This window comes from Lactuca virosa, chromosome 9 (assembly GCF_052849685.1).
Source record: "Lactuca virosa cultivar CGN04683 chromosome 9, Lactuca_virosa_CGN04683_v6, whole genome shotgun sequence".
NCBI lineage: Eukaryota > Viridiplantae > Streptophyta > Magnoliopsida > Asterales > Asteraceae > Lactuca > Lactuca virosa.
Genome location: NC_136434.1, coordinates 96,318,452 through 96,390,540, shown reverse-complemented (window position 1 = coordinate 96,390,540; position 72,089 = coordinate 96,318,452). Strand labels below are relative to the sequence as shown.

The 72,089-nt window shown below is 38.1% G+C and overlaps 3 protein-coding genes across 3 annotated transcripts; all 3 read left to right on the top strand.

Moving 5' to 3' along the window:
* Positions 1-12,587: 12,587 nt before the first annotated feature.
* LOC145139580 (uncharacterized) lies at positions 12,588-15,449 on the top strand. Its single transcript, XM_079073356.1, has 3 exons — positions 12,588-12,602; positions 13,268-14,096; positions 14,198-15,449. The coding sequence occupies exons 1-3, from the start codon at positions 12,588-12,590 to the stop codon at positions 15,352-15,354; spliced, it is 2,001 nt and encodes a 666-aa protein (XP_078929482.1). The 3' UTR covers positions 15,355-15,449.
* A 33,201-nt stretch (positions 15,450-48,650) lies between these two features.
* On the top strand, positions 48,651-52,092 carry LOC145141330 (uncharacterized). The gene is made up of 3 exons (XM_079074619.1): positions 48,651-48,703; positions 49,772-50,747; positions 50,850-52,092. The coding sequence occupies exons 1-3, from the start codon at positions 48,692-48,694 to the stop codon at positions 51,995-51,997; spliced, it is 2,136 nt and encodes a 711-aa protein (XP_078930745.1). The 5' UTR covers positions 48,651-48,691; the 3' UTR covers positions 51,998-52,092.
* A 2,646-nt stretch (positions 52,093-54,738) lies between these two features.
* On the top strand, positions 54,739-57,227 carry LOC145137978 (uncharacterized). The gene is made up of 2 exons (XM_079072120.1): positions 54,739-56,031; positions 56,130-57,227. Exons 1-2 carry the CDS (start codon positions 56,010-56,012, stop codon positions 57,224-57,226), a joined length of 1,119 nt encoding a protein of 372 aa, XP_078928246.1. The 5' UTR covers positions 54,739-56,009; the 3' UTR covers position 57,227.
* The last annotated feature ends 14,862 nt before the right edge of the window (positions 57,228-72,089 follow it).

The following is a 72,089-nucleotide window of genomic DNA, read 5'->3' as shown; positions in this document are numbered from 1 at the left end:
TCTCATCTTCGTGTCTTTGGTTGTCTTTGTTATCCACATATTTGATGGGTTTTAGGTAAAACAAATAAACTAGAAAACAATTCCTAAGTTCACATGCAACCTACTTTGGATCTATGTTTTAACTATTGAACATATAACTTTGAATTGCAAAACAAGAACCCTAGAGGAGAGAGGCTAATTTCAAAATTAACAAACTAGGGTTTAGGAGTTACATACCTTTCAATTGTTATAGCAAACAATTGAAAATCCTCTTGATCTTGATCTTGATCTTCTTGGAAGCTTAGCACCACAAATGTAATGCCTCTAATGGAATCACACCCAAGAACTAGCAAGAAGGAAACTTGGAGGAGAGAGGATGGAGAGAGTATGCAATTTCGGCCTTAGGGTTTCTTCCAAAGAAATCAGTACCCAAAATGTGAGCCAGGAGGCTCCTTAAATAGTTGAGGGAACTAGGGTTTAGGGAAAACCCTAGTTATCCTTTGCTTAGGGCCTAAGCAAGACCCAAGGCCTTATCTTGGACCCCTTGGACGAATTCTCTAGGGTTTCCCCTAGGGTTTTCGTCCACCCCCTTCCAAGGGAGTTCTGGATCCTTCCATTCAACTATCAGTTAATTGCAAACTAGTCCCTGCACTTTATAATTAATTCTTTTAACCCCAAAATCAATTCTGGTTAATTTCTGGCTAACATTTAATTAAACATAATGATTTCTAATTAATATATTAATCCATTAACATATTAATAAATCATTTATATATATATTAATTTATTAATCTTATAAATTAATATCTCTCCTTTCATAATTTCCTTGTCCAGTTGCTAGGTTGAGGGCAACCCAAAAGGACTGTGCTGCTATCAATTCAAGTACATACCAATTATAGTTATGGGCTTAGACACCTAATCCAACAGTCTCCCACTTGGATAAGTCTGTAACTATAATTGCTAGTATGCCTTCTAAATTTGACCAGCAAATTGTAGCTTCCAAAAAGCTGCTGCCGAACTCTGACCCAGTCAGTTATGTGTCCTAAGATAAGTGATCATATAACCCTTCGTTCTGCTTGATATCCCCAGACAAAAGACATGGAATGTAATCAATCTCTTTGTCCAGAATCTATGTTTCCCGATTCCTGATTTGTGATGATGAAGGACTTCTAATCGAACACATCAATTCAGTCCTGGCTGGGCCCAGCACATAAGTCAACACCAAATCATCGAGGGGCCCACATATATCGCTTTTCCTGTTAGGGCAAAAGGAACGAATAAACGTTGACTCATATGCTTGTATCTTTTACTCATCAAATTATGCATGACAATACGTTTTATAACACCAAGTTACTGATGCGTTTTCGTATCACCAATGCACAACCGACTTGTAAATTACAACTCATATATCTTCGTTTCAAGATTATAAGATATTATCGTCTCAGTATTACTCGTGATGAATTCCATGAAGTAATACTCTGAGCGAGGGTTTATCCAATACTCAAATCTCAATTTCTGAGTACTCATGAACGTTGCAGCAATTCTATTGCCATGTCTATCCTTAGACAATCTGCAATCCAATTCATGACAATCTTAATTCACTACTTGCTTCCAAGAGTACGAGCGACTGTGGAGTTTGAATAATCTCATTATTCAGGAAGTAAAACATGCAAAAATGAAACACAATAATAAACAATTGACAAAAGGTAGTAGCCAAACTTATAAATAATACTTTATTATTTAATCACCAAAAGTCAATTACATTTACTTTGTTACAAGTTTCAAAAACTAATCTAACTACTAAAACTAATATCATCTTTCAGTCCTATGCTCCGAGCATGCTGAATATGCTTAGCCCTACTCAGACCCTTTGTGAGAGGATCTGCTGGGTTATCTTCAGATGACACCCTCTTTACTATAAGATGGCCTTCTTCTACTCTATGTCTGATGAAATGGTACTTTCTGTCGATATGTCTGGTCTTACCATGATCTCTCGGTTCCTTTGTCAAGGCAACCGCTCCTTCATTATCGCAGAACAGTTCCATAGGCTCCTGGATGGTTGGAACAACTCCGAGATCCCCGATGAAGTTCCTCAACCAAGCTGCTTCTTTCGACGCTTCACTTGCTGCTATGTACTCTGATTCACAAGTAGAATCAGCCACCGTATTTTGCTTGGAACTCTTCCAAGTAACTGCTCCTCCATTCAGTAAAAACACCCAGCCCGACTGAGAACGGAAGTTATCTCTATCCGTCTGAAAGCTGGCATCACTGTAACCATCTACTCTCAAAGTATCACTGCCACCAAGCACAAGGACCCAGTCCTTTGTCCTTCGTAAATACTTGAGTATATTCTTAACTGCTATCCAATGAGCTCTACCTGGGTTTCCCTGATAGCGACTGACCATGCTCAAAGCAAATGCCACATCAGGGCGAGTACATGTCATAGCGTACATGATCGATCCGACAGCGGAAGCATAAGGTACACGACTCATGTCATCTATTTCAACATCTGTACTCGGGCATTGAGTCTTACTCAATTTGGTATTGCTCTGGATAGGTAGCTCTCCCTTCTTGGAATTTTCCATACTAAACCTCTTTAGTACCTTATCCAAGTATGTGCTCTGACTAAGTCCAATTAGTCTCTTCTTTCTATCTCTCAATATTCTAATCCCAAGAATATAGGCAGCTTCTCCAAGGTCTTTCATGGCAAAACACTTTCCAAGCCAAGACTTAACTTCTTTCAAGGTTGGAATGTCGTTACCAATGAGTAATATGTCATCGACATACAACACCAGAAAAGTTACTATACTCCCACTAGCCTTGATATACACACAGAACTCATCTTCACTTCTAGAGAAACCAAACTCTTTGACTTTCTCATGGAAGCAAAGATTCCAACTGCGAGATGCTTGTTTCAATCCATAAATGGATTTCTCAAGCTTTCACACTCTATTGGGGAACTTTGCATCAACAAAACCCTCTGGCTGACTCATGTAAACATCTTCAGCCAACTTCCCATTAAGGAAAGCAGTTTTGACATCCATCTGCCAGATTTCATAATCATGAAAGGCAGCTATGGCGAGCAATATCCTAATAGATTTAATCTTAGCCACTGGCGAGAAGGTCTCATCATAGTCAACCCCTGGGGTTTGAGTGAAACCTTTTGCAACCAGTCGATCCTTGAATGTGTGCACATTTCCATCCATGTCTGTCTTCTTCTTGAAGATCCATTTGCACCCAACTGTCTTACGACCTGGTGCACTATCAACCAAATTCCAAACTTGGTTGTCATACATGGACTTAATCTCGCTGTCCATTGCCTCTTTCCACTTGGAAGCCTCTGGGCCTGCCATTGCTTCCTTATAAGTGACTGGTTCATCTAAGTTTACCAGTGTTCTGTCACTTATGAATGTGTCACCATCTGAAGTAATATGAAAACCATACAACTCAGGTGGCACACTCACCCTAGTGGATCTTCTAAGAGGTAATGAGTTATCGATTGGTTCAACAGGAACTGTTTCCTCTGGTTGAGTGCTAGTGTCATCTAAGGTTCCTTCATTGGCTGAATCTTGAATTTCTTCAAGGTCAATAGTGCTCCCACTGTCCTCTTTGAATATGAGCTCTCTTTCAAGAAAGACTCCTCTTCGTGCTACAAAGACCACGTTCTCACTAGGCCTGTAGAACAAATATCCAAAAGACTGCTTTGGGTAACCAATGAAAACACATTTCTCACTTCTAGCTGCTAGCTTGTCGTGAGTCTCTCGTCTTACGAAAGCTTCACAACCCCAGACTTTAATATGTGCTAACGAGGGAACTTTCCATGTCCACATTTCGTGAGGTGTTTTGGCAACCTTCTTTGTAGGGACAAGATTGAGGATGTGGGCGGCTGTCTCTAAGGCATACCCCCAGAAGTGAATGGGAAGCGAAGCCCGACTCATCATAGAACGAACCATGTCTAACAAGGTTCGATTACGCCTCTCAGCTACACCATTTAACTGTGGTGTCCTAGGAGGAGTCAATTGTGAGACTATCCCACATTCTTTCAGATAGTCGTTAAACTCGATACTAAGATACTCCCCGCCTCTATCGGATCTAAGTATCTTTATCTTTCTGCCCAATTGATTTTCGACTTCATGCTTAAACTCTTTGAACTTTTCAAAAGTTTCTGACTTATGCTTGATCAAGTAGATATATCCATATCTGCTATAATCGTCAGTGAAAGTCACATAGAATCGATTATCATCTCTTGTAGTTGATCTGAAGGGCCCACACACATCCGTGTGTATGAGATACAACAGACCTTCACCTCTTACACAAGACCCTGTGAATGGTGATTTTGTCATCTTTCCCAAAAGACAAGATTCACACATATCATCTGACTTTAGGTCAAATGATTCCAACACTCCATCCTTTTGGAGTTGGGCTATGCGTTTCTTGTTAATGTGTCCAAGACGACAATGCCACAAGCATGCCTTGTCTACACTATTAGACAAGTCAATATTAAGTACACTATTTCCTAGGCTATCAATACAAGTCACTGTTTCATACACACCATTACAAGGCAAAGCTTCAAACATAAAAACACCATTCTTATAAACAGAAATTGAACCATTCAAATCATTAAAAGAATATGTAAAACCTTGTCTGAACAATGCATGAAATGAAATAATGTTTCTCGTCATCTCAGACGAATAGCAACAATTTATTAAATCTAATCTAACATCATTACTAAGCAGAAGCTGATAAACTCCGATCTTGGTTACTGGTGAAGACTTTCTGTTTCCCATGATCAGGTTTATCCTTCCTCGCTCTATCTCCTCACTTTCCTTTAGACCCTGCAAATCAGAACAGATATGAAAACCACATCCTGTGTCAAGGACCCATGAACGAGAAGATAATGAGTTATTAGCAGAAATAGTGTAAATACCTGCCGAAGATGGCTTCACTTTGCCATCCTTGATATCTTGCAGATATTGTGGGCAAGATCTCTTCCAATGCCCCTTTTGGTTGCAGTAAAAGCAAACTGCCTCTTTTGGATCAGAAACATGGGGAGTGGAACCATTGGGCTTAGCCTTTGGGCCATTACTAGACGACCCGGCTTGAGCCTTGCTCTTCCAGTTTTGTTTGGGAGGACCTTTCCTCTTTTTCCCCTTTCCCTGTCCAATAGCCAAAACAGGGGCACTCGTAGGTGTGGAGGGTATACTTTTACCCTTCATCCCGGCCTCAGCTGTCTGCAACAAGTTGTGCAATTGGGCCAAGGTCTGCTCATTATTGTTCAAATGGTAAGTTAGAATAAACTGACCATAACATTCAGGAAGTGAGTTCAAGACCATGTCAATGGCCAATTCCTCATCAAAGTGAATATTGAGCTTGACCAAACGCTCTATGTAGCGTTGCATTCTTTGCACATGTGACACAACCGACTCCCCATCTTTCATCTTGCAAGCCATGAGTGACTTGACTACTTCGAACTTTTCTTGACGAGCTCGCTTATGGTACTTTTCCATAAGGTCCTTGTTCATCTCGAAAGGCCAGTAGTCCTCATAGTACCTCTGCAGTTATGGGGACATAGTTGCCACCATGATGCATGCCACTTTGGTAGCATCATCGTAATGTTTCTTGTAGGCAGCAAGATCTTCAGGAGTAGCTTCATTCTCATCAAGCTCTTTGAGCTCCTTTTCAAGAACATATTCTTTGTTCTCGAAACAAAGAGCCATCTTGATGTTGCGCATCCAATCGTTATAGTTTGAGCCATCCATAACGACTTTGGAGCATATATTGAGCAAAGAGAAGTTTTGGTTGGAGGAGGACGAAGCAGAAGTGTTTCCAGGAGTAGACATCTGAAAAGAAAGAAAGTTTTAGTTAGATTTCAAGATACCTTAATAGAATAACCCAAAGATATAATATCAAGGTTAGGATCCAACTATGAAGATTCACAACTTAGAAATGGGATGCCGAGATCCAAGTGCAAATTTCATAAAGGTAGGTGAATGACGATTCACCAATTCCACCATTAGACGAAACAAACGAAGTGAAATTCCTAATTCTTTTGAGATACATTGAAACTATTCAATGGCATGTTTTAATCTCAGATTATGCTCTTCTATTTGTGACTGGGATGCCGAGGATCACAAACAAGATGTGAATAACCATGCAAATGTGCTTGGTAACCTCATTGTCTTTATCATTAACTATTGATGTGCTGGTAAACCACACAAGCTCCATCAAAATGACAATTATGAGATACCCATTACTACTCTTTATTAGTGCCTTTTAGTGTGCTGGTTAACCACACACGCTCCACTAACGACCAATAAAGCATAATGTGCAATTTCATGGATTATCATACTTTTCACATTTTTCCTAAAGTAACTAGAGTTGGGATTTTGAAAATAATGTTCTAGTACTTTCTTTAATATCATTATACTTTTAATGAGAAGTAGTTGTCCTATCAAATTCGTTCTGCTAACGACCCTCCACTAATCAAGGAAGCGGTGGGTGAGAGTGGACACCCATTCAACTACCATTTTATAGGCAGTTTCCTTATACCCCCCTTATAGATTAGCTTCGTGAATGAGGCATACTAGCGATTTGACTGACCATATTCTTATACATATATAATATTAAACTTTTAATTATAATATATATATATATAAGGTGTGTTTTAAAACATTTTAAAACTTCAAGGGTTTATAAATTTCGAAATTTAAGCTATTAAATTTAAATTTAAATAAACCAATTAACTAGATTTAATATTTATCTTTTAATTAACTATTAATCAAATTATTAAATCTTGTAAGGATTATCTAATTAAATTAATCCATTAATTTAATCCTAATCCTTATCCCTCTAAATTTCGAAAATATAGGGTAAGGATAATTATCCAATTAATCTAATTAAGTAACAATTATCCAAAACAAGAAACCCTAGTTATCCTCTAGCATATTTCGAAATTCACAAGGGAGTAGGCTAGGGTTTTCAAAACCCTAACCCTAATTTCGATTAGGGTTCTTTGGAGGCTAGGGTTTTCGAAAACCCTTCAATCCAAAACCCTAATTGCAAAAATTTGGCCTTTAGGGTTTAATGGCTATAAACCCTAATTTGCAATTCAACTATTATAGCAATTCAATTTAAAACAAACAATGGCTCTGATACCACTGATGGGTTTTAGGTAAAACAAATAAACTAGAAAACAATTCCTAAGTTCACATGCAACCTACTTTGGATCTATGTTTTAACTATTGAACATATAACTTTGAATTGCAAAACAAGAACCCTAGAGGAGAGAGGCTAATTTCAAAATTAACAAACTAGGGTTTAGGAGTTACATACCTTTCAATTGTTATAGCAAACAATTGATAATCCTCTTGATCTTGATCTTGATCTTCTTGGAAGCTTAGCATCACAAATGTAATGCCTCTAATGGAATCACACCCAAGAACTAGCAAGAAGGAAACTTGGAGGAGAGAGGATGGAGAGAGTATGCAATTTTGGCCTTAGGGTTTCTTCCAAAGAAATCAGTACCCAAAATGTGAGCCAGGAGGCTCCTTAAATAGTTGAGGGAACTAGGGTTTAGGGAAAACCCTAGTTATCCTTTGCTTAGGGCCTAAGCAAGACCCAAGGCCTTATCTTGGACCCCTTGGACGAATTCTCTAGGGTTTCCCCTAGGGTTTTCGTCCACCCCCTTCCAAGGGAGTTCTGGATCCTTCCATTCAACTATCAGTTAATTGCAAACTAGTCCCTGCACTTTATAATTAATTCTTTTAACCCCAAAATCAATTCTGATTAATTTCTGGCTAACAATTAATTAAACATAATGATTTCTAATTAATATATTAATCCATTAACATATTAATAAATCATTTATATATATATTAGTTTATTAATCTTATAAATTAATATCTCTCCTTTCATAATTTCCTTGTCCAGTTGCTAGGTTGAGGGCAACCCAAAAGGATTGTGCTGCTATCAATTCAAGTACATACCAATTATAGTTATGGGCTTAGAGACCTAATCCAACAATATTCACAAACTTGCTCCAAGATCCACCCCTTGCATCTTCCTTGGTTACCCTTCAAATCACCGTGGGTATAGATGTTTTGACCTTACTACTCGAAATTGTAACGACCCAAAAATCAGGGGTAAAAATTTCATTTTTAATATAACCTAAAAATAGATATCATTTATTCCAAACATTTCAAATCATCATTAAGTAAAACATTTATCAGAGTTCATCCCAAAATCATTCATTGCGAAAATCATAGGTGTGTGCACTGCGATCAATCCGAGCCCTTCCTTTCCAAAACGATGATACCTGAAACAATAAACAAAAACCTGTAAGCACGAAGCTTAGTGAGTTTCCCAGAGCATACCATACACACAATCCACATAACACATATCCTGTTAGCTATAAAAGCTACCTGTATCACATAAGCCATGCATACATAAAACCTAGGAAAGCCATGGGCTACCCCACATGGTCTTACTTCCAATGCCATGGGCTACCCCACATGGTCTTTACCTAGGACTGCCATGGGCTACCCCACATGGTCTTACATCCAATGTCATGGGCTACCCCCACATGGTCCTTACCTAGGACTGCCATGGGCTACCCCACATGGTCTTACATCCAATGCCACGGGCTCCCCCCGGGGTCTTCCATGCAAGTATCACAAAGACAACTAGCATAAAACATATCATATAATCACTAGCATACCACTTAGCATAAAGCTAACTACCATACCACATATCTCTACTACAGCTAGTGTACCACATAACATAGAATGGGTCGGCCTTGGTGCCTTAGACCCATTGGTATGATGAGAAGACTCACCTCGAATGCAGAAGCTTCCTGAAGAATTCCTTAGCTGCTGCCCCGCCAGCCTCCCGAGCTGCCACTACCAATCAATATACCCAATATTCTCCTTAGTCAATAATCCTGACCCAAATGGCCCACGAAGGCGCACAACAACCTAGTCCAAGAATTGGCCCAATCCTAGGCCCATAAATGTGAAGTCCATTTCTATATTGGGCCACAAGGCCCAATAGGCCCAACTATTCCATTATTGGCCCAAAGATGCATTTAGGCCCAACTATCAACAAATCCAGCCCTAAAACCATTAGGGCCCAAAGGTCTGAAGTCCTCAAAGGCCCAAGTCCTCCTGAGAGCGTACGCCCAGCGTACCTCTTCTGTACGCTTAGCGTACTGAGCAAATGGACTGTACGCGCAGCGTACTACATAGTACGCCCAGCGTACAAGCAGCTCATGCACAACATCCATTAAGTGCTTAATACTTGATCCAATAAGTCCAAATCACAGATCTGAGCTATACTTAACATCTAAACCCATAAAGTCACTGACTTGGTGACTTTGCATGCCCCAGACAACCCAAACTCCAAAAATGGCATTATACTTCCATAAAAGTGACCCTAACTCAAGCATGAACCCATTAAGACCATCAAGATGGCAACTTTCTGCCTTAGGGACTCAAATAGCATCAAGGGTGGCAACCCCAAGCCCAAAAACGGATTTGGAACCATAAAGCCCCATTCTTGGGACCAAAAAGATCCAAAAACTCAACATAATAGATCTAAGAATTCAATGGTCAAGTTCAGAGCTTTATACCTTCATTAAGCTGAGCATGAGTCCTAAAAGCCAGATCCATAAGCTCCTCCTTGATTCCCATCCTTGCATCAAACTCCAACTTCTTGGAAATGGGTTAAACACCCCAAAAATGGACTCCATAAGCTCAAAATGCCACCATGGATGATATATGTAGATTTCTAATGTTTAGAGGGGTGGAGGCTGAAGATGTTAGGGTTTGGTTATGAGATAAGGGGTTTAAATAGGGTCCAAGACCCTAAAATATGGTTCTGATCTGACGGGATTACGCCCAGCGTAATTATGGTACGCCCAGCGTACTCCAGAGAACCTTCGCGACCACTCCCGGTCATTACGCCCAGCGTAACCCAAGGTACGCCCAACGTACTCCCTTTTTCCCTAGTACGCCCAGCGTACTCCTTGTGTACGCCCAGCGTACTCGGCTAAGCCTGAAACTACTAAACTTCCGAAAGCCATAACTTCTTCGTTATAAATCCGTTTTCAATGATCCTTATATTCACGGAAAGGTAACGAGAAGCTCTACACATCTATCAAATCATATATCACTTTAGACCTTCCGAACAAAAATCCATTATCCACAAAAGCCCGAACTGACACATCACCGAAATACCCCTAAGCTTCAAAACACAACCCGAACACCCGAAACACTTCTAATACATCACCCGCACCCAAATGGACCTAGATCTTACCTTATCTAGAGCCATACTCCTTATGAAGACCAACCTTCGGCCCACAGCCTCAGACTAGAAGTCAATTCGGAACAGAGCGTTACAGAAATATTATTATATCTCGCCATGTGGTCTTCAAGGAAACAGTCTTTCCTTTTAAATCCTTTTCTCCAAATCATCCACCCTCATACTCTTTCCTTGATACATCTCCTTCTGACATTCCTCCTTCGTATCGTGACATTTTTTTTTCCAACACTTCTCAACCCGACTCCACCACTCCTCCTTTCGGTTCCCCTACAACCGAAAACCCTAGCCCAATGCCCTCGGATACCACACTCGACACCACTCCTCTTAATCACGGGTCTCCCACAACTGAGGACCCCATACCTACTCCCTCCCCTCATCCCATGGTCACTCGCTCTCGTGTTGGCATTTCTAAACCCATCCAACGCCTAAATCTACACACCACTACCGAATCTCCCATGCCTAAATCTCACCTCCAAGCCCTTCAAGACCCTAATTGGTCCATTGCCATGCAAGATGAATTTCGTGCTCTTATTGATAATAAGACGTGGACTCTTGTTCCGAGGCCCCAAGGAGCCAATATTGTTCGCTCTATGTGGTTATACAGGAAGAAACATAAGGCGGATGGCTCCCTTGAACGCTATAAAGCGAGATTGGTAGCGAATGGAAAAAGTCAACAACCCGGGATTGATTGTGAGGAGACCTTTAGCCCGGTAGTTAAACCGGCTTCCATTCGGACTGTTTTGAGCATTGCTGTCTCTCGACAATGGCCTATCCACCAGCTCGATGTCAAAAATGCATTTTTACACGGCCATCTCCATGAGACTGTCTACATGCACCAGCCACCAGGATTTCGAGACTCTACTCATCCTGACTATGTGTGCCACCTTCAGAAGTCTCTTTATGGTTTGAAACAAGCACCTCGTGCATGGTTTCAACGCTTTGCTTCTTACATCACCAACATCGGCTTCACACACAGCCGTTGTGACTCTTCTCTGTTTATTTTTTGCAGGGGCACTGAAGTAGCATATTTGCTACTATATGTGGATGACATTCTCCTCACAGCTTCCACCACGGATCTCATGCAGCGCATCATTTCTCTTCTAGCATCTGAGTTTGCCATGAAGGATCTAGGAGACTTGTCATATTTTTTGGGTATTGCAGCCACTCTTGACAACAAGGGTATATTCCTCTCTCAACGCACATATGCGATGGAACTTCTTGAGAGAGCCAACATGTCTAACTGCAACCCTTCTCGCACACCCGCCGATACTCAGTCCAAACTGGATCCTTCAGGCCCTCCAGTTTCGGACCCTTCTTTATATCGCAGCTTGGCGGGTGGTCTTCAGTACCTCACATTCACCCGTCCGGACCTCTCTTATGTCGTGCAACAGATTTGCCTCTTCATGCACGACCCCAGGGAACCACACCTTCATGCATTAAAGCGTATTCTACATTATGTACGTGGTACCCTTGATTATGGACTCCAGCTACACCCATCCTCAACTACGGGCCTCATTGCGTACTCTGATGCAGACTGGGGAGGGTGCCCGTCCACTAGACGCTCCACTAGTGGCTCTGTGTCTTTCTTGGTGACAATCTTCTGTCATGGTCCTCAAAACGCCAACCGACCGTCTCTCGTTCGAGTGCAGAAGCTGAATACAGAGGTGTCGCCAATGCTGTAGCTGAAACCTGCTGGCTACACAATCTACTACGAGAACTTCAATCTCCGCTTGTCAAAGCAACCATTGTCTACTGTGACAACGTCAGTGTTGTGTACTTATCATCCAATCATGTTCAGCACAAGCGCACCAAACATATAGAGATAGATATCCATTTTGTTCGAGACAAGGTTGCTACATGTCAAATCTGTGTTCTACATGTCCCTTCATCTCTACAGTACGCCGACATCTTCACCAAGGGACTGCCATCATCTCTCTTCAGGGATTTCAGATCCAGTTTGAGCATTTTCCCTCGACCTCCTGCTCAAACTGCGGGGGTGTATTAGTGTATATGTATTATTATGTGTAGCCCATTTGTATTAGTTTAGCCCATCTAGTTGCTGTAGCCCAATACTTGTATTTGTATATATTCTTTTGAGTAATGAAAATCACGTCAAGGGGGAAATACCAATCTGTCATCAACTTTCTTTCCGAACAAAACCTCAGGATTTTTTTTTCTCAAAAAACGTTCACATTTGACAATTCTTTTTGGAAAAAAAACTGAGGGCTTTTCGGAAAAATCGTCTAAAACCGGAATATTACTGGTAAACCGCAAGGGCCAAATCGGAATAAATGGAAAAAAGTAAGGTCTTTATCAAGAAAAAAATTAATTTGAGGATTAATCGAGAAAACACCCAAAATATATGGTCTTTCATGACATCATCATGAGTGTATCATTAATACGATATTACTATATAGGTTTTTACTTGCATATATTCTGAAGCTAACATCACTTGTTTAAGAATAACATACCCTAATATTTAATTATGGAATTAAAGAAAGTTCACAAAGCTAAGTTGAATTTAAAGCGAAAGTAAATCTCTTTTGATTGTGAAAGTAGAATATTTTCCATGATAAGCAAGGAGGAGCTGATCATCAGGTGGCCTTCTATCATTCAAACTTTGGAAGATAGATTGTTCTATTTATTAGTTGTGAATGACTTGACTTTGGCATGTTTGTGTTATTATCTTAAATTTTATCTTTACTTCCCTTCTATTTCTTAACGGGGTGCAGAGATTTGGATGTTGAAATCATGTCCTTGACTAAAAAGTGAAAGTTGAAAGCACTAGCTAATAGTATGGTTTTTTACTTGATAAATTTAATATGTAAACGTTGGACCAAATTTTTTTTTTTTTTCATGTTTGTTATGACGACGTAAAGATTCAGGTTTCTAGTTGTATATATTTATTGTTTTACACTACAACTAGACATTTCTTTGACATAGCTGCAATGGAGCAAAATTTTCACTTTAGTCACAGCCATATGCCCCTCTGCAACCAAACCATGATAATGAAAACTCTGATGAAGAAGAAGAAGAGAAAGAAGAAGGTGAGGAGGATGATTTTGTGGCTGAAGAGAAGCATGTTGGACAGTGCAAAATGTGTAAGGAAGGGATCTACTCATTCCATATGAGTTACTACGAGTGTAAGGATTGTCATGATGACTACTCGTTGCACAAATTTTGTGCAGAAATGCCAAAAACCCTACAAAACCACCCATCACATCCCCATCCCGACCATAATCTTACCTTGTCTAAGGATTCCTTTTGGACATATGATCCAAAATTAATAGAATGGACATGCAGTGTCTGCAATCTTATGCAAAAGGAATTATTCAATTACATTTGTGACATTTGCGGAATCAATATGGACATAATTTGTGCTACTATTACTATGTCTCAACAAAAGATGGACCACCCAAGCCACCCTCACCAACTGCAACGTATGCCCAAGGAGTCGGTATCACGTTGCAGTGCTTGTGGTGAAAAACATCAAGGGACCTTCTACCAATGCACCATGTGTTTGTGGTACTCAATCCACTTAGATTGTGCTTTGTTGCCAGCAAAGTTACTTATCCAACAACCTACTGATGCCACTTTCACTCATTCTCATCCACTTACCCTTGCCTATTCCTTTCCTCAAGTTGATTATGCATCTAAGTACTATCCTAAATGCAGAGTTTGTAAGAAGCACTTCGATAGTTACTTATGGCTTTACAAATGCGATAAATGTCAATACTATGCCCATATTAATTGTGCGACTTCAAAGAGAGAGCCATTTATGTCAATCTTCTTACATCCAGGTTGTTTATTTATTCTTCTCTTTAATTTGTTTTACCACTGAAAGATTTCTCAATGTTGCATGGTTTATTACTTTTTAATATTGTTTGTTGTCATTTATCAGGTAGTGGCAAGACTTATAAAAATTTCAAAGACGATGATTATCCTAATCTTCTCCACTGTCCATTTCCGGATGAAAGTTACAACCTTCTCAGACACTACTATTTTATAAAAAATAAGAAAGAGTTTATTACTATGATTAAAGAAGAAGAGCATGGCGGCGAAATGCTCAACCATTTTAGTCATCAACACCCACTAATTCTTTTAGACACACAACAAGCATCACTCGGTAACAAATCAATTGTTCTTCACAACCCCATGAAGAAAATTCAAGTATTATGTGACGGATGTTTGAAACCAATTATGGAAATGCCATTTTACAAGTGTTCTGAAATAAATAGTTGTGGTTTTGTTCTTCATGAGTGGTGTGCCAGGCTACCTTCCAAGATACATGACCTCCCGGGCCATCCACAGCATGCACTTGTTCTCATGTCAAACAACCCTCATCAATTATTGCGTTTATTTTTCTGTCACATTTGCAGATTACCTGGTAATAGTTTCGCATATGGATGCACTGCATGTGAGTATTATGTAGATATAAATTGTGCATTCCTACCTAAAGAAATCATACATGGAGCTCACCCAGGCCATCTCCTCTCAAGAATTAATGCTTCTTCAGCTGATGTATCAAAAAAAATATGCAATTCATGTCGTTGTTACCTGGAAAATTGCAATATCGCTTTCCATTGCCCCTCTTGTGATTTCTACTTGGATACAGAGTGTGCTTTGTTGTTGCCTGGAATGATGAGGCACAAGTTCGATAAGCATCCTTTGAGCCCAAGATACAATCCAGTAGAGAACCACCCTGGCGACTACTTCTGTGAAATTTGTGAGGACCAATTTAACCCTAAAAAGTGGTTCTATCATTGTAGTTGTTGTGCCCAGTCTATGCATCCTGCTTGTGCTCCCTTAATCCTGGAGTGTGAGCGGCATGTATATGCCAAGTATGATAGAGGCGTCTTTTGTTATGTGAACGTCAAGTTTGGAGGGACGGTTGAGATCAAAAGACTTCACCCACATCGGCTATCCTTTCTTCAAGGGATTCAGTCCCATGGTCTGTGCAAAGTGTGCACCAAAGAATTACAGTACGATATGATCTTTAAGTGCTTGGAGTGCGAGTATTCAGTTCATTATGATTGTGCTTCTTCTATTGTCAATTGATCAAGTTAATTGCTTAATTGATGCTTGGTGTAACTAAACACTTGTACCTTTGTTATCTGTATCTTTAAATCATTCATTTAATTACTTTTCATTTATATATGTCTTTTATGAGTTGGTGTCGATCATTTGCTTTGGGAACAAGTTTATATTATTCTCATGTAAAAATCCTTAATTTCATTTGAAGGTTCAATTATTTAATAAAATACAGATCCTTCATATGCCAAAAAAATATTAGAATCTTGTCATGTACATAAGTGCATTAAAGGTGTTGTTTTCCTTATGGTGTCATGGTTTCTCATTGTCTAATAGTATTATGGGATGAACTTGGAAATTTTGGTATTTATCTTGCAACAAAAGATATGAAAAGTTGCAATACATAAAACTTTCAGTCCGACAATATGGTAAGGAATCATCTTCTATGTATTTTCCTGAAATTAATGAAAAAAAAAAACAAGAATGTCAAATTTTTCTCAAAACATCAAATACAATAAAATGTCAGGTCTGGGATTACAACACCAATTAACCTGCTTCAAATATTAACCATTAAGACTACTATTAAATATTAGTCTATCTATATAAAAAAACAAAAATGGAATCTTTTTGTGATAAAAAAAATAGCAATGGACTTTATAGACTGCATTATAACTTATACCCTGACACACAAGTCTCTGTTCTGCATCAACCTGATGAGAGCACAATAGACTGGTTGTTTGGTGTAATCTTGAATCTGCAAAAACATCAAATATAGAACACAATAATAAAATAAATAATGTGACAAAGAATTACCAAACAAAACAGAACTTAGTATTTCTTGTAAAAAATGAAAAAAAATATATAATGTGATTCTAGTAATGATGCATATGATTATAGGAGTCATATTACTAAACTAAAGCAAGTTTGTACTTAGTTATGTCTATATAAATGTAGTCATTTGCATGCAAAAAGGATATAATCTTTCCTTAGTTTTAAGTTTTGTGTAAAGAATAATTTAAATTGGGACAGAGGGTATATAATGTTTTTTTAAAAACATTGGTAACATGAACGAAGTTGGCATCTTCTATGTCAAATAGTATATCTATTGCTGCTTAAGCAGCACAAGAATGGCCACAGACTCAAATTGCACCAGAAAAGATGGTCAGACCAACAAAATGGGAATTGTATTAATTAAAAAAAGAAAATCAAAAACCCAATAACATTACCTGAGAAACCCATTGACCAAGAATAACTGCAGCTTCCCTAAGTATAATCCGCAATTTGGGATGAGCATTTGTGATTTTCAATGATACATATCATTGTCAAACCTGCAAAAAATTCACTCAAACAAAAGTATAATTCAACTTACAGAAAAAATAAAAAATAAATCTAGATATTAAGTAAAAAACACAACACTTTATGTAGATAACATATATATAAAGTCTAGGAGGGTAAAAAAAAGTCACACCGGTCCTTAAATGATCAACTGAAATGCCAAGTTAGTTCAATTTGACAGCTTTGACTTTTTAGAGGAGTCAAATATCAAGAATAAAAGTGGGATTACTTGGCGTACATTCAAAATATGTTGAAATTGAGTTTAGACTCAAGAAATACCTTTGGTAATGAGATATAAACATCAAAGAACCAAGCAATTTGAACTCTTGAGTTTGGCAAAAGTAATGTAGTAAAAGTGGATAACGTTGACTTTTTTAAAGTCATACTCTACACAAGAATGGGAATTTCAAGTCTATGATTAGGAATGTAGTTAAAGTTTGCTATTGGGACATGTATATGATATTACTTGATGATGCTAAGTTATCTTGTAATGAATCACTTAGTTGTAAAAAGATTGTAAACAAAAGTCTTGAAAAGTCAATTTGTAAGCAAAGATAGCACTAATTTTAAGACGAATTTGTAAAAAAAATGAAAATTTGGTCCAAATGTAATAAAATTTAAAACATGAGTCGAATTTCTAAAATTCCAAAATGACATAGAATGTAAAAACGAGAAAAAAAAAAAAAAAAACAAAGGTTTATTCAATTTTATGTAAACAATTGTTATTATGTTAGCCCTTGTCAATATGGCCTTCGCTAATGCGATGAATTGTTTCTTCAATTCCATTAAGAGAGCAACGTACGCACTATCTTCTTAGAGAATGTTTTTAACAATATTCTCAAATAAAAATGACTGAATATTTATAACGAATTAAATTTGCTTCCGAATCAATCCAGGAATGAGAATAAAGTCATAAACATAACTTTCTATTGCAAAAGTCAATTAAGTAGAGATTGCTTGACATTTGCAACCAAATATATTCTCATTCCCATTATAGTCATTCCTTTTTAATGCGCTCAATTTATGTTCCCATCTTCACCTGCAAAACTTCAATCAGTGCCTTTGAAATTCCTTCTATTGGACTTGAACATGTATATACGTATGTCTCTTTTTCTTTCATTTTGAGGTTATTGTATGGGTTTTATAAGTATAACTAGGTTATAACCCGTGGAAACCACGGTAGGTATAGTTAAAATTATTATAATAGACAAAAAAAATTGTATTTCTAATTTCTTTGGATACATTAAAATCTAATAGATTTAGTAGGATTTTAAAAAAATAGATACCATATATTTTGAAAATGTTATTAGGATAAGATTTCTTATTTTCAAATTTTGAATTGGAGTTGATTTGTTACCAAAAAAATGGAAAATTGTAAAAATTGTTGAAAAATGTCAGATGTTAAAGAGACATGCTAAAAATAGATATGTGACATTTTGGGTTTTGTTTATAAGGATATATAGATTTAAAATGTAAGTAAATATACTCGTCTATTATGGAAAAAATTATAACAAATAATATTCACTTTATATGATATTTACAATATTTAAAAATCAGTTCTTTACAAAATAGTTTTTTTATATGATAAAGTTTAGGTATATTTGTACAATCAAACATGGATGTAACATCCATAAAATTCAAGCCAAATTAAAACTTTTTAAAACATTTCAAAACCAATAAGTATTACACTTGTATTTTCAAAACGATTTATTATCAGAGTTTCCCAGAGACCATAAGTCCAAAACACGAGGATGTGTACGATCACGCCTTCGCCTTGCCGAGTCATCTGAAGCACCTGAAACAATAAACTGAACCCGTAAGCACAAAGCTTAGTGAGTTCCCCCAAAATACCAACATCATACAAATATAATCATATCATATAACAAATACAGAACAGCATGCATAATGAGCAATCAGCCTGACTCGACCGCCTCGCAGGCCTTCAGTCAATCAAGACCACTCTCCGAGCCTTCGGCACGTCTGGACCGCCTCGCGGGGCCTACAGCCTATCGGGACCACTCACCGGGCCTTCGGTCTGACTGAATCCCTTTACAGGGCCCTCAGTTATCCGGACCGCCCTGGGTATGTTGGCCTTCAGCACAAAGCAGAACTGCCTCAACCCAACCCCAAATCAAGCAAACATGAGTACATAAATATCACACTTGCATATCCACATAACAGTCATACCAATCTAACAGATCATCAATCATAGCAACATCCTATAACCAGGATACCGATCTAACAGATCATAGCAGCATACAACATCCTATATACCAGGATACCGATCTAACAGATCATAGCAGCATACAACATCCTATATACCAGGATACCGATCTAACAGATCATAGCAGCATAGCAACACCCTAACTACCAGGGTACGGATCTAACAGATCATGACAGCATAGCAACACCCTAACTACCAGGGTAACAGCATAGCATACCAAATCCAGGATAAAAATCCAAAGGGACCGACCTAGTGTCGTAGACCCTGTCGGTATAATGAGAACTCACCTGGCACTGCTGAAGTCCCGCAGGCAACACTCCAGCTGCTGGTTGACAGATTCTCAGGCTGTCAACATCAAACAACACCCAATTAGTAATTGAGTTCCAAGCTCAAAGTCCAACTCATACTTCAAAAGCCCAAAAGTCGAGTAATGGGCAAAAACCCAGCATATGGCCTAATTTTCCAAATTGAGCCCAGACCTCTACATGGTCTTTCTTTAAAGTCCATTCAACTCTTTATATTCCCATGGCCCATTATCACATTATCATAAAGGCCCAAATATGGCCTATCTATGACCCGATTTTCCAAACCGGACCCAAGACCCTCACCTTATCCTCAAACCCATACAATTATTTAGTCCATTTACTTAATCTTGGAAAGCCCATTATTAGTCCAATTAACAAAGCCCACTGGAAAGGCCCAACTTACGGCCCAAATGAAAATTAGGGTTTTCACATGAAATGATGATCAGGGTTAAGTGTTTCTCACTTAACCCATTAGGCTTAATCCATTAAGGACTTAATCCATTAAGTCCAATATTATCTTTGATTAATTTACAATGATCGCTAATTATTATTGTAGGTTATTAAATAATTTACGTGCATGCCCCGATCAATTTCCAGAATTAGGGTTTTAAGTCATTAGAGTTTTCCAAACCCTAATTAGGGTTCTCCAACCCAATACTAGCCCATTAGTCCGTTGGTTAGGCCTTTAGGTCATGTTGGGCCTTATTGGCCCAATAGGGTTCCATTGAGCCCACTAGGGTTTCAATTGTCTCACAATGTCCAAACACCCCTCAAATGAGGTCCAAACACAACAAAACACACCGCCACCCGACACGGCGGCCGGTGGCGGCAGGAGACGGCAACCACCACCTCACGGTGGTGGTTTCAAGCTTTTCTTCCATTATTCACATTTTTGTTACAATTTACAATAGCATCTAATTAACACACACACAGCATCAAACACACCCTCCATGGCGGTCCTTGAGGCGGCAGCCACCATGGCCGGCGGCCATGGTGGTTCTTCCTTGGCTTTTCTCCGGCAGCAGTAAATCCGAGACTCCCACCAACTAGTGAGTCACGGCTGAACACACACACACACACATATACCCACGAGCTTGAAGCAGCAACACACAAAATACTCACAAAGACCTCGACTTCTTGCTTGGAAAATAACCCATCACCCACCACAGGTGGGTGGCGACGGCAGCAGCTCAAGAAACGGTAGCAGCGACGCTACACCGGAACGGGAACGGAGATAGAGAGGAATGACACGGTTGGGGCTGATTCCCTGTTGACAGCAGCAACGGTACCGGTCTCGCCTCCCTGCTTCCGGCGACCCAAGAGAAACCCTCGCTGCTCACGACTTCATTGGCGGCAGGAGGATCGATGGCAGCTTCGAATCGACAGCAACGACGGCAAGGAGCGGAGAAGAGAGAGAAGAAGAAGAACACGGCATCGACAGCTTCTCTCTCGGGAATATCCTTCGACCAAACACGACAACAGAACCGACATGGGTTGCGGTGGTGATGCTTGACGACTCCAGCAATGGCGGTGCAAGGTAACTCGACAGAGAAGGGGAGGGGGTAGCGGCGCTGAAGGTGAAGGAGGGTGAAGGCAAGGTTGGCGGCTGTTCATAGCTAGGGTTAGGGTTCACGGGATGATGGGTTTTATATCCCGAGTCCCATACCATCTATCCCATATTGAGAAGATTAACCTCTCCTTCCCCCAAATTCTTTCAAAACTAACTCATAATTTACCTTTCTAACCCTGCTCTCTATAATTCTTTTCAAATCAGGCCCGAACTTACACTTTAGCCCCTACTCCATAAAATCTTTTCAATATAAGTCCAATATTATTCTTTAACCTTCGAAACTCATATTCCAATAATTATTAATTGATTTTGGACTACAAAAATATACAACAATACTAGGATTACTTCCCGGGACTCCTGCTTTATATTTAATTACTCCATAAAAATCAGGATGTTACAATGGAGTTGATCGCATCATACATAATATTAGTTACATGTATATTTATTTAAGTTAATTCTTATATAATTTTAAAATCACCAATTCTCCTTTGGGATTTAAAAATAAATTTGATACAAGTTTAAATAAAAATTATTTTAAAATACATTTAAATTTTAAAAAATTTTGATTTACCAACTAAAAATACTCATTCAACGCAATACAAAATTATTACTTTCTATTGGCATATTTTTTTTATCAAAATTGCTAAAAAGGAAAAGTTTATAGAGAAACAAATGATGCATTTGAAATGTTTACCTATGACTCCAAGCCGTTGCGAAAAACATGTAAAGCTGGTAGTATGATAACTGAAGGCAACAATCACAGTTGATAAAAAAAATCGAAGAGTAAACCCACGATGTGTCCAAACAACGTCAAGTAATTCATCAACTAAGGAAACTTAATGGAGATAAAAGTAATGTGAAATTAGTCAAATTACGCAGTTATCAACTGAGAAATCCCAATAACCATATGTATTGAAGTTGTGATTATTTTCCTAAATGGGTAAAGTTAACCAAAAAAACTCAAACGACTACCTCAATGTTTTTACTAATAACCACATAAAGAACAATTATGGAATCAAATAAAAACATATACTTAGTACTTTGTGTCGATAAAACACTAAACTTTACGGTTGTTCCAAATGCAACAATAATAAACACAAAACAGTTTCCACAATTGTATTTAAGAACGGGATAAAAACAAATGGAGAAAAATTAAGTTGTAGTTCGGACAAGGATAAAAAAATCGGTAACCTCCATCCACATGTACATTTCACTCAAAAATATAGAGAAACATAAACAACAATACATTAATAAAATGATTTTCCCTGTGCCAAGAAGGATCATCCATGACTTATTGTGTCAAGTTAAAGTATTACGGGCGTGTTCGGCAAAACTAGTTGGTAGCGTTTGATTTTTCAGCGTTTTGTTGAAAGCTACTCCATGTAGCTTTTGATTTTGGAACATTTTTTTAGGCTAAAAGCTAAACGCTTTTGTCGCCGAACAAAGTTTTTTCCTTTTTACAAGCGTTTCTTAAAAGCTAGAAGTCAAAATCTCCCAAGCGTTGCGTGCCGAACACGCCCTACATGATCACTTCAAGTCTTTATAAACAACATAATACATATATACCCAAAAGTATGTTACCATTTTTTAAAAAGAATACATGAAAGGCATTCATGACATCTGTAATTTTGTAGCTTGCTCCACCTCCTGACGGTTATTTATTTTAGTAAAAAAAAAGTTTCATGTTCACGCTGTTAATTTTTACTCAATTCAAATTTATATTTTTAGTCACATAATATGAAATTTGTATCATCTTTCAAGATAGATATTGATTGTTCATAAGAAGTTTCATGATCATGTTGCTAAGTTTTCTAGCAATCCAACTAAACGTATGTTTTTTAAAATATCAGATCTTCATTAACCAACTTGAATATTTAGAGTTGCCAAAAACCAACATAATATTTATATTAAAACTCATGAATGCAAGAGTCTACCCGGTAATGTTGGAAATGCTATTTCAGGTTGAAATCAAACCCAAAATTAGTTGACCACTTGACCTAATCAATATTTGTAACAATCAGACACCCACATCATTGTTTCTAACCATCTGATACTTGAACCCAATGAAATCAGATGGGTATTCAAATAAAAGAAGCACGATGTCTCGATAAATTAGAGACAAAGAAAAACAGGAGGTTGTAATTAGACTAATCGATAAGAGTTTGAGAGAGAAACCTTACATAAAATCATTTATGGAAACACGATAACAACCTTTTGATGAACAACGATCACTGGATGGTGGTCATATAAGGTTCATCTAGTAAAAGGAGGAGAATGTAGAAGATGAAGCAGACATGTGAAAACAGACACACTATACGGAGGAAGGGGCGAAGATTATTCCTAATTTTATGGGATCCATTTTAATAAAGAAGAAAGGAAACGATTGAAATTATATTATTGATTTTATAGGATTAGTATTAATCAGGAAGAATAGGAAATGATTCCTGGTTTTATGGGATTAGTATTACTCAATTAGAATAGGAAACGATTTAAAAGAAAAGAAATTAAGCGGGAAAATATAAAAAGGGTTAACAGGAAGATGCCACGTGTCATAGATAGGGTCTGAGAAAATGTCATATGGCAATTTAGGTTTCATTTATTAGAAGACTAGGTGCGAGACCCGTATGTTATACGGGTTTGATAAAATAAAAAATTAAATATGAAAGTTTAAACAAAAATTTATTTGAATTTGAAATTTTAGAGTTGAAATTTAAAATTTGAATTTAAAAGGAAACATATTAAATACTATATAAGTACGAATATTGTAATTTGTTGGTTATTTTCAATTAAGGCAATTATTAATTGATGTGTAAATATGATGTGTTAATTAATAAAAGATAAAAAAAAAATGAGAAAATGACAAACAGAAAAACCATTTATTCAAAAATACCAAAATATGACATGTGTCCAAGTTAATGAGAGAATGACATGTGGCAAAATTATTTTCATTTATTTGGGAGGATGTAGACTTTTGTGAATGCCAGTTGCCAACCAAGTGTTTAATTAAAAACTTAAAAGAAGAGAGTTTTTTTATGACATGTGTATCTATCATGAATACGCTATGGGTTTCTATGTGTGTATATTATGAGACTAACATCATCTATTTAGAAGTAGCATACTCTAATTTAATCATGGAATTAAAGAAACTTCACAAATCTTAGTTAAATTTAAAGCAAAACTAAATCTCTTTTGACTGTGTTGCAATATTTTCAATGACAAACAAGGAGAAATTGATCATCAGGTTTCCTAGCTTCTTCTATCATAAAACTTTGATTGATGTGTTGCATAAGATTAAAAAATTAGAAGATATATTGTTCTATTACTTATTGGTTGTAGTATGCAGGTTTCTATCATATATATTTTGGGTTTATCATTATCACTATATACTTATAAAGCTTCAATTTTTTCTTGAACCACATTCATTTGAAACTCTCATGCATTTTTTTTCTTTCACCACATTCATTTGAAACTCCCATGACTTCTCAATTTCTTTTTTCTATTAATTATTATAAGTTGGTTGTGTAATCATATATAAACTAAATTTCACTATTAAAAAATATATTTCCTTCTACTTATAAAGTTTGTTTTTTAACTTTTAACATATTATAATTAATTTATTAGGTCTAATATGTTGTATGTAAACCATTATCATTTTAAAGCTACAACTTTTGATCAATTTGTATAAAATACTTAAATTGTTAATTTAAATATAACCTTACAGAATCAACTTAAATATAAAATTATGTTCAACTTAAACAACCCAAACAATATTTGGTAAATAGTTAAAAGTGATAAATTGTAGTGTCTTTCTAATAATGATTATAAATTGATTAATAAGGATAAATAAGTATCAAACCTAAAGTGTAATTAAAAATAAACTAAATTTCAATATTAAAATAATATTTTTACTTCTACTTATAAAGTTATGTCTTTAACTTTTAACATATTATACTTAATTTATTTGATTTAATATGTTGTAAAGATAATAAATATAAATCCTAAAGTGTAATCATATATAAACTCAATTTCAATATGAAAAGAATATATTTTCTTCTACTTATAAAGTTATGTTTTTAACTTTTAACATATTATACTTAATTTATTAGGTCTAATATGTTGTTGTATGTAAACCATTATCATTTTAAAGCTACAACTTTTGAACAATTTGTATAAAATACTTAAACTGTTAATTTAAAAATAACCTTACAGGATCAACTTAAATATAAACTTTAGTTGAACTTAAACAACCTAAATAATATTTTGTAAATAGTTATAAGTGATAAATTGTAGTGTCTATCTAATAGTGATTATAAGTTGGTTAATAAAGTTAAATAAATATCAAACTGAAAATGTAATCATAAATAAACTAAATTTCAATATTTAAATAATATTTTTACTTCTACTTATAAAGTTATGTCTTTAACTTTTAACATATTATACTTAATTTATTAGATTTAATATGTTGTTGTATGTAAATCATTATCAGTTTAAAGCTACAACTTTTGAACAGTTTGGATAAAATACTAAAATTGTTTATTTAAATGTAACATTACAGGGTCAACTTCAATATAAATTTGAGTTCCACTTAAAAAACCCAAATAATATTTTATGAATAGTTAAAAGTGATAAATTTTAGTGCTAAATGCAAAAACTAAATTGTAATATCATTTTAACTAAAATATTTCCTAAAAATATTTTATAATCATTAAAAGTTTTCAAATAAGTAGCTTAAAATAACTTACAATAAAAATAGTTAAAAATAACTCTATATAAATAATTATATTGTTACCTTTAAAATAAAAAAAATTGTTTGATGTTTTAAATAATTACAATGATAGAAATTAAAAAGGTAAGCAAATAAATTTTTAAAAATTAATTGATAATAACAACAACTATAAATAACATTAAACCATATACTATATTTACTTTTATTCATGAATAACCCGCGAATAGATGTCATTCAAAAGATTGAGATTAAAAAAACATATATTTGTAAAGATTTCAGCTATATAAATAATTATGCGCAATGCGCGGGCATTCGCCTAATCATATCATATCATCATATCATATAATATCATACTATATTGTAAAGGAAACATTTTTTCTTTCACCACATTCATTTGAAACTCTCATGCATTTTTCTTTTCACCACATTCATTTGAAACTCCCATGACTTTTCAATTTCTTTATAATAATGATTATAAGTTGGTTAATAAGATTAAATAAATATCAAACCTAAAGTGTAATCATATATAAACGAAAATTCAATATTAAGAGAATATCTTTACTTCTCCTTATAAAGTTATGTTTTTTAACTTTTTACATATTACACTTAACTTATTAGTTTTAATATATTGTCGGATGTAAACCATTATCATTTTAAAGTTACAACTTTTGAACAATTTGTATAAAATATTTAAATTATAAACTCAAATATAACATTACGGGACCAACTTAAATATAAATTTTAGTTTAACTTAAACAACCCAAATAATATTTTGTAAATAGTTAAAAGTGATAAATTATAATGTCTTTCTAATAATGATTATAAGTTGGTTAATAAGATTAAATAAATATCAAACATAAAGTGTAATCTTAAATAAACTAAACTTCAACATTAAAATAATATATTTACTTCTACTTATAAAGTTATGTCTTTAACTTTTAACATATTATACTTAATTTATTAGATTTAATATGTTGTTGTATATAAACCATTATCAATTTAAAGCTACAACTTTGGAACAGTTTGGACAAAATACTTAAATTGTTAATTTAAATATAACATTATAGTGTCAACTTTAATATAAATTTCAGTTCTACTTAAAAAATCCAATGAATATTTTGTGAATAGCTAAAAGTGATAAATTATAGTGCTAAATGCAAAAATAAAATTATAATATCAATTTAACTAAAATATTTCATAAAGATATTTGTATAATCGTTAAAAGTTTTCAAATAAGTAGCTTAAAATAACTTACAATAACAATAGTTAAAAATAACTCTATATAAATGATTATATTGTTACCTTTAAAATCAAAAAACAATGTCTGATATTTTAAATAATTATAATGATAGAAATTAAAAAGTTAAGAAAATAAATTTTAAAAAATTAATTATCAATAAAAAAAACTATAAATAACATTAAGCCATATATTATATTTAATTTTATTCATGAGTAACTCGCAGGTAAAAGTCATTCAAATGGTTGAGATTATACAGTTATAATAGATGTGTATATTATCATATAATTCAAAATAATCAATATCTTATATCAATTTAGTATACGAATTATTATATCAAATTTAACAACAACATTATTGTTATATTTAAAAAAACATATATTTGTAAAGATTTCAACTATATAGGTGTTTCTGCGCAACGCGCGGGCATTCGTCTAGTATACTTATAAAGCTTGTATTTTTTCTTGAACCACATTTATTTGAAACTCCCATGCATTTTTTTCCTTTCACCACAATCATTTGAAACTCCCATGACTTTTCAATTTCTTTCTAATAATTATTATAAGTTGGTTAATAAGGTTAAATAAACATAAAACCTAAAGTGTAATCATATATAAACTAAATTTCAATATTAAAAAAATATATTTTCTTATACTTATAAAGTTTGTTTTTAACTTTTAACATATTATACTTAATTTAATAGGTCTAATATGTTGTATGTAAACCATTATCATTTTAAAGCTACAACTTTTGATCAATTTGTATAAAATACTTAAATTGTTAATTTAAATATAACCTTACAGAATCAACTTAAATATAAAATTTAGTTAAACTTAAACAACCCAAAGAATATTTTGTAAATAGTTAAAAGTGATAAATTGTAGTGTCTTTCTAATAATGATTATAAATTGGTTAATAAGGTTAAATAAGTATCAAACCTAAAGTGTAATAAAAAATAAACTAAATTTCAATATTAAAATAATATTTTTACTTCTACTTATAAAGTTATGTCTTTAACTTTTAACATATTATACTTAATTTATTAGATTTAATATGTTATTGTATGTAAACCATTATCAGTTTAAAACTACAACTTTTGAACTGTATGGACAAAATACTTAAATTGGTAATTTAAATATAACATTACACGATCAACTTTAATATAAATTTCAGTTCCACTTAAAAAAACCCAAAGAATATTTTGTGAATCGTGAAAAGTGATAAATTGTAGTGCTAAATGCAAAAACTAAATTGTAATATCAATTTAACTAAAATATTTCCTAAAAATATTTTTATAATCGTTAAAAGTTTTGAAATAAGTAGCTTAAAATAACTTACAATAACAATAGTTAAAAATAACTCTATATAAATGATTATATTGTTACCTTTAAAATAAAATAAAAAATTTGTTTAATGTTTTAAATAATTACACTGATAGAAATTAAAACGTTAAGCAAATAAATTTTAAAAATGAATTAACAATAACAACAATTATAAATAATATTAAACCATATATTATATTTAATTTCATGAGTAACCCGCAGATAGAGGTCATTCATAAGATTGAGATTATGCAGTTTTAATAGATGTATATATTATCATATAATTCAAAATAATCAATATACTATATCAACTTAGTATAAGAATTATTATATCAAATTTAACAACGACATTATTGTTATATTTAAAAAAACATAGATTTGTAAAGATTTCAACTATATAGATGCTTCTGCGCAACGCAATTTGTATAAAATACTTAAATTGTTAATTTAAATATAACTTTACAGGATCAACTTAAATATAAAATTTAGTTAAACTTAAACAACCAAAAGAATATTTTGTAAATAGTTAAAAGTGATAAATTGTAGTGTCTTTCTAATAATGATTATAAATTGGTTAATAAAGTTAAATAAGTATCAAACCTAAAGTGTAATAAAAAATAATGTAAATTTCAATATTAAAATAATATTTTTACTTCTACTTATAAAGTTATGTCTTTAACTTTTAACATATTATACTTAATTTATTAGATTTAATATGTTGTTGTATGTAAACCATTATCAGTTTAAAGCTACAACTTTTGAACTGTATGGACAAAATACTTAAATTGTTAATTTAAATATAACATTACAGGATCAACTTCAATATAAATTTCAATTCCACTTAAAAAAACCCAAAGAATATTTTGTGAATAGTGAAAAGTGATAAATTGTAGTGCTAAATACAAAAACTAAATTGTAATATCAATTCACTAAAATATTTGCTAAAGATATTTTTATAATAGTTAAAAGTTTTGAAATAAGTAGCTTAAAATAACTTACAATAACAATAGTTAAAAATAACTCTATATAAATGATTATATTGTTACCTTTAAAATAAAATAAAAATTGTTTGATGTTTTAAATAATTACACTGATAGAAATTAAAACGTTAAGCAAGTAAATTTTAAAAATGAATTAACAATAACAACAACTATAAATAATATTAAACCATATATTATATTTAATTTCATGAGTAACCCGCAGGTAGAGGTCATTAATAAGATTGAGATTATGCAGTTTTAATAGATGTATATATTATCATATAATTCAAAATAATCAATATACTATATCAACTTACTATAAGAATTATTATATCAAATTTAACAACGACATTATTGTTATATTTATAAAAAAAACATATATTTATAAAGATTTCAACTATATAGATGCTTCTGCGCAACGCGCGGGGATTCGCCTAGTTATCTTAAATTTCATCTTTAGTACTTTCCAGCTATGTCTTAATGGGCTTCAATAGTGTGATTTTTACTTGATAAATTTAAGGTCATATGATACATATGTAAACAATGGATCAGTTTTTTTCATGTTTGTTATAAAAATGTACGTAAAGATTCGGGTTTCTAGTTGTATATATAAATATTTGTTTTAATACAGCTAGACGCTTCTTCGACATAGCTGCAAATATTGGAGCAACGTTTGCACTTTAGTCATAGCCATATGCTCAGCCTTGTCCATCTGCAACCTAACCAAGATAATAAAAACTCTGATGATGATGATGATGATGATGATGGTAATGAAGAAAAAGAAGAAGGTGAGGATGATGATTTTGTGGCTGAAGATAAGCATGTTGGACAATGCAAAATATGTAAGGAACAGATCTACTAATCTCATATGAGTTACTACGACTGTAAGGATTGTCATGACTACTCATTGCACAAATTTTGTGCAGAAATGCCCACAACCCTACAAAACCACTCATCACATCCCCATCCTAACCACAATCTTACCATGTCTAAGAGATTTCGGAGATCTGATCATGCATACTTTACTTCCAATGCTAAATGGACATGTAGTGTCTGCAATCTTAAGCGAAAAAGCTTGTTCAATTACCATTGTTCCATTTGCAAAATCAGTATGGACATAATTTGTGCGAATATATCTCAACAAAAGATAGACCACCCAAGCCACCCTCACCAACTGCAACATATGCCTACGAAGTTGGTATCACATTGCAATGCTTGTGGTGGAGATCATCAAGGGAACTTCTACCACTACACCACTTTCTCTTTGTTCTTAATCCACTTGGATTGTGCTTTGTTGCCTGCCAAGTTACCTATCCAACAACATACTAATGCAACTCTCACTCATTCTCAATCTCATTCACTTTCCCCTGCGTATTCCTTTCCTGAAGTTGATAAAGCAAATAAGTTCTATCCCAGATGTTGAGTTTGTAAGGAGGGTTTCCGTATTTTCGTTCGGATTTACAAAGGCGATAAACTTCAATACTATGTCCATATTGATTGTGCGACTTCAAAGACAAAGCCATTTATGTTAATCTTCCTACATCTAGGTAATCTAAGTACTTGTTAATTCTTCTCTTTTGTTTTACTTAAGATTTATTTATCTTGGTTTACTTTTCAATGTCATTTACCAGGTGGTGGCAAGACCTACATAAATTTCAAAAACAATGATCATCCTAATCTTCTCTATTGCCTATTTCGCGTGAAAGTCACAACCTTTCAATGCACTATTTTAAAAAAATAGTTTTTGATTGAATAAAACCATGGCTAAATGCTCAACCATTTTAGTCATCACTATTAGTCGATATATATATATATATATATATATATATATATATATATATATATATATATATATATATATATATATATATATATATATATATATACATACTAGGTGTGTACCCGCACAAAGCGGCAGCAACAATTATCACTGTTTCAATGAATGATTTTTTTTAGAAAATGTTATTTGACTGTGTTGCAATGGCTATAATTTTTTGGCTGATATGTTAGAAAATTTCATGTCCGACCTTTGGACAAACATCATGCCCAAGCTGAGATAATATAAATCGTTTCTCCACGTTGAGTCCTAAGAAGATGATTAAAAATTAATTATAAAATAAAAATCCAAAAAATGGAAACTTTTTCAGAGAATGTTTTGAAAGTTTAATTTGTGACAAATTATATTGGACTATTTTCAATAATAAAGATCAGGAGGGAAATCATATCTCTTGGAACAGTAAGAGATAGAAATAAATGGGCAAAACAAAAATGCATTTTTGTTCAATTACCATTAGCCTACACACTAAGCATAATTCTTCTTATTTTGTCGTGTACTACTTAACAAAGTGGTCCTAAGAAAATTTGTTATCTAGAGGAAGAAACCACTTAAGATGGTTCAGAAACAGATTTTCAACCTGAAAAAATAAGCTTTCAAAAAAGACATAGACTTAAATGTATCAACGAAGAATGATGATATATTATGAAGAAAATGAGATCAAAGCGAGAAAAGTTGCATTGACATAGATCCTTGTTCTTGAGGGGCTTGAACCGACCAACCCATCAAAAAGTTGATGGATGAACGACCCTTAATAGCTCTCTAGTAATACTTTGGAGAATATAATAAATGCACAATTTTTTTCATGTCAAAACTTTACCATATACATAGATATATAGAAAATCAAGAATAAAAAATGCATAGTCATGATAGAATTAATTAATAGAAAATCAGAGATATAGAAGCTCACCATTATGTGATAATCGCACCACTAAAACCAAGAACATCCCTGGAAAACCACAAGAATTCTTTCCTATAAAGTATCGATATGAAACATGAATAAAGAAAGGAAAATAAACTAAAAGATTAAAACCGAAGCTAAAATATGTCTGAACTCAAAATGAGGAATTGATAATCATTTGAAAGAAAACGAGTTTCTAAAAAGATTTTGTAAATGGAATAAATTTCAAAAAGGATTTTATAAAGACAAAGGGGGTGTGATGCGTGTAATCAGCCGAACTCAAGTAAGTGATTCCCAGAATACCCATACATATTGATATGGTATATGAATGTTTGCATGTTAGGATAAGGCTAGAGATACTTTCAGAAATTGAAGGATAGATTGGCCTAATATGTGATGCTTTGTAGCCTAGGAAGCATTGGATGCTAGATTGGGAATATTTAATGGTATCAGTATTTGCTAAGTGTATGCTTTAAAAATTGTATACAGTTAGGATCGTATAGCCCTATAATGAATGATTTTACCTTATTTTTTGTTCCTTGTTTGGTTGTACTCCTAGGGTACAGTCTATGTGATCATGTATTGTGTATAATTTGCATGCATGGGGAATGGAAGTTCCTAGCATGAATTGTAGTAATTGAGCGATGAATGTCCCTTGTTTGATCTATGGCTTGGAGTGTTACTACACGAATGTTGTTTGCTTTGTGCTTTGTGGAACTCTTAAGTGATGTGAGTTAACTATTAAGTGAATATGTTAACTCGCATGCGGAAAAGGTTGAATAATCTCGGAGTGATGGATTTGACCTGTACCCCGTTTATTAAATAAATAAATAAACAAATTAATGAATGAATAGTAGCCCTAAAATTAATAATAATTTAACAAGGTGTTGGTCTCAAGGAGCTAATTGTCACAATTTTAGAGATTGGGGGTTAAAAGTGTAAAATCCGGACTTAATTTGTAAGTAATATTGAAGACAGGGGTTGCTTGGTAACAATTAGGACTCAATATGAAAGGACTTATGGAAGCAAGAGATAAAATGTAAATTCTGGATTTATATTGTAAAGATTTATGGAATCAGGGGTTAAAAAAGTAAATTTCGGACAGAGTTTTAAAGAAAAAGGGAAAGGAGGGACTACTTTTGGCATTATGGAAACTAGTTAAGGGGATCGGGGTATTTAAACCCGTCACCCCCGTCCTAACCCTAACCCTAAATGATAAGCAGCTGCCGCTATCGCTTCTTCGTCCTCCGGCACAGCATCACCACCTCTGTTGAGGTCGTCAACCACCGGACGCCACCGCCTAGCTCGTTTCCGATCAGCCAACGCGTCACAACCCCTAGCTTCCGGCGAGAACAAATCGACGACGGGTTATGGGTGTGTTCGCTTCCGCGCTCGCTACGTTCCACGCGTGGAGCGGGAGCGGCTTGCTCAGGAGTTTTTGACATTGAGGCAGGATGGGGAGTCGGTGATGGAGATCACCCGCATGTTCACGGTGAGGGCTATGTTTTCGACAGTTTGTTATCTGAGTATGCTCAAGACCGATATTCGACAGTTTGTTGCCACGCAACGTTGTGATACTCTTATGGATCTTCAGGAAGCCGCGAGGCGGCGTGAGTTGGAGATAGAGCTGCAATTAAAGGAGCAGCGTCAGGTTCCGGCACAGTCTCAGCCGACACCAAAGCGGTCTAAGACCGCTGATACTAGGACTGGAGGTCAGCAGAGCCGCACTTGTGGAAAGTGTGGCAGGGGTCATTCCGGAGTTTGTCGAGCAAGTGGTGGGTGCCACAAATGTGGCAAGGAGGGGCACTATGCCAGGGACTGTCGCCAATCCGCCCCTACAGCAGATATGAGGATATGTTATCATTGTCATCAAGTTGGTCATGTGAAGACCAACTGTCCGCAGCTCTCCGCTAAGGCGGCGCAGGTTTCCACACCAGCTGCTTTGAGGATTGCGGATGCGAGGCCAGTCAAGACGGAGCCTCCGAAGGCTCAGGGGCGTGCCTTCCAGCTCACGGCAGAGGAGGCCAAGGCAGTACCGGATGTGGTTGCTGGTATGTTTCTATTCTCTATTTCAGTCATTATATATGTGTTATGCTTATCTGTTGTACATATGTTTAGGTACGTTTTTAGTAAACTCTTTGCCTGTATTGGTTTTATTCGACTCGGGGGCGAGTCGGTCGTTTGTATCTCATACTTTCAATAGGGGGTTCAGTGTGCCGGTAGATGAGCTTGAGTGTCCGTTGCGAGTTTCTATCGCCAACGAACACGGGGTTTCTGCTTCTTCGGTCTACCGGGGATGTGAGTTGGAGATTTTCGGGGTGTCCTTTCCGATAGATTTGATTCCTATTCCCATGGGGGAAGTATGTGTGATTGTGGGGATGGATTGGCTCAGTCGTTTTGGCGCCATGATTGATTGTGAAGGGCAGCGGGTTGTAGTTCGAATCCCAAGTGGGGGAGAACTGGTGGTATATAGTGAGGGCACCAGAGTAGGATCAGGGTTTTGTTCAGCAGCCAGGGCTCGGAAGTATATTCAGCACGGGTGTGCCGGTTATTTAGCGTATGTGGTTGATACGCGGGTCAGGGACCAGACTCCAGTTTCAGAGGTCCCGGTGGTTAGAGAATTTACTGACGTGTTTCCGGAGGAGTTACCCGGAGTGCCTCCAGAGAGGCAGGTTGAGTTTAGGATTGATCTAGTGCCGAGTGCGGCCCCTATCGCTAAGGCGACGTACCGATTGACACCGCCAGAGATGCAGGAGTTGTCATCTCAGTTGTAGGAGCTGTTGGGTAAGTAGTTTATTCGTCCGAGTAGTTCTCCATGGGGAGCACCGATCCTTTTCGTCAGGAAGAAGGACGGTTCGCACCGGATCTGTATCTATTATAGGGAGTTGAACAAGTTAACGGTGAAAAACCGTTATCCACTCCCGAGGATAGATGATCTTTTCGATCAATTGCAGGGTGCACCTTGGTTTTCCAAGATCGATTTGAGATCCGGATATCACCAGGTCAGGATGAGAGAGGAAGACGTGGAGAAGACCGCGTTTCGGACTCGTTATGGTCATTACGAGTTCGTGGTGATGCCATTTGGGCTCACCAACGCGCCGGCAGTGTTCATGGATCTGATGAATCGGGTTTGTAGGCCGATGCTCGACCGTTCGGTTATTGTATTCATAGATGATATCTTGGTGTATTCCAAGACCAGGGAACAACATGAAGAGCATCTGCGGGAGTTATTGGGAGTTTTAAGGTGAGAATGGCTTTATGCCAAGTTCTCGAAGTGTGAGTTTTGGTTGTGGGAGGTCCAGTTCCTTGGACACCTCATCAACCAGGAGGGGATTTTGGTCGATCGGGCCAAAGTTGAGGCGGTTATGCAGTGGGAGATTCTGAAATCTCCCTCAGATATCAGGAGCTTCTTGGGATTGGCAGGGTACTACCGGAGGTTTATTCAGGATTTTCCAAGATTACGGTACCTCTCACTCGTCTGACAAGGAAATGGGTGGATTTCCGGTGGGGCCCAGAGCAGTAGAGGGCATTTGAGACCCTCCGACGGTGCTTATGCGAGGCGCCAGTTTTGACACTCCCCGAGGGAGTTGAGGATTTTGTGGTATTCTGTGATGCATCCATCACAGGTTTGGGGGCAGTCCTCATGCAGAGAGGACGAGTGATAGCCTATGCATCGCGGCAGCTAAAGCCGCATGAGACGAGATATCCTACGCACGATCTAGAGTTGGGAGTGGTGGTATTCGCTCTCAAAATTTGGAGGCATTATCTATACGGGGTCCGTTGTACCGTATACACGGATCACAAGAGTTTGAGGCACATCATGGATCAGTCGAACCTGAATATGAGGCAGTGCAGGTGGCTGGATGTAGTCAAGGACTACGACTGCGAGATCCTTTACCACCCCGGTAAAGCGAATGTGGTGGCGGACGCTTTGAGCCGCAAGTCAGTGGGGTCTTCCACCCCAGCGAGATGTATGAGGATAGCCGTAGATTCTCCGATTGTGAGTTTGATCAGGGATGCACAGGTTGAGGGTATGAGACCGGAGAATTGGAAGAAAGAAAGGTTTAAGGGTGAAAACACCCAGTTTGTGCAAGATGGAAGAGGATTGATGACCCGATATGGTCGTGTATGGGTTCCGGTGTCTGGGGGAGTCAGACAGACCGTTTTGGAGGAGGCTCATAAGTCTTATTTCTCCATTCACCCAGGGGCCACCAAGATGTACAGAGATCTGAGCTTGAGTTATTGGTGGTCGTGTATGAAGCGAGAAATCGCTGAGTATGTTGAGAGGTGCTTGACTTGTAGGATGGTCAAAGCCGAGCATCAAAGACCGCATGGTCTGTTACAGCCCTTGGAGATTCCCATGTGGAAATAGGAGCAAATATCGATGGATTTCATTACTAAGTTTCTGAGGACGACGAAGGGGTTTGATACTATATGGGTTATTGTTGATCGATTGACCAAGAGTGCTCACTTCTTGGCTGTTCGGGAAAGTTCCTCGGCCGAGAAATTGGCCGATGTGTATGTTCGTGAGATCGTTGCTCGGCACGGGGTACCAGTTTCTATTGTTTCCGACCGGGATGTCAGGTTTACTTCCCGTTTCTGGCAGAAGTTCCATGAGGAACTGGGTACGCGGCTGCACTTTAGTACATCGTTTCATCCTCAGACCGACGGGCAGAGTGAGCGAACCATTCAGACCCTCGAGGATATGTTGAGGGCGTATTCTATTGATATTGGAGGGAGTTGGGATTCCCACCTACCTCTTGCAGAGTTTGCTTACAACAACAGCTATCATTCCAGTATTGGCGCCCTGCCTTTTGAGCTGTTGTATGGTCGGAGATGTAGAACCCCGATCTGTTGGGGTGAGGTTGGACACAGAGTGATGGGTCGGACGAAGGTAGTTTTGCAGACTACCGAAAAGATCCAGCATATCAGACAGCGGCTGTAGACCGCCCAGAGTCGACAAAAGACTTACGTTGATAGACGCAGATCAGATTTGGAGTTTCAGGTTGATTACATGGTACTATTGAAGGTCTCACCCTGGAAGGGCGTAATTCGCTTCAGAAAAAGGGGAAAGTTGGGTCCCCACTATATTGGACCGTTCAGGGTCATTGCCAAGGTTGGTAAAGTGGCGTACAGGTTGGATTTACCGGATGAGCTCAGTCGGATTCACAACACCTTTCACGTTTCGCAATTGCGGAAGTGCATTATGGACCAGGAGGCAATGGTACCACTGGATGACATTCAGGTTGATGAGCGCCTGAATTATATTGAGAGGCCGGTTGTCGTTTTAGAAAGGAAAGTGAAAGTTCTGCGAAACAAGGAGGTTCCATTAGTGAAGATACAACGGGAGCATCAGAGGGGATCTGAGTGGACATGGGAGCCGGAGGCTGAGATGCGGGAGCATAACCCAGAGTTATTCACTACAGCAGACTTCGAGGACGAAGTCTAAATTAAGTGGGGGAGAATTGTAACATCCTAACTGTCAGGTATCATTAATATCCAAATTTAGATTTCATGTTTTAAGTCCTACTCGACGAGTCGACGCTATGACTCTTCGAGTATCAGCGGGATGAGACACGTCATTTAATGATTGACTCACCGAGTCGGGAAAAGGACTCGACGAGTAGGAGCTGGCAGGGGAAACCCTAAATTTCAGGGTTTTTGCACCCTATATATTGGACCATTAGCGCCTCCCACTGTCCTTTATCACCCCTTGAGAGCCAGAAACCCTAAATTTCCGTGTGTGTGAGCCTTGTGAGTGTTTTGGAGCTTTGGAAAGTGATTTTTGTGGAGGAAACTTGTAGATCAAGAGGCTAGCATCAAGGAATTCGTGTGGATCCAGAGTCTACTTCAGTTTGGGCATGTTTTGGAGGTAACAAGCTGTTACCTTGATCTCTTTCCTTCTAGAATCTTTTATGTGTAAAGATTAGGGCTTTCTTTAGCTATTCATGAAGGGATTATGGTGTGGGAGCTAGATCTGAAGTTGAAACTTCAGATCTAAACCTCCTTTGAGCCCTAGATCTATTGTTTGGAACGAAGAGATAGTTCAGAATCGCTTGATTATGGGAGTGTTCGTATGGACTCAGAGAGTCTGGGAGATGACTCGGTGAGTCGAGGAGGGTTTTGCCCAAATTGGTCCCGCTTGGACTCGGCGAGGTCTGGGAGATGACCCGGCGAGTCAGTGGAGTTTCCAAACACTGAGTCGCGTATTGACTCGGCGAGTCTGTTAGGAACTCGGCGAGTCGAGTCGGGAATTCTTGGACCAGAAGGGACTTGATGAAAGGGAAAATTATACTCAACAACTAAGTCGGCATGGACTGTTGACTATGGACCAAGTAGCTTTGACTTTGACCGGGGAGTGTCTTGTGCCTCCCCAAGGGCATTTTGGTAATTTGAGTAATTATTGAGTGGACCACTTATAGGTACAGGCGAGGTGGTTGGAGCTATATCTGGAGGAGTGGACAGTTTTCTCCAACATATACGCATAGGACCCACCTGGTCCAATCCATCACACACAAAAGCTACAGAAAAGTCAATCGTTGACTGTCTTCTCCGATCGACGAAACCACAACACTGATCAGTTTCTACATGTGGCAAGCTCCAATCACCGGAATCTGTTTCCTACTCCCGAGCATTACCTGTTGACCTCCTGGCAACGACACCGATAAAGCACAACCAACAGTCTCACCGGCGACAATCCCTTCAATGTCCGTTGCTATCACCCTCGAACATCTATGAGACACCACAGATGCGACAAAACAACTCCAACAACCTCTGTTCCTTGTTCACTGCTAGCAACTGGAACTAGATTACCTCCGCTAAGGCATCGCCGGTTGCCCCTAACCTTCACCAATCGCTCCAAGTTATCCGACTAGCTGGAGTCGATACCAGCGAACCACTCATGGACCACCTGGCAACAACAAACCCAACAATCGGCAATTGACACCGTCAGATTTCTTGCAACCAAATCATCCCCAACCGCTGGTCACTCTCAGCAAACACCCATCCACCGGTTGCCTTCAACCTAACAACCCAGCATCGGTGGCGAAAGTCGTTCTTTTTACAGGTAGCAAACCCGGCGAGCAACCAGAACCCTTCGATCTTTCTGCGACAACAGCCCCATCGCCAGCCGATCACCACCGTTTCCTTCCGACGACAGTAGCAGAACGATCGACACAGCTGGAGCTATGCATGCCTTTTCACCATGAAACACCACCGGATCGACACCCGTCGACATCCTACATCTATACAACTGGGGTTCTAACGCCGATTACCTGTGGTATCATTGGACCACCTACAGCCGGAGGACATCTTCACGATCTAATATTGCCGATCAATCACCTGGAGAGGGTGATGCAACAGACGAGCTGTCTACTCAAGATCGTTGATTTGCCTGATTACCTTCAGGTGACAGCGCGTTGTGATCCCTTTACAATCAGCAAACCCCGACGATAAGGCCGTTTGTGATCCGCTTTCTTCCAGACGCGATTTTCCATCTCCAAGAAGCGCATAGAGCCCCATCTACGCAATACACAGACGAAAGAAAAGGAATTGGGGCACCGGCGATAATTTCATATTGGGCTGATCTCCTAACTGGGCTCATAACTCCTTGAACATGGACTATTATTTTTCAACGGGGCTGATTAATGAATAAATGGGTTGATAATTTGGATTCATATATTTATTTTGGGTTTCCTTCAAGATTATTCCTCCACAATGTTGGGCTGTTGCAAAAAAAAAAGAGAGATCTATTTTGGTATACACGCAGGCTCCCAAACAAAGAAAATAAAAGCATGTTGGGGCATGTGCTTAGTACTTAACTGTCTACACAAAAGAAAAAGAGCAACAGAAGACGTGTTTAGAGTCAACCCAAAAGAAAAAAAAGAATTAGATCATGACTTATAACACTACAAGAGAGGGCTGAACAACATTGAGCTCCAACAATTTCTTTTGGGCCCCTCCTACGACAAGTGGGCAAATATATATTATTTTGGGCTTTAGTTGTATTGATATGTCATGGACTACCTCTACGATTTTAATGGGCCACCCTAGCAAAACAAAATAAGTTATTTGACACTTATGCACCACGAGCCCCGCTCAACAAAATACGTTTTAAAATACGTATTACGATCCAGATCACTCAGTTTTTTTAGAAAAAAAAGGAAGGGAGGGGGAATAGTAGTACATCGCTACTACTGCTACTATTTGTGAAGTATTTCGAAATAACCCTCAAACAACTGTGTTGCCCGGCTATCAGCATCTGCACCGACCAACTTCAGGAAGTCTCACTACTCAGCTCTCACCATTAATGTTGATCGGCTCCCACTGCTAGTCTCGCTGCTCAACTCTCAGCAGTCGCGCTTCCTGGATCTCAGCAAGTCGCACAACCCGACCCTCAACAACCATGCGATCCAACTCAGTAGTCGCAAATCCTAGTCACCAACAGTCATGTTGTCTGACTCGCAGCGGTCGTGCTGCCTGGTTCTCGGCAGCCGTGCTACCCAGTTTTTGTTAGTATTTGGGTCGCCTAGCTCTTCCCAGCAGCTATGTATCTCAGCTTTCAGCAGCTATACATCCATCTTTCCCTTTCTTCGCCTCCTCCAAGAAAAAAGGGGGGGTGGTATGACACTATGCAGAAGTAATTTTTACTCCGAATGGGCTGATTTAGTGTACAGGAAGAGCTGATGTTGTGCATGACAGTGCACCCCCAGGGTGACACCAATATTCCAGATCGAAAGAGCAGCCTCGTGGTTCAATCCTCGGAATACTTGTTGCCCAACTCTCAGTGGTCATGTTGCTCATGTATCGCTAGCAACTCGATGCTCAGCTCTCAACGGCCATGTTGACCAGCTCTCGACGGCAGTCTCGCAGTGCACCACTCGACAGCAACTACATTATACAATTCTAAGTAGCATCGTTGCATAGCCCTCGACAGATAGCCAAGACAGCGAGGCACCAATCACCAAACTAGTGATGCAGCAAAGCATCAGGCGCCATTACACTTCAACACGAGCTGATCACCTGGGCCAGACACATAGATTGTTGGCCGCTAAGCTCCGCATACGAGGTTAAGTACCCTCGCCTCGAGTCGCTTGGCTTCTCAGCCCGACTCCATTATAGCGGCAAGCTCCGCATACGAGGTTTAGTACCCTCGCCTCGAGTCGTTTGGCTTCTCAACGCGACTCCATTATAGCGGCAAGCTCCGCATGCGAGGTTCAGTACCCTCGCCTTGAGTCGCCTGGATTCTCAACCCGACTCCGTTATAGTGGCAAGCTCCGCATACGAGGTTCAGTACCCTCGCCTCGAGTCGCTTGGCTTCTCAGCCCGGCTCTATTATGGCGGCAAGCCGCATACGAGGTTCAGTACCCTCGCCTCGAGTCGCCTGAATCCCCATCCCGGCTCCACTACAGCAGCATGCTCCGCCGATGAGGCTCATAGGCTTGCGACCTTTGGCTATATGATTCCACGCGATGCTCTCCTGCGTGATGTATTTATGATCGTTGGCAGCTAAGCCCGATCCATCCCACACAATGCTCTCCCGCGTGAGGTATCTACGATCATTGGTAGCTAAGTCCGATCTATTCCACGCGATGCTCTCCCGCGTGATGTATTTATGATCGTTGGCAGCTAAGCCTAGTCTGTAAAGCATTTACAGGGGACTTGTGACGTGTGCACCGCTGACCAGTCACTCAAAGTTCCCATCCAGCGGGCATAGAAATATAACTCCCCGCCCGGTGTTGGCTACGGGTCTCGTCCCCCTCACCGAGGTGCGCGTGTGACGCTCAGAGCGTCTATTTCTACTAACAACTTTTAGCTGTGACTGGAATGCGGGAATCACGGACCAAGTGCGTTGTATCTATTTACAGACTTTGGAGCTCGACAACGGTCTTAGAGACTGTATGGAGAGGTTACACTTCTTAGCTACCCCGGCACGACATTTTATTGACATCAGTGTCGCGTAACACTCTTTAGCGGCCTCGGTCCGCATGATCGCAACAACAGTTACGTTGCATCGCATCGATCGGCTCACACTCCTCTCAATGAAGGAGTATCAAGTCACCTCAAGCTACATAAGCAATGTTTGGCTCTTCGCACAACCCCACGACCCTCGTGGGCGAGGTTCGGTCATTCTCTCTATTATTTAATGTATTGGTGCTTTATCTAGTCCGATCCGATTGTCAGCAACCCAATCGCTTCAGACTAGAGGGACTTGACGATGCACATTTATATGACTAAGTCCAGTCCGATGTCATTGGCCGCGTACCAATAACACCAGACTGGGGGGACTTGATGATATATGATCCACTGGCATGGCCTAGACTGCTCCAGCGCACCAGCCTGGCCTGGCGCGCTCCTACCAGCCCTGCCTGGCGTTCCCTTGCCAAGCCTTGCTGGGGACTCTCCTGTTAGTTTATATTACTAGTCCAGTCCAATGTCATTGGCAGCGTACCAATAACACCAGACTGGGGGGACTTGATGATATATGGTCCACTAGCATGGCCTAGACTGCTCCAGCGCACCAGCCTGGCCTGGCGCGCTCCTGCCAGCCCTGCCTGGCGTTCCCTTGCCAAGCCTTGCTGGGGACTCCCTTGCCAGCCTTGCTGGGGACTCTCCGGCCGGCTCGACCTGGCTCTCCCTTGCCAGCCCTGCTGGGGACTCTCCCGCTGGCCCGGCCTAGCGCTCCCTTGACAACCTTTCCTGGTGCGCGCCCGCCAGCCCCGCCTGGCGCCTCAGGGCGGCCTCACCCAGCTCCTTGCTAGCTGGGCCTGAATTGGGCTGGTCCAAGGCCTGACCTAATTCCCCTTGACCTAATTGTCCCCTATATAATGAATAGTATCTCCTCCATGGAGGGGGAGCTTCCCCATGGCTCAGCCGCCACTATACTCCGGCCGGGTGGCTCAGCCGCCACCCGCCGCCGTCAACCACCATACACCACCACCAACACCAAGATGGTTCTCTCCAACTATGAAGGACCATCTCAGATCTTCTAGCTGATCTAACTTGACCGTCGGAGTCCGCTCCCGGGGCACAGTCCCTGGGATGGCTCTAACGCGTCTCTCTGATTGTGATTTCTAGATCTCCGCCGCAGCAGAAGACCAGAAGACTCGTCGGAGGTCCAGGTCGCATCAAGTATCATCCCGAGCTGCTAGCAAGGTGAGTTATCCTCACTAAATCAAAAAGGTCTAAGGCACCAAGGCCGGCCCTTTTAGTTGTTATCCTGGTTATAGTATGCTACATGAGATTATGATATGTTAGATCGGTATCAGGATAGACAGTATGTTGTTATGATCTTATGATCCATTAGGATTGGTATGTTAGTGACCTGGTTAGGTCGGTATTCTGGTTATGAGAGATTGTTATGACTGATGATCTGTGAGGTAGTCATATAGGATATCTGTATATGCCAGTATATGTTACTTATGTGCACATGGTTATTTGTTGATGGATGGGTTGAGGCAGTCCTGCTTTGTACTGAAGGCCAACATACCCAGCGAGCGGTCCGGATAGACCGTGGTCCCCGCATGGCGGACCAGTCATACCGTAGGCTCGGATTAGATTCAGACAGACCGTAGGCCTTGCAAACCGGTCCAGTCAGGCTGAAGGCCTAGTAAGCATATTGTTGTTATCTGTTATTGATATGATCGGTGTGGTATTGGTATTTTGGGGGTAGCTCACTAAGCCCTCGGGCTTACAGTTTCAATTTATTGTTTCAGGTACATCAGGAGATCGTGGCAAGGCAAAGGCGTGACCGTATCGCTCCTCATCCTTATGATTTTGTTACTGGGACACTCTGATGAATAATATTTTGAAAACATTTTGTAAAAAACAATATTTGGTTTTTATGTTGAAAATTTTTAAATTTGGCTTAAAATTTTGGATGTTACAAATACACATTGCATCCCAAATCACCCGACGTTCAAAAAAAAATCAAAGCTCGTGCGCTCCAATCCAGTCAAGCTAAATCCGATTCTATAAGATGTGGTCCGACCATCTCAATGTTTTCAAAAAAAAAGGGGGGAGGGAGAAGAGTAGTGTACTACTGCTATTCATGAAGTGTTTAGAAACAATCATGGCGAACAATTTGAATCGATTTCAAGAAAAAATACTAACTATTTGATCGAGTTGCCTTTTCAGACAGCCGCTTAAAGATTGCAACACGCAGAGTGCGCCAATAACAAACTCGCGGAGAAAAGCTCGGTCTGTAAAGCATTTATAGGGGACTTGCGAAATGTGCACCGCTGACCAGTCACTCAAAGTTCCCATTCAGCGGGCATAGAAATATAACTCCCCACCCAGTGTTGGCTGCGGGTCTCGTCCCCCTCCCCGGGGTGCGCGCGCGACGCTCAGAGCGTCTATTTCTATTAACAACTTTCAGCTGTGACTGGAACGCGAGAATCATGGACCAAGCACGTTGTATCTATTTACAGACTTCGGAACTCGACAACGGTCTTAGTGACTGTATGGCGAGGTTACGCTTCTTAGCTACCCCGGCCCGACATTTTATCGACATCAGTGTCACGTAACACTCTTTAGCAGCCTCGGTCTGCATTATCGCAACAATAGTTACGTTGCATCGCACCGATCGGCTTGCACTCCTTTCAGTGAAGGAGTATCAAGTCAGCTCAAGCTGCATAAATAATGTTTGGCTCATCGCACAACCCCACGGCCCTCGTGGGCGAGGTTCGGTCATTCTCTCTATTATTTAATGCATTGGTGCTTTATCTAGTCCGATCCGATTGTCAGCAACCCAATCGCATCAGACTAGGGGGACTTGACGGCGCACATTTTATATGACTAAGTCCAGTCCGATGTCATTGGTCGTGTACCAATAACATCAGACTGGGGGGGGGGGGGACTTGATGATATATGGTCCATTAGCCTGGCCTGGCGTGCTCCTGCCAGCCCTGCCTGGCATTCCCTTGCCAGCCTTGCCTGACGCTCCCTTGCCAGCCGTGCTGGGGACTCTCCTGCCGGCCCGGCCCGGCGCTCCCTTGCCTGGCGCTTTCCTGCCAGCCTTTCCCGTTGCGCGCCCACCAGCATTGCCTGGGGCGCGCCCGCCAGCCCCACCTGGCACCTCCGGGCGGCCTTGCCCAACTCCTTGCTAGTTGGGCCTGAATTGGGCTGGCCCAAGGCCTGACCTAATTCCCCTTGACCTAATTCTCCACTATAAATAGAATAGTGCCTCCTCCATGAAGGGGGACCTTTCCCTTGGACTCTTTCCCAAGTGGCTCAGCCGTCACTAGACTTCCCCCATGACTCAACCTCCACATTATACTTCGACCGGGTGGCTCAGCCGCCACCCGCCGCCGTCAGCCACCATACACCACCACCAGCACCAAGATGGTTCCCTCCTGCTATGGAGGACCATCTCAGATCTACTAGATGATCTAACTTGATTGTCGGAGTCCGCTCCCGGGGCACAGTCCCTGGGGCGGCTCTAACGGTCTTGTCTTTTGTGACCTCGCAGATTCGTCTCCGGCGTAGAAGCACTCTCTCAGAGCAGGTGGTCGGAGCCGATGTTGCATCATAAGGGTATTAAGGGTATTATCGTCTATTTGATTATTTTTTTAGATAAAATTTCACAAATGATCCTTATGCTTTTCATTTTGTCCTTAAAATAGTCTTTATGAAACATTTTCCTTATAATGGTCCTTACGTAGCAAACCTTGCACACCATCGGTCCTTATGACTAACACCATTAATTTTCTGTTAAATATAATATAAAAAGACTATATTGTCCCTCTTTTATTTAATTATTAATAGGTGGGCTTTAGTGGTTGGTTGGACCCCATCTTGTCATAAAAGATAATTACAGGTATGGATTATCGGTATCAACTAATGTTTTAACTTTTGCATTTTTCTATTTAACAATTAATATCCAGTCAATTACTTACAAGAGTGAGTGACGTTGTTAAACTTCCCATACTTGGCCTACATGTTAGAAAATTTGTCAAAACTAGTTATCTGATTCCATCTATTATATGTATCAACAAACTAGCAATGTTGGTCAAATACAATCACATGTAAAACTAGCAATGTTGTCAAATACAATCACATGTAAAAACAATGCACTGCATACAATAAAGTAATTGAAAAAAATGGTTATTTTTGGAAGATGGAAGATTAAAACCCTTACCTTTCGTATCGATACTTTTTTATATTTTTACTAGGTTAAAACTCATGTACTACACGGTTAACAAATTAAGATAATGTGGATAATAACAAAAACATAGTCATTATCATAAGTTTATAAACACTTCTTTTATACAACATTCCACTACAAACACTTATTTGTTCCAAGATTCCTAAATAAAAAATGTTCTCTAACCTGTACCGACTATTTTTCAATTACAAAATTCTTCTCTACTATTTTTCAAACTCCTAACATCCTCAATCAATTTAAAAGGTAGTTTCCAACAAACTAGGAGAAGATCAGAAAACATTGCATTACATTTTTTAGGGGTGAGAAAACGGATTGAATCGGCTCGAACCGGCCAAAATTAGTTTGGAACTGGAACCAGAATTGATGATTCCAGAGGACTGTAACTTTCCGAATTTTTATAACAAATTATATCGAAGGATGAAGGATGGTTCGAGCAATTATTATATAATCACAATAAATATAAGGGTCTTGATTTATTTTGTAAGTAAATGAATAAAAAAAATTATGAGATTTTATTATATCTCAAAAGATCATAATCAAAAAAATAAATAGTGGGTTTAATTAAAAAGGGTCACATAATAAAGAAATGAAATTTGATTCTAAAAATGTTTAGCCCACAAAACATTTAGCCCAAAAGGACGATTTGATCCAAAAATACTCAAATGGAAAATAAATAAAAGTTGAGGGGCATATATAAAAGTTGAAAGTTGGTATTGTTAACTATTTCTTATTCTAATATACATTCAAAACTAATTACCTTATTAGTATTACTCTAATTTAAAAACTAATATTATTATTTAGAAAAAAAAATATCACTCTAATTTAAAACTAATATTATTATTTAGAAAAAAAAAAAAAAAAAAAAAAACACGTTTTAGCTTCTTCCTGCCCCCTGGGCCTGGAACGAAGCAGCTGACAGAACAAAAAAAAACTCGTCAAACTAGATGGGAATAATCTGAATGTTTATATGGGACCTGGAAAGGAGAAAGAAATCAATTCTTGTGTACGTGAAATTGTGGGTGCTTGTGCGATTCAATCAGAGACAAGAGACAGAATCAGAGGGAGAAAGAAAAAGAGAAAGGTCGATGAGGGCTGGGGTTGAGAGAAAGAATGCGGAAGGAGTACAGCAGCCATGGCAGCTCCGCCACTGTTGGCGGCAGTGGTGATCCACGGAGGCGACTGATAGACCTAGTTTGAGATGGTCAATCTCCAGAAGACAATGAGGAAGGAAAAGAAGACTTGGGGCAATATTCTCTGTACATTAATTGAATGTAAATTGCTGTTGGGAATCAAAAACCTTCTCAACAAAAGGTATTACCAAACCTTCATACCAAACAATTGCAACTAATGTTCCTATCATGCATTTTATTTACTGCAACAATTAAGGGAAACGTGGCCTACTTCTAATGCATGCATAACAAATGGAGAAGAGAGTGCTCTGGATTCAGTCCATCCGTCCCCGAATTTAGCTCCAACCTTTGACTATCCGTTGGTGTTACTTGGACCCCAAGGACTCGGCTTTCAAATGCATATCAAAAATTAGATTTTTGTGTCTTGAAGCCTATTGTGTAATTCCCTTAAGAACATAAAAGAAGCAAGCCAATGTGGTTACGAGTAGGCATTCACTTGGTTAACATTATGTTTAGTCAAGTTTGTCATAAGATAGAGCTATTGTGTAGATGGTTAAAAAGATGATGTATAATTACTACTGGAAATAAGTTTATACAAATATGGAAGAAAGCAATGAAATTTGCTACATTTATGAAAGATAAAGAATACTTGGAAAATGTTTAGAAAGCTTATAACCTATAAACAATCAATTGAAATGCCAAGTTAGTTCAATTTGGCAGCTTTGACTTTTTAGAGGAGTCAAATATCAAGTATAAAAGTGGGATTACTTGGCGTACATTCAAAATATGTTGAAATTGATTTCGGACTCAAGAAATACCTTTGGTAATGAGTTAGAAACATCAAAGAACAAAGCAATTTGAACTCTCGAGTTTGGTAAAAATAATTTAGTAACAGTGGACAACATTGACTTTTGGTAAAGTCATACTCTACACAAGAATGGGAATTTCAAGTCTATGATTAGGAAGCTAGGTAAAGTTTGCTATTGGGACGTGTATATGATATTACTTGATGATGCTAAGTTTAAGATGTAAGTGTTTGGTAAGTTATCTTGTAATGAATCACTTAGTTGTAAAAAGATTGTAAAAAAAGTCTTAAAAAGTCAATTTGTAAGAAAAGAAAACACTAATTTCAAGACGAATCTGTAAAAAAAATGAAAATCTGGTCCAAATGTAATAAAATTTAAAACTTGAGTCAAAGTTCTAAAATTCTAAAATGACATAGCATGTAAAAAAAACAAAAAACATAAGTTTGTTCCATTTTATGTAAACTATTGTTAGTATGTTAACCCTTGTCAATATGGCCTTCGCTAATGCGAATAATTGTTTCTTCAATTCCATTAAGGGACCAGCGTACGTACTATCTTCTTAGAGAATGTTTTTAACAATATTTCTCGAATAAAAATGACGGAATATTTATAACGAATTTAATTTGCTTCCAAATCAACACAGGAATGGGAATAAAGTCATAAACATAACTTTCTATTGCAGAAGCAAAGTAGAGATTGCTTGACATTTGCAACCAAATATATTCCCATTCATTCATTCCTTTTTAATGTGCTCAATTTACGTTCCCATCTTCACCAGCAAAACTTCTACCTTTGCAACGTGGATATCCAATTCCTCCCACTTATATTACATGTACGTATATGTATGTCTCTTTTTCTTTCCTTTTGAGGTTATTGTATATTTGTATACGTTTTGTGTGGATACTATACCAAGATACGTTCTTAGTTGGAAACCGAATAACACATACTTTATATAGCCACATGCCAACCAAGTGTTTGATTAAAAACTTAGAAGAAAAGAGTTTTGATATCAGACCCTATAGTTTATATGTTTTATCCAGATTAAACCTTAGTTTTGTTTTATTTTCCTAAAAATACCTTGCATTTTTTTTTTCAATTTGGCCATTTTAACAGGTTTACCGATAATCTTCCGGTTTTAGACAATTTTTTTGCAGAAAAACTCAACCTTCTTTCCGAACAAAACCTCAGGATTTTTTTTTTCTCAAAAAACGTTCACATTTTACAATTCTTTTTGGAAAAAAAAACTTAGGGTTTTAGGAAAAATCATGTAAAACCGGAATATTACTGGTAAACTGCAAGGGCCAAATCGGAATAAATGGAAAAATGTAAGATCTTTATCAAGAAAAAAAAATAATTTGAGGATTAATCGAGAAAGAAAACACCCAAAATATATGGTCTTTCATGACATCATCATGAGCGTATCATTAATACGATATTACAATATAGGTTTTTACGTGCATATATTTTGAAGCTAACATCATTTGTTTAAGAATAGCATACCCTAATATTTTATTATGAAATTAAAGAAAGTTCACAAAGCTAAGTTGAATTTAAAGCGAAAGTAAATCTCTTTTGATTGTGAAAGTAGAATATTTTCCATGATAAGCAAGGAGGAGTTGATCATCAGGTGGCCTTCTATCATTCAAACTTTGGAAGATAGATTGTTCTATTTATTAGTTGTGATTGTGAATGACTTGACTCGGGCATGTTTGTGTTATTATCTTAAATTTTATCTTTACTTTCCATCTATTTCTTAACGGGGTTCAAAGATTTGGATGTTGAAATCATGTCCTTGACTAAAAAGTGCAAGTTGAAAGCACTAGCTAATAGTATGATTTTTACTTGATAAATTTAATCTGTAAACGTTGGATCAATAATTTTTTTTTCATGTTTGTTATGATGATGTAAAGATTCAGGTTTCTAGTTGTATATATTTGTTGTACACTACAGCTAGACATTTCTTCGACATAGCTGCAATGGAGCAACTTTTTCACTTTAGTCACAGCCATATGCTCAGCCTTGTCCATCTGCAACCTAACCAAGATAATAAAAACTTTGATGAAGAAGAAGAAGAAGAAGAAGAAGAAGAAGAAGAAGAAGAAGAAGAAGAAGAAGAAGAGAAAGATGAATATGAAGATGATGAGGATAAGGATGATTTTGTGGCTGAAGATAAGCATGTTGGAGAATGCAAAATGTGTAAGGAAGGGATTTACTCATTTCATATAAGTTACTACGAGTGTAAGGATTGTGATGACTACTCGTTGCACAAATTTTGTGCAGAAATGCCAAAAACCCTACAAAACCACCCATCACATCCCCATCCCGACCATAATCTTATCTTGTCTGAGGAATTATGTTGGACATATGATCCAAAATTAATAGAATGGACATGCAGTGTGTGTAATCTTATGCGAACAAAGTTATTCAATTACATATGTGACATTTGCGAAATCAACATGGACATAATATGTGCTACTATGTCTCAACAAAAGATGGACCACCCAAGCCACCCTCACCAACTGCAACGTATGGCCAAGGAGTCGGTGTCACGTTGCAGTGCTTGTGGCGAAAAACATCAAGGGACCTTCTACCACTGCACAACTTGTTCTTGGTACTCCATCCACTTAGATTGTGCTTTGTTGCCAGCAAAGTTACTTATCCAACAACCTACTGATGCCACTTTCACTCATTCTCATCCACTTACCCTTGCCTATTCCTTTCCTCAAGTTGATTATGCATCTAAGTACAATCCTGGATGTAGAGTTTGTAATGAGCGCTTCAATAGTTACTTATGGCTTTACAAATGCGATAAATGTCAGTACTATGCCCATATTAATTGTGCAACTTCAAAGACAGAGCCATTTATGTCAATCTTCTTACATCCAGGTAATCTATATATAACTTGTTTATTCTTCTCTTTATTTTGTTTTACCACTTAAAGATTTCTCAATCTTAGTTTACTTTTCAATGTCTATCATTTATGACCAGGTGGTGGCAAGACTTATAAAAATTTCAAAGACGATGATTATCCTAATCTTCTCCACTGTCCGTTTCCGGATGAAAGTTACAACCTTCTCAGACACTATTTTATAACAAATAAGAAAGAGTTTATTACTATGATTAAAGAAGAAGAGCATGGCGGTGAAATGCTCAACCATTTTAGTCATCAACACCCACTGATTCTTTTAGACTCACACACGCAACAAACATCACTCATTGTTCTTCACAACCCCATGAAGAAAATTCAAGTATTATGTGACGGATGTTTGAAACCAATAATGGAAATGCCATTTTATAAGTGTTCTCAAATAAGTTGTGGTTTTTTTCTTCATGAGTGGTGTGCCAGGCTACCTTCCAAAATACAAGACCACCCTGGCCATCCAGAGCATGCACTTGTTCTCATGTCAAACAACCCTAATTGGTTAATGGGTTTATATATCTGTTACAATTGTCGTTTATATGGCAATAGTTTCGCATATGGATGTGTAGCATGTGGCTATTATGTGGATATCAATTGTGCATTCCTACCTAAAGAAATCACACATGAAGCTCACCCAGGCCATCTCCTCTCAAGAATCAATGCTTCTCCAGCTGATGTATCAAAAAAATCATGCAATTCATGTAATTGTTACCTGGAAGATTGCAATGTCGCTTTCCATTGCCCCTCCTGTGATTTCTACTTGGATACGGAGTGTGCTTTGTTGTTGCCTGGAATGATGAGGCACAAGTTCGATAAGCATCCATTGAGCCTGAGATATAATCCAGTTGAGAACCACCCAAGCGACTACTTCTGTGAAATTTGTGAGGAAAAATTTGACCCTGAAAAGTGGTTCTATCATTGTGGTTGTTGTGCCCAGTCTATGCATCTTGCTTGTGCGCCCTTAATCCTTGAGTGTGAGCAACATGTATATGCCAAGTATCATAGAGGTGTCTTTGAGTTTGTGAATGTCAAGTTTGGAGGGACGGTTGAGATCCAAGGACTTCACCCACATCGGCTATCCTTTCTTCAAGGGATTCAGTCCCATGGTCTGTGCAATTTGTGCCACCAAGAATTGCAGTACGATATGATCTTTAAGTGCTTGGAGTGCGATGAGTATGCACTTCATTATCTTTGTGCTGATTTATTTGGCAATTGATCAAGTTATGTGCTTAATTGATTCTTGGCGTAACTAAACACTTGTACATTTGTTATTTGTATCTTTAAATCATTTATTTAATTACTTTTCATTTATGTCTTTAATTTTATGAGTTGGGGTCAATCATTTGCTTTGTGAACAAGTTTATATTCTCTTGTAAAAATCCTTAATTTCATTTGAAGGTTCAATTATTTAATAAAATACAGATCCTTCATATGCCAAAAAAATATTAGAATCTTGTCATGTACATAAGTGCTTTAAAGGTGTTGTTTTCCTTATGGTGTCATGGTTTCTCATTGTCTAATAGTATTATGGGATGAACTTGGAAATTTTGGTATTTATCTTGCAACAAAAGATATGAAACGTTGCAATACATAAAACTTACAGTCCGACAATATGGTAAGGAATCATCTTCTATGTATTTTCCTGAAATTAATGAAAAAAAGAAAACAAAAATGTCAGATTTTTTTCAAAACATCAAATAGAATAAAATGCCAGGTCTGGGATTTACAACACCAATTAACCTGCTTCAAATATTTACCATTAAGACTACTATTAAATATTAATCTATCTATATAAAAAAACAAAAATGGAATCTTTTTATGATAAAAAAAATAGCAATGGACTTTATAGACTGCATTATAATTTATACCATGACACACGTCTCTGTCCGCAACAACCTGATGAGAGCACAATAGACTGGTTGTTTGGTGTAATCTTGAATCTGTAAAAACATCAAATTATATAGAAGACAATAATAAAATAAATAATGTGACAAAGAACTACCAAACAAAACAGAACTTAGTATTTCTTGTAAAAAATGAAAAAATATAAAGTGATTCTAGTAATGATGCATATGATTATAGGAATACTCATATTACTAAAGCAAGTTTGTACTTAGTTATGTCTATATAAATGTAGTCATTTGTATGCAAAAAGGATATATAAGCTTTCCTTAGTTTTACGTTTTGTGTAAGGAATAATTTAAATTGGGACAGAAGGTATATAACGTTTTTTTAAAAACATTGGTAACATGAACAAAGCTGGCATCTTATATGTCAAATATATCTATAGCTGCTTAAGCAGCACAGGAATGGCCACAGACTCAAATTGCACCAGAAAAGATGGCCAAATCAACAAAATGGGAATTGTATTAATTAAAAAAAATCAAAAACCCAATAACATTACCTGAGAAACCCATTGACCAAAAATAACTGCAACCTCCCTACGTATAATCCGCAATTTGGGATGAACATTTGTGAGTTCCAATGATACATCATGGTCAAACCTGCAAAAATTTCACATAAACAAAAGTATAATTTATCTTACAGATAAACTATAAAACAAATCCAGATAATAAGTAAAAAAACACAACACTTTATATAGATAACATATATATATAAAGTCTAGGAGGGTAAAAAAAAGTCACACTGGTCCTTAAATGATCAATTGAAATGCAATTTGACAGCTTTGACTTTTTAGAGGAGTCAAACATGAAGAATAAAAGTGTGATTACTTGGCGTACATTCAAAATATGTTGAAATTGAGTTTGGACTTAAGAAATACCTTTGGTAATGAGTTATAAACATCAAAGAACCAAGCAATTTGAACTCTCGAGTTTGGTAAAAGTAATTTAGTAAAAGTGGACAACGTTGACTTTTGGTAAAGTCATACTCTACACAAGAATGGGAATTTCAAGTCTATGATTAGGAAGCTAGTTAAAGTTTGCTATTGGGACATGTATATGATATTACTTGATGATGCTAAGTTTAAGATGCAAGTGTTTGGTAAGTTATCTTGTAATTATTCACTTAGTTGTAAAAAGATTGCAAAAAAGTCAACTTGTAAGAAAAGAGAACATTAATTTTGAAACGAATTTGTAAAAAAAATAAAATTTTGGTCCAAATGTAATAAAATTTAAAACCTGGGTCAAAATTCTAAATTTCTAAAATGACAGCATGTAAAACCCCCAAATTCAATATGGCCTTCGCTAATGCGATGAATTGTTTCTTCAATTCCATTAAGGGAGCAATGTACGCACTATTCAATTCCATTAAGGGAGCAATGTACGCACTATCTTCTTAGAGAATGTTTTTAACAATATTCACAAATAAAAATGACGGAATATTTATAACGAATTTAATTTGCTTCCAAATCAACCTAGGAATGGGAATAAAGTCATAAACATAACTTTCTATTGCAAAAGCCAATTAAGTAGAGATTGCTTGACATTTGCAACCAAATATATTCCCATTCATTCCTTTTTAATGCGCTCAATTTACGGTCTCATCTTCACCAGCAAAACTTCTACCTTTGCAACGTTGATATCCAATTCCTCTTACTCATATAACATGTATGTATATGTATGTCTCGTTTTCTTTCATTTTGAGGTCATTGTATATCTGTAAATGTTTTGTGTGGATAATATACCAAGATATGTATAACACATACTTTGTATATTATAGCCACATGTCAGCCAAGTGTTTGATTAAAAACTTAGAAGAAAAGAGTTTTGATATCATAAAAGACCCTGTATTTTGGGTTTTATTCCAGATTAAGCCACGACTTTATTTTTTTTCCTAAAAGTACCTTGCATTTTTCTATTTTTTTCAATTTGGCCATTTTAGCAGGTTTATTGATAACTTTCCAGTTTTAGACAAATTTCTCTGGAAACAATCTCAACTTTTTTTTTCCGAAAAAACCTCAGATTTTTATTTTATTTTTCTCAAAAAAACCTTCACATTTTACAATTTTTTTCAGAAAAAAAACTTAGGGTTTTCCGGAAAATTTGTCTAAAACCGGAATATTACTGGTAAACCTGGCAAATCAGAATAAACGGAAAAATGTAAGGTCTTTATCAAGAAAAAAAATTAATTTGAGGTTTAATCCAGAAAACACTCAAAATATATGGTCTTTCATGACATCATATCATTAATACGATATTACTATATGGGTTTCTACATGCATATATTCTGAAGCTAACATCATTTGCTTAAGAATAGCATACTCTAATATTTAATTATGGAATTAAAGAAAGATTACAAAGCTAAGTTGAATTTAAAGCAAAACTAAATCTTTAAACACTGGATCAATTATTCTTTTTATTGTTTGTTATGACGACCTAACAATTTAGGTTTCTAGTTGTATTTATTTGTTGTAGCTGCAATGGAGCAGCTTCTGCACTTCACTCATGATCATATGCGCAGCCTTGTCCATCTGCAACCAGCTAGCCACGATAATGAAAACTCTGATGATGATGATGATGATGAAGAGAAAGAAGAAGGTGAGGAGAATGATTTTGTGGCTGAAGATAAGCATGTTGGACAATGCAAAATGTGTGAGGAACATATCTACTCATTTCATATGAGTTACTGCAAGTGTAAGGATTGTGATGACTACTCGTTGCACAAATTTTGTGCAGAAATGCCAAAAACCCTACGAAACCACCCATCACATCCCCATCTCGACCATAATCTTACATTGTCCGAGGAATTCTGTTGGATATATTATCCAAAATCAAATGAATGGACATGTAGTGTCTGCAATGTAATTATGCGAAAGAAATTATTCAATTACATATGTCCCATTTGCAGACTCGATATGGACATTATATGTGCTACTATGTCTCAACAAAAGATGGACCACCCAAGCCACCCTCACCAACTGCAACGTATGGCCAAGGAGTTGGTATCACGTTGCAGTGCTTGTGGCGAAAAACATAAAGGGACCTTCTACCAGTGCACCACTTGTTCTTGGTACTCAATCCACTTAGATTGTGCTTTGTTGCCCGCAAATTAAGTTACTTATCCAACAACATACTGATGCCACTTTCACTCATTCTCATCCACTTACCCTTGCCTATTCCTTTCCTCAAGTTGATTATGCATCTAAGTACTATCCTAAATGCAGAGTTTGTAAGAAGCACTTCGATAGTTACTTATGGCTTTACAAATGCGATAAATGTCAATACTATGCCCATATTAATTGTGCGACTTCAAAGAGAGAGCCATTTATGTCAATCTTCTTACATCCAGGTTGTTTATTTATTCTTCTCTTTAATTTGTTTTACCACTTAAAGATTTCTCAATGTTGCATGGTTTATTACTTTTTAATGTTTGTTGTCATTTATCAGGTAGTGGCAAGACTTATAAAAATTTCAAAGACAATGATTATCCTAATCTTCTCCACTGTCCATTTCCGGATGAAAGTTACAACCTTCTCAGACACTATTTTATAAAAAATAAGAAAGAGTTTATTATGATTAAAGAAAAGCATGGCGGCGAAATGCTCAACCATTTTAGACATCAACACCCACTCATTCTTTTAGACACACAACAAGCATCACTCGGTAACAAATCAATTGTTCTTCACAACCCCATGAAGAAAATTCAAGTATTATGTGATGGATGTTTGAAACCAATTATGGAAATGCCATTTTATAAGTGTTCTCAAATAAGTTGTGGTTTTTTTCTTCATGAGTGTTGTGCCAGGCTACCTTCCAAGATACATGACCACCCGGGCCATCCAGATCATGCACTTGTTCTCATCTCAAACAACCCTCGTATGTTCATGGGTTTATTTTCTTGTTCTATTTGTAGGTTATATTGTAATGGTTTCGCATATGGATGTGTTGCATGTGGCTATTATATGGATATCAATTGTGCATTCCTACCTAAAGAAATCACACATGAAGCTCACCCAGGCCATCTCCTCTCAAGAATCAATGCTTCTTCAGCTGATGTATCAGAAAAAATATGCAATCCATGTAATTGTTTCCTGGAAGATGGCAACATCGCTTTCCATTGCCCCTCCTGTGATTTCTACTTGGATACGGAGTGTGCTTTCTTGTTGCCTGGAATGATGAGGCACAAGTTCGATAAGCATCCATTGAGCCTAAGATACAATCCAGTTGAGAACCACCCTGGCAACTACTTCTGTGAAATTTGTGAAGACAAATTTGACCCTAAAAAGTGGTTCTATCATTGTAGTTGTTGTGCCCAGTCTATGCATCCTGCTTGTGCTCCCTTAATCCTTGAGTGTGAGAAACATGTATATGTCATGTTTAAAAGAGGTGTCTTTTGTTATATGAATGTCAAGTTTGGAGGGACGGTTGAGATCCAAAGACTTCACGAACATCGGCTATCCTTTCTTCAAGGGATTCAGTCCCATGGTCTATGCAAAAAGTGCACCAAAGAATTGCAGTACGATATTGTTAATAGGTCTCTGTAACTTTTTGTTGTCATTTATTTGTTGTGCCTTTTGTGTATTTCTCCTATTCTTGGTGTATGTATTGTGTAACTTTTATTATTTATTAAAGGCATGCCCATCCGTTCGTGTGGGATAGAAAAAGTTAAATCAATTCATGGTATCAGTCACTTCGTTCTTTTCCTGAGACCATTCTTTTCCCCTTCTGTCTCGTTTCTTCTTCCTTTTCTCCATGTCTTCCTCATCTTCCTCTGATAACTCTTTGCCGATGTCTACTCTCCTGCACATGATAACAATCAAACTCTCCTCTTCCAATTACCTTGTATAGAAGAATCAGATGCTCCCTCTCTTTTCTTATCAAAACCTAATGCCTCACATTGATGGTTCTGTCGATCCCCCGACATCTGAAATTTGTTGGGGTTGGAAAACTCTTCTATTAAACACTAAAATAGAATTACAATAGGAGGAGCAACTCTCACACTCAACTATTACAAAAGACCAACCCTCTCACTAACACTCTCACTCTAAGTTTTATACCATTTGTGTCTCTGTATTTGGGATGCATACAACTGAAGAATGAAGTCTCTATTTATAGTCTTGGCAGCCACCATTGTAGTTGCGTCTATTAATTGTGTTCATCATGTTCATCATAGGGTGGGAAGAAAAACTTGTCCCGTAGGTTTCATTTTGTCAACAATGATGGCTACTGTAGCTTTGGAGGCTTTGGAGGCTGGAACACAACAAATCTCCCCCTCCAGTCTCCGTCCAACAATCCTCATCCCAACTATGTCAGCACATAGTCTGTGTTTCTCTTGTGTCACCACCTTTGTCAACATGTCTGCAGGATTGTTATTGGTGTTGATCTTTAACAACTTCAATTCTCGTCCCTCAATTGCTTCTCTAAGCCGGTGATAACGTATATCAATATGTTTTGTACGGGAATGGTACATCGAGTTCTTACTCAGGTCCATAGCACTCTGACTATCGCAATGAATGATGTACTCTTCTTGTGGAAAGCCTAATTCTTGAAGAAACCGTTTAATCCATATAAGCTCCTTCCCAACTTCAACGGCAGCAATATACTCGGCTTCTGTTGTTGACAGTGCGACACACTTCTGTAATTTGGATTGCCACGAGATAGCTCCCCCTGCCAAAGTAAAAATGTAACTTGATGTAGATTTCCTACTATCAAGATCTCCTGCCATATCGGCATCTGTATAACCTTCCACGATTGGCTTTGCTCCCCCGTAGCATAAACATAGTTTCGAACTACCCTTCAGGTATCGAAGTATCCATTTGACTGCTTCCCAATGTTGTTTTCCCGGATTAGCTAGATATCTACTCACAACACCGACAGCATGAGCAATATCTGGTCTTGTACACACCATTGCATACATAAGACTTCCTACGGCTGAGGAATAGGGGACTGCCTTCATCTCTTCTTTTTCTTTCTCAGAAGATGGACAATTTTTCTTACTCAACTTGAAGTGGTTAGCCAAGGGCGTACCAACGGGCTTGGCATTTTCCATGTTGAACCTTTTAATCACACGTTCAACATACTCTTCCTGTGATAAGAACAATTTTCTTGATTTTCTATCACGGATAATTTTCATGCCCAATATCTGTTGTGCTTGGCCTAAGTCTTTCATATCAAAGAACTTAGACAAATCATTCTTCAAGTTGTTGATCATCATTGCATCTTGGCCCACTATCAACATATCATCCACGTAGAGCAAAAGGATGACAAATTTCCCATCTGGAAACTTCTTCAGATAGACACAATAGTCTGCAATAGTTCTCTTGTACTCATGATTCATCATAAATGAATCAAACTTCTTGTACCACTGCCTTGGGGCTTGCTTAAGACCATAAAGGCTCTTCTTTAATTTACAGACGATATGCTCTTTCTTTGGGACTTTAAAGCCATCAGGTTGCTCCATGTATATTTCTTCATCCAAATCACCATGGAGAAAGGCTGTTTTCACATCCATCTGCTCAAGTTCAAGATCTAGACTGGCAACTAATCCGAGTACAACTCGGATAGACATCATCTTCACAACTGGCGAAAAAATTTCATCAAAGTTGATTCCTTCTTTTTGTTGGAAACCTTTGACAACGAGTCTCGCCTTATACTTCATAGTATTTCCCTTGCCGTCTTTCTTCAACTTGAAAACCCACTTGTTTTTCAAGGCTTTCTTTCCTTTGGGGAGGTTTACCAACTCATATGTTTGATTCTTCTGCAAAGAATTCATTTCTTCTTCCATGGCCTTCTGCCAATTTGCTTTGTCAATATGAGATTGAGCTTCTTGAAAACTCTCTGGCTCCCCCTCACTAGTAAGAAGGATGTAGTTTGAAGTCGGATATCTTGTTGATGGAGCACGTACTCGTTCGGATCGTCTAACTTGAGTTCCTTCGTTTGCAACTTCTGGCAGTGGATCTGAATTATCCAGGGGTGGAAGCTCCCCCCTGCTCAACACCTTCTTGATCTGCATCATCGACTTCTTCATCCACTTCTTCAGTGGAAACATCATCTTTATTTTTAGATATTATATCTGAAACTTTGGAGCTTTGTTGCTTGTTAACCGGTGCCTTGAAATCATAATACTGGTTTTCATAAAAAACCACATCTCTGCTTCGAATAACCTTATTTAGTTCTGGGTCCCATAGCCTGTACCCGAACTCTTCATCTCCATATCCAATAAAGATGCATGGAGTGGATTTGAGGTCCAATTTCTTCCGCAATTCACTTGATACATGTGCAAACGCTTTGCACCCAAATACTCTCAAGTGAGAATATGATATGTCTTTACCCGTCCATATCTTCTCCGGAACTTCAAAATTCAATGGAGCGAAAGGTGACCTATTTATTAGATAGCAAGCTTCACCCCAGAATGGCTTTGGGAGTTTAGTCATGCTGAGCATGCATCGAACTTTCTCAACAATGGTGCGATTCATCCGTTCTGCTACACCATTGTGTTGTGGGGTTCGTGGGACAGTCTTTTCATGTCTGATACCATGTTCCGTGCAGTATTTAGAGAACTCACGGGAATAGTATTCGCCTCCATTATCTGATCGGAGACATTTTAGCTTCTTGCCTGTTTGTCTTTCCACCATTGCATGAAAAGCTTTGAAGCGGTCCAATACTTGGTCCTTCGTTCTCAAACAGTATGCCCATACCTTTCGTGACGCATCGTCAATGAATGTCACAAAATACCGGCTTCCACCAAGAGATTCTACTTCAATGGGTCCACATATATCGGAGTGGACAAGGCTCAGCAACTCAGAGCGGTTCTTTCTTGTGGAGCTAAAGGAAACTCTGTGTTGTTTCCCGAATAGGCAGTATTTACAAGGATCCAAGGCAACATCTTTTGCCATTGAAATGGACTCCTTCTTTGCAAGAGTCGTCAATCCCTTCTCGCTCATGTGGCCTAGTCTTCTATGCCACAAGTTTGGTGATGTCTCTTCTTTAACAACATTGAGACTTGGTTGAAGCAACTTTGCATGACTTTTATAAAGAGTACCATCAAGTTTTCCCCTTGCAACAACCATAACACCTTTCAACAACTTCCAGGTGCCATTTTTGAATTGATTATCATATCCTTGGACGTCAAGAGCTCCAACTGAGATAAGATTCATTCTCAGCTCTGGGACATGCCGAACATCTTTCAACACCAATGTACATCCAACATTGGTCTTTAAATGCACATCACCAATACCAGCAATGCTTGAGAAACTGGTGTTTCCCATCTTCACGGTACCATGGTCTCCGGGTTTATAAGTACTGAATAAATCCCGGTTTGGAGTCGAATGATATGATGCAGCGCTATCAATCACCCACTCATCATCATGAGTTTCAACATGTAGGCATGCTTCCTCCTCGTATGTAACAAGGGCAACGTCTTGTGTTATGGTGACCATGGTTTCACCATTCTCCCTGCTTGGATTCTGGCTTGTCTCGGGCTGCTCTCGTAAGAACCTTCGGCAATCACTCCTTTTGTGGCCATAATAATTACAATGATTGCAATAGCCTTCGAACCATGTATTTGAAGATTTACCTCGCTCTCGCGATTTCCCTCGATCTCGTGATTTCCCACGATCTTGGGATCTTCCTCTACTTTGACCATGTCTACCTCTGCCTCTACCTCGACCTCGGCCTCCAGTTCTGCCTCCGCCTCTTTCTTTGTTTTCTGACACGAGGGCAAAAGACTGGTCTGTACCAGCTTCTTTCCTTCTGGCTTCCTCGTTCATTAGGGCATCTGTGACCATCTCCATTGTCACTTTACCACCGGGGGTAGAATTGCTGAGAGTCACAACAAGCGTCTCCCAATTATCTGGTAGAGAACTCAAGAGCAATATGGCTTGTTCCTCGTCTTTGAGAACCCAATCAGCAGCACCGAGCTGGTTTACGAGATCCTGGAACTGACTCGTATGCTCGGTTATGGACGTACCACTTCGTAACTTGTGGTTTACAAGGCGCCTCATCAGCAAGGTCTTGTTGCGTGCCGTCTTTGCCTGATACATATTCTCGAGCTTCTCCCAAAGTTTGTACGCGTCTGTCTCTTGAGATACATGATGAAAAACACTGTGGTCGATCCACTGTCGAATTTGTGCCACCGTTTTCCTGTTTATTCTCGTCCAAACTTCGTCTGTCTTCGTGTTGGGTTTGACGCCTTGCTTTTCTATAGGCTCTGCTAAATCTTTCAGATTAAGCAAATCTTCCATCCTTGGCTTCCACATGTTGTAATTTGTGGGCGTAAGTCGAACCATCGTAATCGTACTTGTAGATTCCATCGAAAATAATTGCAAATTTATTTTACAAATATTTCGAGGAAAAATTAGATAAAACCGAGCTCTCGGTTGGATTCGGAAGCGTCAAAAATGGTGGGGTAGAGTTTTTCGGGGTCAAAATATACTTTCTTGAAAAGTTATGTGTTAATTTGTAACTTTTCGGAACTACAGGGGCTAAACTGTAATTTTCGAAACTTACAGGGGCCAATCTGAAATATTTCTGCCAACCAGGGACTTTTCTGAAACTTTTCAGAACTCCAGGGACCAAAACAGTTATTTTCAGAACAACAGGGACCGAACTGCAGTTTTTCAGAAACAGAGGGACCTTTCTGCAATTTTCTGAAACTTCAGGGGCTAAACTGCAACTTTTCTGAAAAGCTGGTCAATGCTGACGTCACTAATGACGTCACACGTCTTCTCCGGCAGTCTTCTCCGGCCACCTGGTTTTTCCGGCGAATTTTCCGGCAGGTTTGACCAATCTTTGACCGGTGTTTTGGAGGTCTTCCCGTGGTCAAAAAATTACGAAAAATATATTTTCGGAATCCTTGAAACGAGATCTTTCTAATGGTGTACCTAGAAATCGATTTTGAGACAAAACAATTTTGACGAAAAAACAGAGAAATTCGTGAAAAATTCCCTGGACACCAAACGGGGCTCTGATACCAATTGTTGGGGTTGAAAAACTCTTCTATTAAACACTAAAATAGAATTACAATAGGTGGAGCAACTCTCACACTCAACTATTACAAAAGACCAACCCTCTCACTAACACTCTCACTCTAAGTTTTATACCATTTGTGTCTCTGTATTTGGGATGCATACAACTGAAGAATGAAGTCTCTATTTATAGTCTTGGCAGCCACCATTGTAGTTGCGTCTATTAATTGTGTTCATCATAGGGTGGGAAGAAAAACTTGTCCCGTAGGTTTCATTTTGTCAACAATGATGGCTACTGTAGCTTTGGAGGCTTTGGAGGCTGGAACACAACAAAATTCTGGTTGATGGCAAACCGGCGGTCAATCCCCTTTATGCCCCTTGGGTTGCTGCTGACCAACGTGCAATAATCATCCTCCATGCCTCTTTAACCGAAGAGGACGTGGCAGAAATCATCGGCTTGCCAACTGCTCGCCAAATCTGGTTGAACCTTGAGTCTGTCTACAGCAATTCCTTAGTGGAGCGTATTCAAAACTTGCGAGATCAGCTACGCCACACTACCAAGGGCTCCATGTCAGTCTCTAACTTTGTCCGGAAGTTTAAGGGACTGTGCGACCAACTCACTGCTGTCGGGCAACCAGTTGATGATTCTGACAAACTTCATTGGTTTTTGTATGGGTTAGGTCACTCATTTGAAGGCTTCTCAACTGCTGTCCGTACCACTCGTCCCGCCCCTCTGTTTTGAGATCTTCTTATTCAGGCTGAGTCACATGAACTTTTTATGCGCTCCCTTCATGGTGTGACTCCTGCCCCTGTGGCTTTTGCTGCTGAACAATCTGGTCGTCCAGGTCAACATCGCAGTTGTGATGGTGGTAAAAACCAAAGAGGTGATAACTACAATGGTCGTGGAAGGGGTAAGACGACCGCCCCATTGTCAATTATGTCGCTCTGAGGGTCATTAGCCAATCGTTGTCCCAATTTGGCTCAGTTTGCTTCAAAAATGGTCTCCTCTGATGCTGATCTCGCTAAGGCATTTCATGCTCAATGTCATGTCACCTCCTCGGGTCCCGATTGGTTTGTGGACTCCGGAGCCACCGATCATATGACACCATCTAAAGACACTGTCCCGCAAGCTACCCCGTATGCAGGCCAAGCGCATGTCACTTTTGGAAATGGTAATCAACTTTCCGTTTCTCATGTTGGTCATACTTCAGTTTCGGATCGTATTCTCTTGAATGATGTATTGGTGATTCCTCATCTTACGAAAAACCTATTATCTATTAGCAAGTTAACAACCGACAATAACGTGGATGTGTTATTTTCCCAACCACATTTTTATATTCAGGACCGCGAGACGAAATAGGTGCTGGCCAACGGAAAATGTGAAAATGGATTGTATGTCTTGACTTCGGGATCTCATGCTTTTGTTGTTGAATCACAGTTGAAGGCCTCCTTTGAACTCTGGCATTTGCGATTGGGTCATGTGTCATTTGACACCATTTTACTTTTAAATAAATCGGGTTGTTTATCTGTTACCTCTATTTTACCTAAACCAGGGCTATGCTCCCCTTGTCAAATGTCTAAGGGACACCATTTACCATTTGAAATTAATGAACAAAAAGCATTGCACCCGTTAGATCTCATTCACTGTGATTTATGGGGTCCATCCCCGGTTACATCGGTTGATGGTTATCGTTTTTATGCATTTTTTGTGGATGATTTCTCACGCTTTAGTTGGCTTTATCCATTAAAAACGAAGTCTGGATTTCCAAGCATTTTTTCGGTTTTCATAAAATTTGTACAAACTCAGTTTTCTTGAAAAATCAAGGTATTTCAAAGCGATGGCGGAACAGAGTTCACCAATCATAATGTTCGTCGCATCCTTGAAGACAATGGGACGTTTCACCAATTTTCTTGCTCATATACCCCTCAACAAAATGGGAGAGTTTAGCGGAAACATCGTCATGTGATTGAAATTGGATTGGCTATGCTCTTTAATGGTCACGTACCACCTTCATATTGGGTGGATGTGTTTACCTCGGCAATCTACATTATTAACCGTCTCCCAACTCATGTATTAGATGGTCAATCCCCATTTGAGGCCTTATTTTCCCGCAAGCCTTCTTATGCAAATTTCCGTGCATTCGCATGCCGTGTATATCCATACTTACGTGATTATTCGAGCCATAAGTTGGCTCCACGAAGCATACCTTGCATCTTCATGGGCTATTGCTCTCGGTACAAGGGTTATCGGTGTCTTGACCCTGTCACCTCTCGGATATACATTACTCGTCATGCTCGCTTTAATGGACGCATATTCCCGTTTTCTGAGGATAAATCAGTGCAACCATTTGACTTATTGCCCCTACACTCCTTTTTGGATGATATCCCATTTTGATCATCGAATTCTCAGCCGATTCATATCAATGATACCCAACCGGAGTTGCCACGCCCTTGTGACATGTGTTCTAATGACATATCCACTCCGGATCTGCCTGTTAACAACCATCCAGTCTCCGACCCAATTTCCGAGCCAGTCTCTGACGAGGCGTCTGGATCCCGCTCCAATCCGACAGCCGAATTTATTAGAACTGCAAATCATCCAACGGATTCTGGCCCTACCCCGGTACCGCCTTGTCCACCTGCTCCTTCTCATTCGATGCAGACTCGGGCAAAATCAGAAATATTTAAACCAAAATATCGTGCTGACTTCTCTCACACTACTCGGCATGCCTTGTTTTCTGCCTTGTTCTCAACCCGTGACCCAAAAGGTTTCAAAACTGTCGTCAGAAGCCCACATTGGATGACAGCCATGCAAAAGGAACTCGATGCTTTATATAATAACAATACTTGGACGTTAGTTCCAAGACCAAACAGAAAAATGTTGTTGGTTCAAAATGGTTATTTTGCACAAAATACAGTTCCGATGGTACCATTGAACGTCACAAAGCTCATCTTGTTGCTCAAGGCTACAGCCAAATACCCAGACTCGATTTCTCCCACGCGTTCAGTCCTGTTGTGAAGGCTTCTACTATACGCGTCATTTTGGCCCTGGCTGTTCTTAATAATTGGAGACTCCATCAGCTTGATGTAAATAATGCGTTCCTTCATGGTCACTTAAATGAACGTGTGTATATGGAACAACCTCCAAGCTTTGTTGATTCCCGGTTTCCTGATCATGTTTGTCAACTTAACAAAGCTATTTATGGTCTAAAGCAGGCTCCCCAGGCATGGTTTCAACGACTAAGTCATTTTTTGCTCCAAAATGGGTTTTCATGCAGTCGATCTGATCCCTCGTTGTTCGTCTTTACACAGGATTTGTGCATTATGTACTTATTGGTTTATGTTGACGATCTTATTTTAACAGGCAATCAACCAAACCTTCTTACATCTTTCATTGCTCGACTCAATCTTGAATTTAAAATAAAGGATCTTGGCGGTCTTACCTATTTTCTGGGACTAGAAGTCACTCGCACTGATGATGGCTTGTTTCTAAGCCAATCTAAATATGCTCGGGAAGTTCCACTAGTGATCTTTAAGTGCTTGAAGTGTGAGTATTCAGTTCATGGTACGTGTGCTTTTTCATTTGGCAATTGATCAAGTTATGTGCTTGATGCTTGGTGTAACTAAACACTTGTACCTTTGTTATTTGTATCTTTAAACGATTCATTTAATTAGTTGTCAATTTATGTTTTTAATTTTTTGAGTTGGTGTCAATCATTTGCTTTGTGAACAAGTTTATATTCTCTTGTAAAAAATACGCAATTCCATTTCAAGGTTCAATTATTTAATAAAGTACAAATCCTTCGTTTTCCAAAAAAATATAAGAATCTTGTTATGTACATAAAGTGCATTAAAGGTGTTGTTTTCCTTATGGTGTGATGGTTTCTCTATGTCTAATAGTATTATGGGATGAACTTCGGAAATTTTTGTATTTATCTTGCAACAAAAGATATGAAAAAGGTGCAATACATAAAACTTACGGTCCGACAATATGGTAAGGAATCATCTTCTATGTATTTTCCTGAAATGAATGAAAAAAAAAAACAAGAATGTCAGATTTTTTTCAAAACATTAAATAGAATAAAATGTCAGGTCTGGGATTACAACACCAATTAACCTGCTTCAAATATTTACCATTAAGACTACTACTAAATATTAGTCTATCTATATAAAAAAACAAAAATGGAATCTTTTTATGCTAAAAAAATAGCAATGGACTTTATAGACTGCATTGTAATTTATACCCTGACATACAAGTCTTTGTCCTGTCCTGCAGCAGCCTGATGAAAGCACAATAGACTGGTTGTTTGGTGTAATTTTGAATCTGCAAAAACATCAAATATAGAAGACAATAATAAAATAAATAACGTGACAAAGAATTACCAAACAAAACAGAACTTAGTATTTCTTGTGGACACCCAAAAAATGAAAAAATATAAAGTGATTCTAGTAATGATGCATATAATTATAGGAATACTCATATTACTAAAGAAAGTTTGTACTTAGTTATTGTTATGGTCAGACAGTTAACACACGAACATTACTCTCCTAAGCTGTAACAACCAAGAACTCAAGAATTTAAGGTGGTTCAGTCTGATGACCTACATCCACACACAGGTAACTAGGAGTTTTATTTCTTTTGTGTCTACACTTTACAAATACAAAGTAGTCTCATATATAGAGAGATTGAAATGATAACTGGTCAAAACAAAAAAAGATAAGGGGACCATAAAGCATGTCATCAATACGGTTGTTCACCAAACACAAAAAAATAGATATGGCCCTTAAATTCTGGCTACCTGTTTTCTGGCACTATCTTTATTCTTGACCAACCCAATGAATGGCTTCACACACAACAATCTCCCACTTGAAGCCACAGAACAATCTTCACCAGTGTTTCAACTGTGTATCTGTATTTATGTAAACACTTTTGATCTTAGTGTTGGATCAGTGTCTAATCCCGTAACTATATTTGGTAAGTACTTGACTCGGTTGCGCATGGTCCTTTTGGGTTGTCTTCACCAGAGCAACTTGACAGGGTGATTTATGAAAAGAGAGGTTATTATGGTTTATTAATATATTATATGAATAATATATTAAAGGAGAAATCATATAGTTTAATTAATATTAGACAAGAATTAATTAAGAATTAATTATGTGGCTAAAAGACATTAATTAAATATCGGGGACTTAAACTGTCAAATGTGTGATAGTTGAGTATTGGGCTGAGAAGGCTTATGGACTAGGCTTGGACGAAATAGGGATGTGTCCATCCTAATTTCGGCCATAGAGGCCCTATTCCAGAAGCTTCCTTTGACTGCTTAAGGCCTAAGCTATCCATTAGGGTTTTGATTGAAACCCTAGCAGCACCAGTATAAATAAGACCCCAGGGCATCCAATTTTCGGCCACTTGAACCCTAAGAGTCTTCATAGCCGAAATTGTGCCTCTCCCCTCTCTCCAATATCAGCCTCTTGCTTGTGTGGTGTTTGTAAGCCATTAGAGGAGTGACACTTGTGACTCTAAGCTCCAAGACAAGAAGATTCAAGCCATTGTAGAAGAGGTAATCATCTAGATCTGATTTCTTATGTTGATTTCGAAATATGTATGCTAGATCTAGGGTTCATAAGTCTTGGATGAATTGCATGTACAATAGAGAAACCTAGATCCAAGCTTTAGGGTTTGCATGAGCACATAGGATGTTCTTTTGGCTAAAACCCATCAGTGGTATCAGAGCCTTGATTGGTTTCTATTGTATTGATGCTTTGTGTTTTCATTCTTGCTTTAAAATCGTTTTTTTGGCTCCCTGACTGACACACTCGGCGAGTCCCAAAGTGGGCTCGACGAGTAGGATGAACTCGACGAGTCGGAACGTCAGTCAGAGGGATTTTCGGGATTTCTTGCTGTTTTGCTGAAGGATAATTACCAAAATCGTTTTTGACTAATAAAATCCGAATTTTATTGTTATTATATGATTATCCTTACCAAAACAAAAGATAATTAATATTTAATTGAATAATAAATTCCTTATGTGATAAAATTTGATTATTTGATTTATTTGATGAATTATCTTGTGATTAAAATATAATAGATCAAATTTAGATGATGATTTAATTAAATCTCTAATTTATAGTATTTGCTATTTGATCCTATGTGTTTTGAAAAGTTCAAAACTTGCCCTCAAGTTTTGAAATTTAATTTTTTAATTAAAAGTTTAATTTGAATTATTTAAATTTCAAACCCTAGAATTTTACAAGTTTAAAATTCAACCTTATACTTTATTTATTATAAGATTAATATATATATATATATATATATATATATATATATATATATATATATATATATATATATATATATATATATAACTTAAACTGCTAGTCTTATCGTTAGTAGGCCTCATTCACGAAGCCGATCATAAGGGGGGTATAAGGTTATGACCTATAAAATGGTCTTTTAATGTGTGTCCACTCTCACCCACCGCTTCCTTGATTGGTGGAGGGTCGTTAGCCGAACGGGTAGGATAGGGCAAACCTTTCATCATTAAAAGTATAATGAATTTATAAAGTAACTAAATGTTTTTTCAAAAATTCTCAATCTTAGTTACTGTAGGCAAAAGTGAATTGATGTAATTCCATGAAATTACACTTTGCACCCTTGATAAGACGTTAGTGGAGCGTGTGTGGCTAACTGGCACACTAATTGGGCTCTAAGAAAAAGTGACAAAGGGTGACTTGATGTTTGTCATAGTTCGATGGAGCGTGTGTGGTTAACCGATACGTCGAATAGGTGACTATAACATTGGGGGCACCATGTATATTTGCATGGTTATTCACACCCGCTTTGTGATCCTCGGCATCCCAGTCACAAACTTGAGGGGCATATCGAGATTTAAACATGCCACTGAAAAGTTCAATGAATCTCAAAAGATCTAGGAGTTTTCAATAGATTTAAAACTTATCTCTAATTTGTTTTTCATTGTGGAAATTAGTGAATCGTCATTCACTTACCTTCAAATTATTTGCTTGTTAGATTACGACATCCCTCTTCTAATTTGTAAATAATGTTGTTGGATCCTAGCCCTAATTTCTCATTTGGGTGTTTAATTTGGGATTCGTTTCTAATCAAACTTTGTTCCTTTTCTTTTCAGATGTCGAACGTCAACAACAACGCTTCTGGCTCAACTTCCTCTGGCTCGTTCTCACTCATGAACTTGTGTGGGAGAGTGATCTTTGACGGGTCCAATTTCAATGATTGGATCCGCAACATTCGAATGGTCACTCGTTACGAGGACAAAGAGTATGTCCTCGATGAGAAGCTGAAGGAAATCAACATCAACACTGCCTCTGCTGAAGAGATCGCGGCCTTTGAGGCCCATGAGCGTGATTCCACGAAAGTCCATTGCATCGTGCTAGCGACTATGACTGCAGAACTCCAGAAGTCCTATGAGGACATGTACCCCTATGAGATGCATCAAGATCTGTTGGACCGGTACCACCAAAGCGCTAGGCAAGAAAGGTACGAGATCATCACTTCGATGATCACTACCAAAATGGGTAATGGAGGGTTCCTTACCGCTCATCTGCAAAAGATGCAGAGATATGTCGATCGCCTGCTAAAGTTGAATGTGAACTTTGATGAATAGCTGGCAATTGACATCATCCTTCATTCCTTGCCTCCCTGCTATAGCCAGTTCCGCATGACCTACCACATGAACAAGGAAGATGTCACCTTGAGCAAGCTTCAAGGATTGTTGAGGACAAGATGAGAGAAACCTCAAAGATAAATCTGTTGCATCATCTCCAACTCCTACTGCTGCCCCAGTCTTGACAATTGGGCAAGGGAAGGGTAAGAATAGGAAGGCTCCCTCAAAGAGCCACCATAAGGGAAAGTCCCAAAATGGCTCCTCTTCTAGTAGAACCAAGGTTGGTCCTGCAAAACCCAACTCCAATCCCAAGGAGGCAGAGTGCCACCACTGCCACGAAATAGGGCATTGGAAACGAAGTTGCTCGAAATATCTGCAAGATATCAAGGATGGAAAGATCAAGCCGTCCTACGCAGGTATTTACACTATTAAATATAATGATTCATCACATGTTATTTCTTGGGTTCTTGATACAGGATGTGGTTTTCACATTTGTTCTGATTTGCATGGCCTAAGAAGAAATATGGATGTGGAGCATGGGGAAGATAAATTTGATCATGGGGAACAGAAGATCATCGCCTGTCACCAAGATCGGAGTTTACTCTTTAATGCTCAGTAGTGGATTAAGATTAGATTTAAATAATTGTTGCTATTCGCCAGATATGGCAAGAAACATCATTTCATTTCATGGTTTGTATAGACAAGGTTTTAGATATTCATTTGATAATGAAAAAGGTTCTATTAATGCTTATCTTAATGGTGTTTTCTATTTTGAAGCATTGCCTTGTAATGGAATATATGAAACTGTGATGGTTGTAGACAATTTAGGAAATGATGTGTTGTGTATTGATTCTTCCAATGATTTGGATAAAGCATGCTTGTGGCATTGTCGTCTTGGACATGTCAACAAGAAACGCATAGCCCAACTCCAAAAGGATGGAATATTGGAGTCATTCGACCTTAGAGACGATGACGTGTGCGAATCTTGTTTACTTGGAAAGATGACCAAGTCACCCTTCACTGGCACTTGTGCGAGGGGTGAGGGTTTATTGGATCTCATACATACAAATGTATGTGGACCCTTTAGATCCATCACAAGGGATGCGGAATCGTTTTGCTATTAACGCCACCTAGGACACCCCAGTTTAATGGTGTGGCTGAGAGGCGTAATCGAACCTTGCTAGACATGGTTCGTTCCATGATGAGTCGTGCTTCACTACCTATCTCATTCTGGGGGTATGCCTTAGAGACTGCCGCCCATATCCTTAACTTAGTCCATACAAAGAAGGTTGCCAAAACACCTCACGAGATGTGGACAGGGAAAGCTCCCTCGTTGCCACACATCAAGGTTTGGGGTTGCGGGGCTTTCGTAAGACGAGAGACTCACGACAAGCTCGAACCTCGTAGTGAGCGATGTATTTTCATCGGCTACCCACAGAAGTCCTTTGGATATCTCTTCTATAGACCGAGTGACAATGATGTCTTCGTTGCGAGGAGAGGGGTTTTCCGAGAGAGAGAACTCGTAAGCCAAGGGGACAGTGGGAGGCAAATCGATCTTGAAGAGCTTCAACAATCGAACGATGAAGGAACCTCTAACACTAGCACTCAACCCGGGGAGGAAACTCCGGTTGAACCGATTGACGAATCATTACCTCTTAGACGTTCCAGTAGAGTTAACACACGAACATTACTCTCCTAAGCTCTAACAACCAAGAACTCAAGAATTTAAGGTGGTTCAGTCTGATGACCTACATCCACACACAAGTAACTAGGAGTTTTATTTCTTTTGTATCTACACT

Bases quoted from the DNA above. Each gene is read 5' to 3' on its own strand.
- LOC145137978 (XM_079072120.1), top strand. From the start codon at position 56,010: ATGTCAATCTTCTTACATCCAG. The intron at 56,032-56,129 runs GTTGTTTATTTA...GTCATTTATCAG, and splicing joins GTCAATCTTCTTACATCCAG to GTAGTGGCAAGACTTATAAA.
- LOC145139580 (XM_079073356.1), top strand. The intron at 14,097-14,197 runs GTTGTTTATTTA...GTCATTTATCAG, and splicing joins GTCAATCTTCTTACATCCAG to GTAGTGGCAAGACTTATAAA.
- LOC145141330 (XM_079074619.1), top strand. The intron at 50,748-50,849 runs GTAATCTATATA...ATTTATGACCAG, and splicing joins GTCAATCTTCTTACATCCAG to GTGGTGGCAAGACTTATAAA.